The following is a 55,663-nucleotide window of genomic DNA, read 5'->3' on the forward strand; positions in this document are numbered from 1 at the left end:
GGTTTAACCGTTTACCGGTTTAAAACCCGTTTTTACTTAAAACCGGGTTTTAAATTTAATTTTTTAAAACCCGGTTTAAACCGTTAAAAACGGTTAAAAACGGGGGTTTGGGGAAAAAGGGGTACCGAACGGGGAGGTAAACCGAACGGTTTTTTAAAAAAACTAAACCGGGGGTTAAAACGGTAACGGGAAAAAAAGTAAGGGTAACGGGTACGGTAAAACGGGGAAACCGTTTTACGTTAACTTTTAGGGGTACCGGTTAAACGTTAAGTACCCTAAGTCCTACGGTCCGGGACTTTACCGGGGTTGTAAACCCGTAAAAAACGAAAATTACGATCATACGTGACAATGGTCCTCAATTTATCGGAGCTCAAGTCACAGAGTTTTTTCTAAAGTTGGAAAATAAGAGGATTACGTCTACACCTTATCATCCAATTGGTAATGGACAAGCAGAATCAACAAACAAAGTCATCATTAATAATTTGAAGAAACGATTAGAGGAGTCAAAGGGTAATTGGCCTGAAATGTTACCCAGAGTTTTATGGGCATATCGCACAACAACAAAAACGAGCACAGGTGAGACACCCTTTTCTTTGGTTTATGGAGCTGAGGCATTAATCCCAGTTGAAATAGGAGAACCAAGTACGAGATTCTCACAAGCAGCACAAAAGTCTAATGATGAAGAGATGCGGGTCAATTTGGATTTATTGGAAGGCAGGAGAGAAGCTGCGCTAATAAGAATGTCCGCACAAAAACAAGTGATCGAACGTTATTACAACAGGAAAGCACGTCTGAGATACTTCAAAATTGGGGACTTCGTGCTTAAAAAGGTTTTTCAATCTACGAAGGCAGCCAACGCGGGCAAACTAAGTCCAACCTGGGAAGGACCCTACAGAATTCGTGATATTGCAGGAAAAGGAGCGTATGAGTTAGAGACAATGGACGGGAAGGTGCTTCCTTCACATTGGAATGCAGTTCATTTGAAGAGATATTACTTCTAAGGAAAAACCCACGGTCAGGTATCACCATGTTAAATTATATTTTTTGAATTGTTAAAATTTTATTAACAATTTTAGATGATAGGCAAAACGCTAACCCGTACTAAATGATGAGTCACGACCTGTAAGGCAAAATGGAATAAACTAAAATTCCTAGCCCAGGGTTACAATTATTCTGATAGAAGTATACATGGGTTAAGCAGTCTTCATCTATAATCGCACCCCCGAGTCCCGTATGTACTTCCTTTTCAGGAAAAAGGACCAGGTGAAGGAGACTATCAAGTGCTTGAGACTTCATACTTCAACACTCAAACACTTGGAGGACTACATAGTATATACAGTCACGTGTATAAAAAAGGCAAAGAAGATTTAGAAAATCAAGCCTAGAAGAATCAAGTATGGAGTGAAAGTTACGAAGTCATGGAATTCATCATAGTATTCTTTCCCATGAGAACAATGGCACTCATCATAGTATTCTTTCCCATAAGAACAATGGAGTCATCTCTCAAACTCTTCCTAATGTTTTGGAGCTAAAGGGACCATGTACTAAAACGGGTTATAAGGAAAAACCCCGTATCTATTGTTCTTCTTTTGTATAAATCTGTTACAAGGAAAACAGTTACGAGAAAGTTATAGATGTAATTCAAACACATGTAAAGTATTATTCAAAACTTGTCAAAGTTCAGAAATAAAAATTTGTCGAAGTTATTGCAAAAACATGTGTGTTCCTATTTCTTTTATCGTATGATCACACCATTATGAAGTTGAGACGTCTTCTTCATTAAGTGCCAAAATATAAAAGGGCCCTCTTTTATAAAACTCATGTTATTTAGTCATGGGATTAACACAAGCATTTTTCAAAGAACAAAAATGCAGACTATTCTTTAAGTCCTTGAAAATAAAAGGCAAGAATAGAACAGGCAGAAGTTTAATGATAAAAGCTTCTTAATATTTAAAACTAAAGACTAAGTATAAACTTAGTCATCGAATTGTTTATACAAAATGCCCCATAGCAAGACTTGGGGACTTGTACTTTTAAAAAAATAACCCTCAAGTGATAGCCAAGGGTTTGATTACAAAAACTTTCAAATGAATCCAAGAACTTTAAACACACTTTTCCAAACAGATACCTGCAAAAAGGGAATTTAAAACAGATGTAAATTTTTTCACTAAGAGGAAGGACTGAAGAAGGATCATCAGCGGGCTCAACTGGAACAGCATCACTAACAGAAGCGGGTTGATTTTCAACCATTGGAGTATCAATAGACGAAGTTTCAACTTGACTTGCAGCAAGGGGCACGGTTGAGCTTGAAGAGGGTGCATCAGAAGTTTCAGCTAAGGGAGCCTCACTCACCGGAACTTCACCCAAGGGAACATCAACTCCAGTAACTTCAGCTTCGAAAACTTCAATCGCGGGTGAAGGGAAGTCTAGTGGTTGTTGAGCTTTTTCAATATTCTCCATCACCTTAGCTAACTCTGACTCCAGATTAAAGTTTTCTTGGCTAGCTTCAATAAGGCATCACGACGGGGGTTCAGAAAAGCCTAGCTTACATCAACTGCAACCTTATCTTTAAGAAGCTCATAATCTCTTTCCCAAGCAGCAATTTCATTTTTGAGACCTTCATTTTCATTCAGGGCTGAGTTATAAGAGGCTTGGAGAGAGGCATGAGATTTTTCCAAGGCTTGCACCTTGTCTTCAGAAGTTCGCATATCTTCTTGGGTCTGAGTCAAATTTTGTATCAAATCTTCAGCATAAACTTCTTTTTGACTTAAAAGAGCTCTCAGCTCTCTAATCTCTTCACTTGTGTTAGATAATTGTTCTGAGAAAGAGGACTCGAGACGCTCTCTTTCTTTCTCAGGCTGACTTGAAGAAGCCTTGACAACCGCAAGTTCCGAAGTTAATGCTCTTACCTGCTGTTCCAGGTTATTCTTGTTCTCTTGCAAATCTTCTATAGTAATTTGAGCACTATCAAATTGTTCCTTCCAATTAGCTGCTTCCAACTAAAAGTCACGAGCTTCCCTCTCTGAATCAAGAACAGCCTTTTCAGAGTCACGTGCTACCTTCTCTAATAAAGAAACTCTGCTCATCAGCGTTGTACCAATAAGGTTGGCCTGAAAATGATAAGGGAAGAAAAATTAGAATTCTAGAAAAATTTTGGCAAATTAAAGAAAGAAGGGACATACCTTCAAGGTGGAATGAACTATGTCGTTCATCAGAGTCAGACAGCTATGGCTATTCAGTTTTTCTTTCTCAATTGGGCCTATTAAAGGTTCAAGCCAAACATCTACCTGACCGGATTTCCTCAAAAGGCTGTTGTTAGCAGGAACTTCGATAGTCACGCTCCTCATAGCAATCCTTCTACTTGTAGAACCCACTTCTGCATTATGGACAATAGAAGGAGGAGCGGTAGAAGAAGTAAAAACAGCAGAGGGAAGTTCGGAAGCAGATGGAACAGGTAAAGAAGGAACCAAAGGCACAGCAGAAGAAGGAAGAGAATGAACTGAAGATATGGGAGTTGAAGAAGAAGATAGGGGAAGTTCATCCAAAACGGGTCCTAATCCACCACTCTCAAAACCACTAACAAAAAGCTGGTTAATCGACTCATGAGTGTCATGAGGGGTGGCAACATCATCATCAGAAGAAAGGTGATGAGAAACTTCAGCTTCGTCAGAGACGATACGTCTCCTAACTCTTGGCCTTGTCACCAAGGAACCATCCTCCTCTTCTTCGCCGGAGCTATTATCGTCTGTGGTTTTCCTTTTCAGGAGAATATCCTGAGCACTTTCTAAGGAAAGTTGGGTTCCTAAACGAGAGGCCGCAACTGCTTCAGCAGTAACACCTCGAATAGCAAAACCTAACAAAGAGAAGGTTGAAAGTTAAAGCAATAAAGGGAAAAAACTTTTACATATGAGAAAGACAAAAACTCATACCGTGAGTCTTTACTTTCCAACCATGACGATTGGAAATAAATTTCCAAGACCTAGCCTCTATAGGCGCGATCTTCAACAGTTTATCTACCCAACCACGAAAATTGGGAATGTTCTCCACAACTCCCATGGTTGCTTAAAAAAAAAGGGAAACAAAGTTAAAGAAATTGATAAACTCGAAGGAAAGAGATACGAGAGAGATGAAAGACTTACGTTTTGAGTTCCACTTCTCAGGAAAGGGAACGTTTTGTTCACCCACTAAACCAACTGTGGGAGCAGCAACAAATCGGGCATTCCAGCCACGATCCTTATCATATTCTGGGCTCACCAAAACCCTCTTACTCCTGGCCACTAAGGTAAAGATGCCATTACGAAAGAGTCTAGGGGAGTATAGATGAATTAGGTGAGGAAAGGTGAAATTAACGTTTGCCAAATTGGCCAGATGCCTTAAACAAGCGACAACCCTCTATACCAGCGGGCCAATCTGTGCTAAACAAACTTTGAAGAAGCGACAGAAATCAAGAATCACTGGGTCAATAGCTGGTTCAAAACCAAGAGTAAAAGGGTATGTGTAAACAAAAAAAGACCAGTCATATAGGTAGTAATTCTTTGATTTGGATTGGGGATTACAATGGGAAAATCATTACTCCAGTGGCAATCTTTGCGGACTATGGGAGCTAAAATCTCTGTAATCAAAGTGGGGTAAGCATCAGCACGATCTAGACCAGAAACTTGGATTTGAAGTGATTGTCTATCGTGGTGAAAAGATAAATCGTTAGGGACTATCTCTTCTACCAAGGGCTCCTGTAATGGTTCAGAGGTCTCCTTGCTCTTAGAAGATGATTTTTGGGTAAAAGAACCTCTAGTTCTAGGGGGAGAACCAGGGCTAGGAGAAGGCATGGCAGAACCGTCACCACGAGAGGATCCTAAGCTACGAAGTCTCCCACCCCTTCTATGTCTAACAGGGGCATTGGGAAAATTGTCCAAAATAGGAACTCTCTTAGGGTTAGGGTTCGAAGAAGACATGATGAGGAAGAAGAAGAAGTAAACAGAGATTTGCACAGATTAAGTGTTCGAGAGAAAAAGTTTTGTGTGGAAGAAATTGAAAGGTAAAATTGTATTTATAAGTAATCGTCAAAAAGTGAAAACGCAGTAATGGAAGGGTTACAATAATGGTAACTGGTATTTCGTGAATAGTGGAGCAGTAAAAAAGGACTTTAAAAGGGGTGCAAGTTGCAGAATCAGTAAGGAGTTGACACGTGTGAAGAACATCAAATAGATGTGACCATTGAAGCGTCAATCTTGTCACAGCATTAATGATGATAAAAATTCTCCTTTTATGAAATCCACTTTCCAAATATTCAACTGACGAATAAATGAAAAGTGGGGGGACTATCTGTATTGGGAAAAATTTACTCTGCATATTGGAGGTGACGTGTCATGACACGTAGACTGGTCAAACAGTCAAAGAATTAAGGTTGGTTAACAGATACGAGCAACAACAGATACGAGCAATGACTGATACGAACAAGTTAAATGGAGAAGGCGCGAGCGGTCATACAAGTAATTCAAACGCTCGTACCTATTCAAGACATTTAAAGGTCAAAGATCATGAATAGTCAAAGGAATGAATCTGACAGCAAAAAAGAGCCCAGATACAGCATTTAATAAGTATTAAATACTGGAAACGTTAGAGAATATGTATTTAACATATATGATTGCATAACGTAACATTTAAAGTTATTAATTGCCCATAATTGTCTTATTATGACAAATGTAAAGTCTGTATTCCCAAAATGACAATAAAAGGGAAAGTCACAAACGATTGTAGAGAGAAAAAAACACTATTGGAAAATACTTTGATTTATTTGCTTTCTGATTATATTGTTCACAAATTTCTTTCTTCATATACTCTTTTCCGATTATCAGTAACCCGTGTTCTTCTAAATTCAAGCTTTGACCTAAAATCTATTTTTGGTTAAACAAGACCAACTAGAATTGAACACATCAAAGCAAATAATTGGCTTCAGCAAATACTGGAAAGTGATTATGTCTATAAATAAATTGGATGTTTAGCTTAAGTTAGAAACTAGAATCTATCTCATGACACGTGTTGATGTGGGTACCAAAAGAAACAAGAAAAGTGGGCAAAGCTTTGGACTCCTGTCTCCTGCTGGATTAGGTTTCAACTTTCAACTTTCAAAGTCTTACTCCAAATCCAAGGAACAATATTATATTTATATATGGTAGTACTAAATTCGTAGAATATTTGCTGATTTTAGGGCAACAAAAGCAGATACTTTAGATGACTAATGACTACTTCTTCCAACCAAAAAAGGACACATCCACCTGATTCCTTTCCTAGAATAGTACTATATCTTTTATTACAGCTATTGTGGTATTCCTTTTTAAGTTTTAATACCAAAGCTAGACCTACAAGATGCCGCTTTGAACGGAGCAACTCCACATTTTATGGAAAGTTAATTACACTAAATAGGGAATAAGCATTTCATCTTCCTTTTTGTTATACTTTTTGCCCATAAAAATAGAAAGTGATTAAAGAAGATTTAGTGTGTGCAGAGGCGTACACACACTGTAGGGAGAGAAATAATCGGCGCCAAAAAATTTCGGCAAAAGCTCCATGTATACTTGCAAATGTCTTCAAGAAATAGTTAGATATTAACACAGGCCCCGTACCAATCTTTGTGAGCAGTAAGACATTTATATTGAATGTCATGGTCTCCACGACCGCCAAATCCTAAGTCCGCCTTTGAGTTTGTGAATGCTAACATCTTTTTCTGTGGAGTACTGCATAATGGTGATGACTGTTAATTTGATTCTTATAGTAGTAACTCTTTTCTTGAAAACATAATCTATATATGGAGCTGTTTAATAGTAATTTCCAATTATTCATTATTAATAGTTTGATAGGATGTTCAGGGCAGAATTTGTTCTATCTACTAAGACAAATTAACACGCCCTGGGACAGTATGCGATAATGCGAAGTCTCCTAGAAAATTTGGAGTTTCATACTAAGCAAAACTTACATATTTGAGACTGACAAGATTGTAACATGAGCCCTGACATATACTTTAAGGGGCTGTTTGGTTGGCAGTCCTCACTTTATTATTTACTGTATAAACAGTCCTTATAGTTCATATAGAGTTAGTTCGTGAACCAAACAGCCTCTCAATTATTTTTTTTGCTTTTAGGATACCAGTAGTATGAGGAGAGTAATATTATTTTATAACATATTCAGTGGAGGATTTTCACTAATGGATTCAATATTACAGAATTAAACCAAGAAAAAGTTGAGCGTTTACGAATAATCTATACTATATTTAAAGCACGAAAGCCCTTAGCGAAATGTCGTTCGTCTTTTTTACCCTTTAAAAATATAGTTCACACTAGACAAAATAGTCATTTAATTAATATTAAGGACTTTAAAATTAACTCAAAATTTAGTTATTGAATGTTTCCTTATTAGAATTATTTAATATATCAAATTTGTAAAAGGGAAGTAATAACGCAATAAATTATGTTAGGAATCTTTCGACCTCTTTGAACTCTTATTCGGTTTAGGAGTTTTTTGATTTGCTATTAACTTTAACCAATTAATTATTCATAAATATTTAGGTAAAACTTTCGATCACTTTCAACTCCAAATTGTCACTTTAGGTTTACAATTCAACAATTAATATAAATTGCTATTGAATTAAAAAAAAGTAAAAGAACTAGATTCAACGTTCTATAATTATAACCAAAACCATTTAGAATAAGGGGTTGAATACTTCTATAAAAGAAGCAAGTATTCTATGTTCTTTATCATAAAATTTTGATAGAATAATTGCCTTACATGAAAATTTACTTATGACTTGAGGTAAACTTTCTAATCTTCAAGCTCTTCTTGAAGTAATCTGATAATAGACGTTCATTTAATCATGATAGATAATTATAAATTAAAAAATTATTAATTATATTTTTTATTTATCATGTTTCATGTACGATTATCAATTTAATAGTTGAAGTATTTATAAATTTTGTAGAGAATGTTAGAGTCATTGCATTCTGTAAATAAGGCGTTCTAACTCATATTAATGAAAGATATTATTAATTTAGGTTATTTTTGTCTCATATTTTATTATTATAATTACTAATTGCTAAGTCAGTTCAAGTTAATTGCTCATATTACATAAGAAAAAAATAAATTTGATTACCTATTTTGATTGATTGTATTATATACGTTACATGATTTTAAAATAGACATGGCAATTAACTTCATTGCATCTCGCCAGAATTTTGAGAGTTTTATTAGTTCGTTGTAACAATTTTTATTATCTCATGACAAAATGATTGTTATAGAATCACTCTGATGCTATTTTACATTCTTCATCGTAACTATATAAAGAGTATTTAGTTTTAAGGTGTGGGTGCAAATTTGTTGTCTCACTTAAATATAAAATTTTTCTAATCACTATTTGCTGATGACATAGTCCTAATTTGACGAGACACGACGCGGCGCAACGAGAGGCTAGAGTTTGGAGACATGCCCTTGAGTCTAAAGGTTTCAGGTTGAGCAGGACGAAGATGGAAATACCTCGAGTGGCAAATTTGGGGCCGAGCCGACGGAAGCAGGAGTGGAAGTGAGGCTTGGCTCTCAAGTCATTCCTAAGAGGGGTAGTTTCAAGTATACCTTGGGTCAGTTATTCAGGGGATCGGGGAGATCGACGAGGATGTCACACACCGTATAGGGGTGGGGTGGATGAAGTGGAGGTTAGCGACGGGAGTTCCTGTGTGACAAGAAAGTGCCACCGTACACTAAAAGGTAAGTTTTATAGAGCAGTGATTAGGCCTGCCATGTTGTATGGGACCGAGTGTGGCCGGTTAAGAACTCACACATCCAGAAGATGAAAGTAGCAGAGATGAGGATGTTGAGGTGTGATGTGCGGGCATTACAAGATGGATAAGATTAGGAATGGAGATATTCAGAGAGAAGGTAGGCGTGGCCCCATGGAGGACAAGATGGCGGGCGAAAGACTCGGATGGTTCGGGACATTCAAAGGAGGAGCACTGATGCACCGGTGAGAAGGTGTGAGCGACTGGCTGTGGTCGGGCACGAGGAGAGGTAGAGGGAGACTTAAGAAGTATTTGGGGAGAGGTGATCAGGAAGGACATGGGCGTTCTTAAGATTACTGAGGACTGGCCTGACAGGAGAATTGTGGAGGTCGAGCATTAAAGTTGTAGGTTAGGGAGAAGTTGTGGATATTTCTACAGCGCACTAGAGTGAGACTAGCCAGTTAGGAGTTAATCTTAGGAGGCTACTGATCAGCTACTGATGCAGGGGTTTATCTGTTGGATATTAGTATACCTCCCATCCTTTTCGTATTTCCTATATTTCTTATATTGATGTTATTCTGTTATTTTATGTTATGTTATGTATTTTATGTTATTTTAGTATGAGCCTATTGATAGTACTAATATATCGTCTCTTATTGCTGTCTTGAGCCGAGGGTCTCCTGGAAACAGCCTCCCTGCCCCTCAGGGTAGGGGTAAGGTCTGCGTACATATTACCCTCCCCAGACCCCACTTGTGGGATTATACTGGGTTGTTGTTGTTGTTGTTGTTGTTGGTAAACAAACTACTTATAAGAAAATATTTAAATATATAAATCTTTATTTGGTATTAATATGTAAATTTATAAATAAACTTTTGTTTAATATTATTAAAAAAAATTGAAGTACACTTGACTACTAGACAAACTTGAAGGTTGTCTATTGTTCATCAACTTATGCAAACTAATTATTGTATATTGTGGCATCAGTGTTTTTTTTTTTTCAATCCTTATTTTTTTGTCTAAGTTATTCTTTTGAATCTATATATTTCGTTTTAATATGTCAAGCTGTAAATTAAAGTTTTTGCTTGATATTAATAAAAAATTATATGTAAATAAACTACTAGTTTTGATAGTTGGGCAAACTTGAAGAAAGTTGGTTTGTGTCATTCAACTTATGTGAACTAATTATTGTATATTTTATCGTTAGTGCATTGGAAAATAATTTTTCTAATATGATGAATCCTTATATTTTGTTCAAGTCTTCTTTTGAATCTATACGATATTAATATGTAAATCTATAATAATACTTTTGTATAGGGTCCCCTCAGCATCTCTACGCCAGTGGGTGCGTCCAGTGAGTATACGACGACTAACGTAGCGGGTACGACTCGGACGTGGGGACAAAAGCGACATCGTTTAGGACTTAGTGTCTTCACTAGGGAGACGTTACCTGTCTTTGTAACTTTTTGATTCTTTCGAGGAAGGTCTCTTATTATATAAAGGAGACCTTCACATTGTAAAGGGGGGATTCGGATCTAATACAACTCTCTCATTTTCCGGCTTTCTCTCTCTATCTCTACCTCAAACGAACATATCTTACTGAGTTCATATTATCACTTTGCAATACTAGATCTACCACAATAATATCATCTTTGCATCTCTAGGTTTATTATATTTGATTACGATTTACCCTTTTCTTACTTTTGATTATTTTCTAGCTTACAAAGTATATTATTAACTTTTGAGCCAAACAACTTTGTTTGGTATTATAAAAAATCTTTAAATAAATTACACTTAGATACATGGCAAACTTAAAAATTGATGGTGTGTGTTGTTCAGCTGAACTAATTGCCGTGGCGTTGATGCATAAGGTAATAAATTTTCCTAATTTATTCAATCCTTATTGTGAGTTCAAATCTATATTCATAATTTATTATTATTTTATATTCTATAGACTTCCATTGAAAGATGCAAAATTCACGTGCAACGCACGTACCCTAAAGCTAGTAATTTTAAAACTATCTATACAATATAAATTCCCCGCAAAACTCTCCTTGGACAGGGATAGATTCGCGCTCTGAACATATATACTCCTTTTTAATTATTTTATATATTGGCAAAATACCTTAAACCTGTGAGCGCTACTGTGTTAAAACACAAAATCAGAAAAAACTTGTTAAAAAAATAAAAGAAACTAGAAAAACAGAAGAGTTTAAGAAATATTCCGAGTCCACAATTTGCTTGTGTGTCCTTAAGGAATTTTAACCCCCTCACACGTTGCCAAGGTAATGGATTAAATCCTCCCAGGATAAAACGGAATAAACCTTCCTGCAACAGTGGCAATACAAACTGCAGGATACCAACGAACTTAAAGAACGAAGCAAAATCACACTTACGAATTTGAGAAAGAGAGACTGCGAATTAGGATGCAGTATATTCAAAAAGAAAGAAGTTTTGGAGTGTTTTTCGTATCTAGAAAATGGAGTCTTGCCTCAGAATTTATAGGCAATTATCAGAAGAGGTGTCTGGAAAAGGTGCCTTTTCAGAAGAATACGCTGCCTGCCGCGGTTCTACCGCGGTCGTGGCAGAACCGCGGTCAGAGAGGCTCTTTGAATTAGCCTGCCGCGGTTCTACCGCGGTCGCGGCAGAACCGCGGCCAGAGAGGCCCTCTGAACCTTCAGCAGGGTTCTGGCGTATTTTCAGCAGTGATTTGGCATTTAATTAATTATTAAATAATTAAATAAATTTTGTCCAAAAATAATCTTATCGATCGTTTGACAAATCCAAATCCAAAGCCGAAGCCGAGCCGAGCGAGCGACGACGACGGCGCGAGGGTTCATTCTCTTCAACTCCTTTTAAGAGCTTTAAGAAGTGATTCTATATATAAGCACACAAATGTGGTTGTCCCTCACCAATGAGGGACAAAGTGCTAGACAAAAGTTCACTTCTTCAAATTTTCAATTTCCCTCCATTTTATTTCCCTCCATTTCCAATTCACACTTCTTCTATTTTAAAGCCCAATGGCTTAAAGTCCAACAATCCCCCACATGAATGGGAATGACTGTATCAAGAAAGATCATAGATGAAAGCTATGTGATTTTGCAAGTAAGGATTAGTTGCATCTGGATAAGTAGGTTTCCCTTTGAACTTTCCATAGTGAACATATGTCGGATATACTCGGTCAATCGGTAGATTTGATATCTTTGAACCGTCAAACTTTGGTGTATACCTAGACAACCATATGTCACAACCAACCCTTAACCGTCTTTTGGTTCTCATTGTTGTGTTCGTTTTAGCCATGAACACCGCCTGGTTTCATAAGTGCGTAGAGAATTGGCCTTACAAAATTCTCATTGAAGCGGCTTCCACTTCACACTTACATAGATGATTCCTAAACGTGTAATCCTTTAGATTGACACTATTTGATAAATACCTCATCAAACTTAGGTAATCATTAAAGAACGTGTAAAGTTCTATCCTTGTTACTGAACATTGTCTTCATCACGAGAATGGACCAAAGATTTTATTTTGACAATGTTGAACCGGTCAATCACAACTTTGTTTGAGCTCCTTGAACCTAGATCTCGGAACATCCAAAATTCTAGGTAGAGTTACCGCCATGTTGACTTGTCCTCGGCCATAGTCCCATTCCCTTAGATGATTTCTCAACTCCCTCTCTAGTTAAGCCTTTTGTAAGCGGATCCCCCACATTATCCTTTGATCTTACATAATCAATAGTGATAATTCCACTTGAAAGTAGTTGTCTAACGCTGTTATGTCTTCGTCGTATATGACGAGACTTTCCGTTATACATAACGCTCCCTGCCTGTCCTATTGCAGCCTCACTATCGCAATGTATGCAAATAGGAGCCAAAGGTTTTGGCCAGAACGGAATGTCTTCTAAAAATTTTTGAAGCCATTCAGCTTCTTCACCGGCTTTATCCAAAGCTATAAACTCTGATTCCATTGTAGAGCGAGCAATGCACGTTTGTTTGGAAAACTTCCAAGATACTTCTCCTCCACCAACAGTAAAAACATATCCACTTGTGGACTTTGTTTCTGTTGAGCCGGTTATCCAATTTGCATCACTATATCCTTCGATAACCGCAGAATATTTATTGTAGTGCAAAGCGTAGTCTTGGGTATATTCCAAATATCCCAGAACTCGTTTCATTGCTACCCAGTGATGTTTGTTGGGATTACTTGTGAATCGACTAAGTTTACTTATCGCACAAGCTATATCAGGTCGTGTACAGTTCATGATGTACATTAAGCTTCCCAACACACGAGCATACTCCAATTGAGACGTACTTTCACCTTTATTCTTTATAAGATGATGATTTAAGTCAATTGGAGTTCTTGCACTTCTAAATTCAAAATGTTTGAATTTTTCAAGTACCATTTTCACGTAATGTGATTGAGACAAAGCTAGANCCCCATTATTGTCGAGTCTCCACGTGACTTCTTTTCAGCATTTTTGTTGTCCTCTTCTATCCTCAAACGAACAATCAAGTCTTCTAGTGTCATTTCCTTCCGTTTGTGTTTAAGATAGTTCTTAAAATCCTACCACAGCGGAGGTAACTTCTCAATGAAAGCAGCGACTTGAAAGGCCTCATTTATGACCATACCTTCAATAACAAATTCATTATTAATAATAAGATAAATCTTATTAATAAAATTATTGATTTGGGTCATACCTTCAGCAAGGAGGTCATGTACAATGACTTGTAGTTCTTGGACTTGAGTTATGACCGACCTAGTGTCAATCATCTTAAAATTCAAGAACCTTGCAGCCACGAACTTCTTAAGTCCGGCATCCTCAGTCTTGTACTTCTTCTCAAGCGCATTCCATAACGCTTTTGAAGTTTCCATGACACTATAGACATTGTACAAGCCATCTTCCAAACAACTCAAAATGTAATTTTTGCACAGGAAATCAGAATGTTTCCATGCTTCAGTTACAACAAGTCGTTCATCATCCGGAGTATTTTCAGCCATGACCGGAGGATCCTCCTTGATGAAACGTTGCAAACTCAACGTAGTAAGATAGAAGAGCATCTTCATTTGCCAGCATTTGAAGTCAATACCGGAAAACTTTCCGGGTTTTTCTGTCGGTGCCATAGCATGAGCAGGAGTAGAACGGCTTGACGAGGCAGCAACACTCGTAACAGTAGCACTCGTTCCCGCAACACTTCCATTAGTTTGGTTTTCATTCGTCATATTTTTGTAAAGTTGAAAACAATACACAACTTTGTTAAATCAGTGAAGTTTTGATATCTTCAAACTGAATATCAAACCAAACATACAACACGTAACAATGGTGAAGTTTTTATATACTTCAAACCTGTACATTTATTATTCCGGCAAAGTTTTTATGTACTTTAAACCGGACAGAAAGAATTATTGGAGTAGAAAGTAACAAGGCTTTAGTCTCCAAAACAATATACAAAATATGAATAACAGTTTAATATATGTTTCAACACAGAAACGTTAGTATTAAATTCCTTAAGCTTGTGAGCGCTACTGTGTTAAAACACAAAATCAGAAAAAACTTGTTAGAAAAATAAAAGAAACTGGAAAAACAGAAGAGTTTAAGAAATATTCCGAGTCCACAATTTGCTTGTGTGTCCTTAAGGAATTTTAACTCCCTCACACGTTGCCAAGGTAATGGATTAAATCCTCCCAGGATAAAACGGAATAAACCTTCCTGCAACAGTGGCAATACAAACTGCAGGATACCAACGAACTTAAAGAACGGAGCAAAATCACACTTACGAATTTGAGAGAGAGAGACTGCGAATTTATAGGCAATTATCAGAAGAGGTGTCTGGAAAAGGTGCCTTTTCAGAATATACGCTGCCTGCCGCGGTTCTACCGCGGTTCTACCGCGGTCGCGGCAGAACCGCGGTCAGAGAGGCTCTCTGAATTAAATAAATTTTGTCCAAAAATAATCTTATCGATCGACAATGCCGAAGCCGAAGCCGAAGCCGAAGCCGAAGCCGAGCCGAGCGAGCGACGACGACGACGCGAGGGTTCATTCTCTTCAACTCCTTTTAAGAGCTTTAAGAAGTGATTCTATATATAAGCACACAAATGTGGTTGTCCCTCACCAATGAGGGACAAAGTGCAAGACAAAAGTTCACTTCTTCAAATTTTCAATTTCTCTCCATTTTATTTCCCTCCATTTCCAATTCACACTTCTTCTACTTTAAAGCCCAATGGCTTAAAGTCCAACAAAACCACCCCTAAACTTGGCTCAGATTATTAGTATCCTCCCCGAACTATGCCCGGTCTTAATTACCCCCCTCAACTTGGCCTTTTGAGAGTCATTACCCCCATAGACGCTCATATCTATCTATCTATATCTATCTATCTATCTATATTATTATAAAAGCATGAATACAATGTTGGAAGACCAAAATAGCCCTAAAAATAACGATATTACTGGATATAATAGTAATATTGTTATTTTCCTTTTTGTTTCGAATTTGGTTTGGTTTAAGAGAAAGAGCGTGTCTGGCAATTCCATTCAAATTGGTTTAGGCTTGACATATATAAAAGTTGTGTTCAATTCCAAATTAACTTTTTCATCTTTTAGTTTATGTGTCGTACGAATCATCCTTTATTAAGAGTACTGTAGCTTCAAAGATAAAATATCGATTATGAGCGGACAAGGGAGGGAAGGTAGGATAGAGGAATTAAATTAAATTTAACTGTAATTGTAATCAAGATATAGAATACCAAAGGTATTAGCCGTGTTATTTATTTTTAAGAGAGAGAACATATGAGTAATCAATTTGATTCGAGTTACTATTAATGACTGATTATAGTTCAACGGAGAGAAAATATGAGCCGACAATATAATTACTTAATATTTTGTTATTTATTATATGTTACCTTTACAATTTTATACATGCTAAAAGCTAAGGCACCAATTGGGAAGGACAGAACAAAAGGAATAATAATTATGGATGAAAAGTAAGTTAGAATTATTTAAGCAATTATATATTTATCTCAACTAACTAATAATAGACTAACTTATTAAATGCAATTTATACGTATTTTGATTGTAAAATTTAGGCTTGATCGTAAAAAATACACAGCAATATAGCTTTTTGATACATCAAGATTCTTGATAGGTTGTGATGTTAAAGAGTTATCGAATCAATCTCTTAAACTTATAACTTGATAACAATTTGAATACTTTTGTGCTACATTCAGTAAAATAATATTTAAGCTAATTCTTTCTTTGGATGTTACAAAAAAAAAGTCGGTGTATTATAGCAAAAAGTGACCTTATGTGAAGATAAGTAATTCACTTTTGGGTCAAAATGATAAGAAATTATAATTAGTGGCATTAAAAGGAGCATAATTGTTGAAGATATGTATGACACTAGGAGCTATTCGTATTATTAAAGTTTGAGGAAGAAGTGATATAAATGGCGAAAAGAATGACAAAGACAAAAAAGACTTATTTAAGATATTTCTGTTGTATCAATCCAAAGTATTTTTATGTTAGCATTTTTAATTTATTTTCTAACTAGACTTCAGCTTAATTTTTCAACTATAGGCAACTTGTGATGGTAAAACAATCATACTTAGAAGCAAAGTATTGAGAGACAAAAATATACTCAAAAATATTAAATGCGATCATGTTAGATTCGTGACCTTTAAATAATGAACTATTGCTATTGTAATCACATGCAATTAATTTTATTTTTCTGAATTGTAGGTTTGCAGGATTTGTGCCAAAAGACTTCCACATAGTTCAAAATGCATATACTTAAAACTTGATTTTATTGTTTACCAAATTTTTATCATGATTTTTGTGCAATTGATATTTTGATGTCGTTGATTTAGATATATACCAAACAATCAGAGCCCCTTGTATCCAGTCAACGTAATTTATTCGAGATCAAAATTGTTGGATTCAATTTTCAATTAAATATATTAATTTTTAAATAATAGTAACTCAGATGAAGACGAAATATACCTATTTACTATTCAATAGTTTTTTTTCTTCTTTGAATAACACTATAATTGCAATTTCAGAAACTCCAAAGTTTCATGTTGGGACTCAATTCATTTACTTAAGTAACCAAAAATAGAAGCTCACAAAAGTTTCAAAGCCAAATCTTTTTCTGTTGGGATTCATTTCGTTTCTTTAAGTAACCACTAATTAAAACTTAAATTTTTGAAGTTAAACTTTTTTTTCAAGGGGTAATATCATGCACACCATCCTGACAACTGGCATAAGCATTTAGTCATGATAGAGCAATAAAGCATTATAAATATACGCAAAAAATATTATTTTTAAAGAAATATTAAGTAAGATATGGATCACGTACTTATTTCTAAACTAAAAATATCTAACTTAACTAAATTAATAATATTTGCAGGTTCACAAAATATCGAATCATTTTGAATCCAAGTATTATGTTAATATAATAATATTTTTTTACAATAAGTGACGATTGTAGCAATTTCATCCACATTAATTGTTACATTTATATAAATAATATTTTCATAAATTTAGTTATTAATACGCTCAAATGTCGAATACGAGATTATGGACTGAATATTTACGTACAATTACTAACGTGCAACGCACGTTCGTAGAAATTGGTATGGCAAAAAGTGTGGGTGCACTCGCCTGCCAAGTGGATTTTTCTGTATATGTGACATTTTTTTGAAAAGTAAAATATATTTTCACCTTTTTAAGGATATTACATTTTTAGATAATTTTTTTTCGAAATACAATTTATAATAAAACTTGGATAGAACTACATTATTTAGGCTAAATATTTTTATTTGGCCAAAAATAATAAAGTTTTTGTTAATCTTTTTTTGAATTTGACCTGAAAATAAAGATTTATACAATTGAAATAAATAGCCAAGGCATCTAAAAAGTTATAAAAAATACATAGTTTGAAATTTATTATTTTGGCTATAATTTTTTATATAGCTCTAAATTACGGTGCTCTAAAAATATTTTTCTTTACGGAGTTTACCTAAAAAAGTAAAAATACACAGTTGAAATAAATAGTCATTGCATCAAAAGAAGAAATAAAAAGAGTGTACAATTGCAAGAAATAAAACGAATCACTTGCATTATACTGCAATTGTACACTCTTTTTATTTCTTCTTTTGATGCAATGACTATTTATTTCAACTGTGTATTTCTACCCTTTTAGGTAAAATCTGTAAAAAAAAAAAAAAAATTAGAACACCGTAATTTAGAGCTATATGAAAAATTATTGCCAAAATAATTAATTTCAAATTATGTATTTTTTATTACTTTTTAGATGACTTGACTATTTATTTCAATTGTATAAATCTTTATTTTCAGGTCAAATTCAAAAAAAGATTTAACTAAAACATTATTATTTTTGAAAAAATAAAAATATTTAGCCTAAATAATGTAGTTCTATCCAAGTTTTATTATAAATTATATTCGAAAAAAATTATCTAAAAAAGTAATATTCTTAAAAAGGTAAAAATATATTTTATTTTTCAAAAAAATGCCATATGTACAGGAAAAATCTACCTGGCAGGCGGGTGCACCCACACTTTTTGCCACATCAGCGTCTAGGGGGTAATACCTCTCAAAAGGCCAAGTTGAAAGGGGTAATTAAGACCGGACATAGTTCGGAGAGGATACTAATAATTTGAGCCAAGTTCAGAGTGGTTTAAGATATTTTGCCTTATATATTTATGTAAGTGACATAATCTTTTTATCCAACTTTCAATTCTCACCAAACATTGAGCATAAGACTGCAATTCCATTCATAGTTGACTCTCTACTCATAAACAATTTAGGGTGAAGTTTGTAAAACTACTTGAGTTGAAAGGAACTCTAGAGAAACCTTTTGGACTTTGCTCATGCGATGGGTCAATTCCCTAGAATATGGGGTAAATTTTAAAAATAGCCAGATTTACAACTGATCGTTCAAAAATAGCCCAATTTCAAAAGTAATCGAAATTTAGCTACTTTTTATATAAAGATAAATCTGAGCGAAAACACTGTTCAAAACCCGGAAAATACTCCAGCATATTATGCTGGAGTTCCAGCATAAGTATACTTGATACTGGAGTTCCAGAATAAGTATGCTGGAATTCATCGAAAGCCTATACTATTCTGAATTCATCGAAATTTCAACACAAATATCCACAGGAAAATAATTGTACGTACTAGAAAAAGAGGAAAATAAAATGAACAACTGTGTTTATTATTAAAGGGAAAGATAAACAGTAGTCGCAATACAGATAACAGATTGATTGAAAAGCAAAAGCTGAAATAGAGAGCCTTTGGATAATCAGCAGCTATCTCCTCACAAAGTTCCATTTTTTTTCATTATTACTGGGGAAGATAGCAGTGCAGTCACAATACAAAGAAAAGAGATTGATCGAAAAAGCAAATTACGCTGGGAAATTTAGAGGCGGGAAGATGCAATAGGATGATGCATGACAATGTTATTGTAGGCATCAAGAGTCAGAAAATCATCCAAAACTGGTGCAGTGCATTGCCTTGTGAATAACTTGCAAGCCTCCTTGTACATTCCCTTCTTGAATTTCTCCTTTCCAACTTCTCTCTCAATCCTAGCCATTTCTTCTTCCACCACTCTCCCAAAAAGGTCCAAGTTAACCTTCACACCGAGACCATCTCCGTCCAATTCCACTCCATATTTCAACCACTGCCAGTTTTGGACTCTGCTAATCTCAGCTGTGGCAGCATCTTCCATCAGGTTGTAAAGAGGGACAGAGCCAGCTCCTGTTAGCCAGGCTGCTAAGTACTGAATACCCACTCGGGTGTTCAGCCGGAGACCCTCCATCGTTCGGACACCTCTCGGACTCTGCAGCAGGTCTTCTTCAGTTAGGATCGACGCATCATGGCGCTTCATGGAGTGGATTAGGTTAGGTGCATTGGACATGTTGTTAGTGAAGACTTCCATGCAAGCTGGAATTAGGCCAGGGTGAGCTGCCCATGTTCCATCATGCCCTGCCTTCACTTCTCTTAGCTTATCTTTCCTTACTAGTTCCAATGCTGCCTCATTAGCTGCTGGATCATCTCTGATCGGTATCTGAGCTGCCTGTTTCAAGGATCCAACAATGCCATTATGCATCAAATGATCATGTACAATAATATTCAAATTTATCCTAATGCTAAAAACTGAAAATCCACTCTAGTTATCAAAGTCAGAGCCACGATTTGAAACTTATGGGTTCAAGATTCTAATCCTTTCAACTTACTGGATTCTAAATTAATAATCTGTACCTACTCAATGTTTTTTTTTAAGACAAATAGAGTGTCTGAACAAAAGATACTACATTCGGCCGAACCCCTAACCGGTACTCTAGCTCCATCCCCTGCTAGTTTTTGGTTGAAAATCATGCAAGTACCAAAGAACGACCACATTGTTGCCAATGCGCTGGCCAAGATAGGCTCTTCCACACATATCAACAGCACGAAAGTCATTCCTATCGCACACCTACAGCGCTCCGATGCGGGAATGATCATGTACATACTTCTCTAACATCAATACATGAAAGACTGGGTTTATAGCTCAAAACCTCTAGTGGTAGTGCTAACCTGTATGCTATTCGCGCCAACCCTCTAAATAATCTCAGCCAAACAAGGGATGCAACACACAAGAACTTCCAAGGGGTCACTCATCCTAGTAGCATGTTAATTCTTCCTTGTCCATATGGTTGGCGTTTATGCATTTTAATTGAGTTCATAGTAGTACTGCAAATATGCCAGTGTAGAACTAAATAAAAGAACATAAAATGAAAAAAAAGACGAGTCGAATTAATATTGACATACCATGCCTCCCATAGCATGGACGCCACGCTTATGACAGGTGTGGATGAGCAAGTCAGAGTAACTTCTCATAAAGTGTTGAGACATGCCAACAAGAACTCTATCAGGGAGAAGGCGATCGGGATGCGCCTGGAAAGTCTTGACGTAGCTGAAAATGTAATCCCATCTACCACAGTTGAGCCCAACTGAATGGTCCCTCAGCTCATACAATATCTCATTCATTTGAAACACAGCCGGAAGTGTTTCAATTAAGACAGTGGCCCTAATGCTTCCTTTCTCAATTCCAGCCCATTTCTCTGCCTTATCAAACACATTATTCCATATTCTTGCTTCCCTGTCCAAACAAAAGAAAAACATTTACTACATTTCTTGAAGTTTTAACTTTCAAATACTACTTAAATTTACCTAATAAGAAGACCACTAACCTAGAATTTTCCATTTTGGGAAGATAGAAAAAGGGTCCAAATCCTTGTCCTTGTGCTTTGCGGAAATTGGCATAGTTGTGGAAAAAGTAGAGGCCGAAGTCGACAAGGCAACCAGTAGCAGGTTCACCATCAATAAAGATGTGAGCTTCGGGCAAATGCCAGCCTCTTGGGCGCACGAATAGCTTAGCCGTCTGATCATTCAGTTTATAAACTCTGTTTCTGGCTTGATCATGGAAAGATATTGTTCCATTCACGGCATCCCTCAAATTCACTTGGCCTCTCATTAGATTCTCCCAACTTGGTGAAAGTGCATCTTCAAAATCTGCCTGTGGAATATACACAACAAATCGCAGAGTTAACTAGTGGAACTTGATTACCATTAGTTTATAAACAGCACCACTCTGATATGTAGGAAGAAAAACAAAATGTACATATTCTGGATGTACTTCTTAATTACTACATGACAAAATCGTGCTAATATGCAGAGACAGGACTCAGAATTTGAAGATTGCGGGTGCATTTTTGGATTTAATCAAAATTTGCTTTGTATATAGAGTGTCACTGCTAATATATCACTAATTTCTAAAAATATATAGATACATACATAAAATTTTGCCGAACTTTATGGGTGCCAGTGACCCCTCTTGGTATAGCATAGGTCCACCTCTACTCATATGGTCTTGCATTACAAGCTCCACGTCTAGTCATTTCATAAGGTGACCACTATATAAAGATCACTTGTTCCTTAAATTTGGTCACAACGGCTACATACAATAGTACCCTAAGTTTCCTTCACTTTTCTCTTTTTTAAATCTTGAAAGTTACTACCATATCTTTCTAGTCACTAGTATATAAGTAAAGATGTTTTATACTATCAGTATATTTTAATCTCTTTTAATAGATAACCGACCTTATTTTCAAAGGTAATACTACTACATTATTTAGGTGACTTAAAAATTTTCGATACGGTAAAATTGACGTACCATGAAAACTTTGGCACCAGAATTAAGGGCATTGATAATCATCTTCCTCTCAACAGGTCCAGTTATCTCCACCCTTCGATCAGCCACAGCATGTGGCACAGGAGCACACATCCACTCTCCTTCCCTAATATATTTAGTCGCTGGATCAAAACCTGGCAATCCTCCATTATTATACCTCATTTTGGTCTCTTTTCTGCACTCCATAGCATACTTAATATGGTTCTTGAATTCCCTCTGTAAATCAGCTACAAATTGCAAAGCATCCCTAGTTAAAATTTTAGAAAATTCAGGATCATATCTTCCCCTAATGTCCACTCCTTCAGGTACATCATAACCAATCATTCCACTAGTCTTTTTTTGAAGAAAGTTATTGGGTTGAAGAAATGTCTCAAAGCTAACCATTTTTGGTAGTTTTTCACTAATATATATTTGGTTCTTGTTTTTCAATGTAGCAGCTGGCTGCTATATAACGGGGAGGAAAAGGTGCTTTAGATTGGTGAAATTTATAATATGTGGATAGCTACTGACTTAATGATTTTTCCCTTTTAAATATAGTATATTTAAATGTGGTGGTAAGGCTTATCGTTATGGGTCTAAAATTAGAGAAATGCATGGCGTTATGTGCGTCAGATGATAAAATGAAGGTGATGTTCTATCTTCGTTCTTGATATATTCAAACAAGGATAATGAAGAGAAGGGCTGGTTTTTGATAATTGTGCCAGCCTCGGGAGTTGCAATTTGGTGAGATATATTGAATTATTAAACTGTCTTCTTTGACAAGTGGCATGTTTTGGAGTTTTCGTGCAACGTGTGTTTATGGGAATAGAAGAAAAGTGGTGTATAATTGAAACAATTAAAGAAAATACAGCTAAAAAACAATTCATAAGTAACAACGACTGAACAACTTCGCAATAATGAATTTTAAGAATTGAAAAGATACTAATAATCTGTTTGGTCAAAAATCAGCTTATTTGAGAAATATTTAAAAAAAAAAAATACTTTTGATGAGAAGTAATTTATATTTGATTAACTAATTTAAAAATATTTTTTAATAACAATTAATATTTGGACAATCTTTTAAAAAAAATTTAAAGTGCTTTTTAAAAAAAAGGTATTTTTTGGTAAAAAACACTTCTACTCAAATGTACTTTTTTTCCTTCTAAAAATTTGATCAAATACCTCTAATTTAAAAATAAAAAAAATACTTTTAATCTTGAAGAAACTTGACCATGCTATAATACATAGATTTCCAAAAGCAATATGAAATCGAAGGGTTAACTATAAGAGAACAATTTCTAAAGTTTTGTGGTTCTTACTTCTTGTTAATTACTGCTACTCCTATTAATTAAAGCCACCACGATGCCGTAACTATATGAGAAAGATGAGAGACAAAACGTGAGGCAAGACATTTAACTTAATCTCACCACCTCTAAAACAAGGAAGCAATCATCCTCTTTATATAAAAAAGTAATGTGAAAATAATGTCGTGATATTTTTAAGCGTATACACAACCCATGGTTGTACAAAAAATAAAATAAACTAAATTAAGAAAAGATCAAAAGAATTCTATGATGATGATATTTTTGTCTTTCTTGTATGCAGAAATACACTGAAACGTGATACAAAATACCCAAATTCAATTCACTGTGAATTTTCATTAGTTTTTAGTCAATGGTCTATCGGAAACGGCCGATATGTCCTTCTAGGATAGTTTAAACAATTATATTTTTCTTACAAGTTAGGGTTAGTCTTAGCCAATAATAATATCCACTAAATTATTTAATTAGTGACGTGACAAATGTTATAAGATCTGTGGTAACAATGATGAATATACGATAATGAACAATTCTTAATGGCATAAATGCAATATAAATAATATTAAATAGCAATAAATGACGTATGAAATATTTATGTAAATAGACATAATAAATATGACCGAAAAATGGGGGTGGAATCGTGTAATGTTCCTTCTGACAATGATAAATAATTGATCGGCCTTTGAATATTCTGATTCTCCTTGGATCGTGGGGAAAAACTAGATAGTGATCTCAAGAAAAAAAGGTGTCTTTTGTATGTATGTAATAAAGCAAGAATCTTTAAAGAATGTCAAAGTGGTCTTTTACAAATGAGTATTCAATGTCCCCTATAACTATGTATCTTTCTATTTATAACGGGACATGTGTCACAAAACCCTAATAGCACAGATCCAGAGAATTTTCACTGGAATATTCTCTTTAAAGTCTTATCCTAAAACTAGCCGTTATTACTCTGTTAAAAAAGAGTCCTCCTCCTCGACCTTGATCTCTGCTGACTTCTCGACCTAGCCCTTCATCTCTTGTCAAATCACCTCGACGTGAATTTGTCTTTTGTCGAAGTCATACTGGTGACACATGGCAGCCCTCGAAGGATCTCTTAATGCTGACGTGGTCTGAACATAACTAAGATAAATTTTGTCCCATACAGTTAGTGTCTCCACTTGTTAAGGTCGTCTTCGCGGGCGAGTTCAATGAGCGGATAATATCGTTCATGGTCGAGCTTGTTGAATAGATAACATGGGCCACAGTTGTTGTAGCGAGCAAGCAACGTGGCTCGCCATGGGCCGCCTATTTTAAATTCCTTATATTTTTCGGGTGATTTGTCGGAGCCATCTGGTCCAAGAGAGGGGGTGACGTCATGACGTCATGCATCATAACGATGCTTGTTCCCGACGCATTGCATCGATTTATGTGTAACCTTTGATTAGATTTGTCGTTTCGGTGCCGGTGCCAATTATGATGAGCCGTTTGTGCCTATTATGACAAACCGTCTCAATTTGGTGCCTCAATATCTATAAATAGGTATAGCGAAACCCAAATTTGAAATTTTTATTCTTCCAAACTTTGACACTTCAAATTTCCTCTCTGAACCTCTTTTTTTTTTGCATCGTTGATTTTTTCCGTACTCTAAACTCTCTTCCTAGTATCCTTTTTCACTTTCTCATAAACATGTCGAATGTATCATCTCATGTTGGTGAAGGAAGTCATGCCGTTCCGTTGGCGGTTGTGTTCCGAGAGAATGCAGCTGCCACCGTGGAGGATGAAACTTTTCCCTCGACGGAGGAGATCATCCCCCACAACCCCGAGCCCGGGTCCGATTCTAACAATCGCCGGATGCGGCACATGGAAAATTGCTATTAATAAAGCCAAGTTCGTCCTCCCCTACCATATCGAACCGATCCCCGTTGAGGGGGACGAACTACATGTTCACCGTCGGGGGTACTGCGCTCTATATGCTTACCCGTTCGTTATCGGTTACTCGCTTTCTCTTCTCCCGCTGGTGAAGGAGTATTGCCGCCACTATGGCGTTTGCCCTTCTCAGCTCGCCCCTTACATTTATAAGGTCATAACGATGCTGACCAAGTTTGCTGAGCTTGCCGGTGTCGAGATGACAGTGCGGCATTTATTGCATCTATTCGCCCCTAACTTCTAGGGGGCCGATATTGAACCTCCGTCACCGTGGAGGCAAGTGCCTGGTGGTGAAGATGGACAACAAGGCTAGTCGCCAATTCTGGCTTGATTTTATTTACATCCGAACCGATGACGTCGTAGCCAACGCCGACGGCTTCCCTGAGGCTTGGAATTATAGACGTACGTGTCTATTTTTCTTTTGATTTTACCTTTTGCATCTCTTCACATATTTTGGGATAGTCAACTAATTATTCCTTTCTTGTAGCCAACAATTGTCCTCCCTCTCTAGCCATACGCATCGCCGACTGGGTCGTGCAGATTCTCCCTCATGCCGCAGGGATTCATGATTGGCCGAGCTTCTTTAAGAAGTTTAGATCGGCTCAACCTTCCACATGTAACTCCTCTTTTTGGCCATGATCATTTTTGTATGTTGTTCGGCTTTGCTAACTTATATGTTTCTTCCTTTTCCAGGTTTGGTTAGGGGATCTTCTCGAAGGAGCAGGGCGCCTGTTGTCGTGCCCCGTTTTCTTTCGAAACGGGCTTCGATGTGTGACAACTCTTTTAAAGGAAGGTGTTAAAAGAGGAAAGTCGCCACCTAACAATTTTTATGGTACGTTAGGGCACCTGTTTGCAAATAACTCTGTTTGACTAGTCAACGCCACCAAAGATCAGGTAAGGGCTCAAAGAGAAGGTGTTAGGCACTCTTCGAGGTCCACAACTGTGGGTCCCGACCGAACTTCAGACTATGTGGATTATGTAATTAGGTTAGGTGATCAAATGAACAAAGAGAATATAAAAATTGAAGAATTTCATTATAACACAATAAGAATTGGTACAAATCTTTAATGGTTATAAGGATACAACTACATTGGCCTAGGTTAAATAGCTAAATGTATTTAGCAAGTATATAAAGGAAGGGGGAGGGTTCCTAAGTTTTTAGCCTAAAAGATCACCCCGTGCAACATAAATAATACTTCGCGAATCCTTTTAGATAGGGGTTGCTCATATTATTCAGCGAGCACAGACTATCATCTCCTGCTACCCGATTACTATGTTGAAGTTATTTACTTAAAGCGCTCTAATTCATTTCTAAGTCGTGTCCTATGCGTGCACTACCCATCCCATGCCTATGGTCCAGGAGGCTTTGGACCTCTATTTGGGTGGTTCTAGACTTACTTAGGTTGCTCAAAATGATAAAACTAATCGCGCATTCAAAACGAATAGGACTGCACATAATAGCAAAGAATGGCTCATATTGGCCTCCATATATAAACAAAGAAGCACGCAGTCTGATTTTCAAATTAAGCAGTAGAACATATCAAAATTAAGACTTAGAGTCCTTTAGTCCTATAGGCATGATCTCTATATGATTCCAGTATCAAACAGGTAATGCCGTATTTTTAGGCTAACGTACGGACATATTAAATCGTTATAAATCCCATATACATGGTTTCTAAGTGATTATGATTTTTAGCAATGTACAAGCAACGGATTTGCAGGTTACAAGCCTATAGGCATGATCTCTAGATTGTTTGTGCAAAAAGGCAGTGAAACGACCCCAGAATCATGAATTACCAATGCTGATTTTGTAGACTAGTTCCTTAGGCAGGTGACAATTTCCTAGAGGCATGATATCTAGTAGTCGGCAATCGAAATTGATTTTATATAGTTTTATCCCTATAGGCATGCTATCTAAGCGAAGCAGTACAAACGATATGGAGCAGCTGACTGATTATTATACCTTATAGTTATGGTATCCATATGAGCAGTACACTAAAACAATTGAGGCGGTTGATAGAATGATCATTCGAAGTCCTATAGGCATGGCACCTAGGTAAGTAAAATATTGCATTGTTGTGCCCTATAGACACTTTACTAAGAGTGCACAGTAGTGAAAACAGGTACAACAAACACTTGAAACGGCATGTGTTGGCAAGTTAAGTGATGTGTGTGTGTGACTCCTATAGGTAGGCTTTCTACATATGAAATTAAAACATGTAGAGCAAATAGCGAATACACCATATAGATCCTATAGGCATGCTTTCTACCTATTTATGTGAGCATTAGAGTATCCTACCCCTTTTTTACTAATTTCCCCATCTGTTTTTGTTTATAAATTATTACAGAACCAAAAATAATGAATACAAGTGCAAATTACATACTAAAAGACTACAGACCCAAAAGAGAAATCACCCAGTAACACCTGGGCCTTCAACAAGCTTCACCTTTCACACGAACAGTATACGCAGAACCCAGAACATCTCAAGAGTGAGAGTGTGTCAATTACACACCCAAGGCCATACACAAACTCATACCAGGATTAGAAGGGAGAAACCATATATGGTAACCAATTGACAATCCTAAAGTCTATTAGCAGTGTCATCATTCTTAGAAGCTAAGGGAACAAGATTGGTCAAACAAGAGGGCTTGAACATACCAACTAGGTAGATAGCTTTGACATAGAAAAAACCGACACCATGTTCAGCAATTATTCAACAAAGAAAAGGATGTAGCATGCTGAACACAGTTACCCATTTAGAGGGCTTAAGAAGCAAGTCTATTGAGTTAACAGGACAAACATCACATACGTGCTAATTTCCTAGAAATCAAGGGTCAGCACAAAATATTAACTAAATTGGTCAGAGAAGACTTTAAACAAGTGAGCCTTATTTGAAATAATTGTAGTTAGAGAGATATGCAATTTCACATGAAGATTTCTAATATGGGAGGCTAACATGACCACAACCAGTATAGCAATAAAACTAGTAGCATGGTTTACAACAGACCATAACAGTGTCTTAACTCATGAGAATATATATCACTTAAGGGGAATAAGACAAGCACATATAATCATTCGTATCAATTACTTAGACAGAAAGGAAACTAACATAGAAATTTGCCTTAGAAGCCATTCTAAAGACATAAGCTTAATAAACCAAACATACAATATAACTTAAATGGCACGAAACATGCTTTAGCTGATCAATACAGCCTCAGAGATCTATCATGTTGGGCAAGAAGAAATCAACAAGGTCTAGAGCACAAACATAAAAATACAGGATAAGATAGGGAACACACATTAGTCTAGAAGCACTTACAAAAGCTGGAATCCATTCCGAATGAAAACATATTACATGTACTGAAGCCTACTGAATTAAACTAATAAAGGACATGGAACTACTGGGAATTGCTAAAAACAATATCATGGCAGCAAAGAATACATTATTAAGGATCCATGAATAACAAGGAAACTGAATCATGCTTGCAAAATTTAAACAACATTAGCACATAGACCACACATGCCATAGACAAACAGAAAGGAAACAATTAACACTGTAGAGTTAAGGACACTAACCAGTAGCAAAGTTAAATGAGCAAAAGAGTGAGGAGTTTAGAATATTGGTAGTGATTCAATAGCAACAATTGAAAGAGAACCCCAAATCCCCTATGCTTCAGAATTCACAAGAGCCTCGAGAAGGGCTCCGAGCAGTGCTTGCACCGGAGGATGTTGTTTTATCAGTATTATGGACTTGGCTTTCAGCCGGCCAAGAATTCAACGATTTCAGAAAATATTCAAGTGTCTCAAAAGAAGTGAACGAGTGAGTGAAGAGTATAGTGAGAGTAATCACAGTAAATCAGGTCTCCTAAAAAGGGAAATCGGGAAGGGTTTATATAGTAGCCAAAATCAACATCCAAACAAGGAAACATAATTAATCGAACATCAATAAGGAAATAGAAGCATGCAAAATCGTTCAAAATCAATTTAAGAGGAAATCAAGAAAACCCTAGTTCAAAAGGAAAGCACAGATGGTCGAAAATCTCACTGAATCGGACCATATTGCCTGGTTGTGAGTGCATATAGACGAAATAACGCTTAAATCTCAAAGGTTGAAGGCAGTCGCACCCGATTTAGGAATTAGAACTTGCCAAAATTGAGGCAAGTACTATGTAACACCATAGTCTTGTAAGAAATGATGAGATGATCCATAAAGGTAAGAGAATCGTAGGAAGAATCCATGATTGACCGGATTTGGAAGAGATTTGAGTGAGGCAACTAGGGTTTGAGAGGAGAGAGTAGAGAGGATTTTAGAGCGGTAATCTCAGGGAAATGGGGTTCGGGTTTCTGGGTTAGGTTAGTTAAAGAGGGGGAATAAACGAGGGCCGTTGATCTTGAGAGATCAACGGCTAGGATTTAAAAACTGAACGGGGCGGGTCATGGAGATGGGTATCGACCAGGTTTATTAAAGGGTTATTTGGCTTGGGCTGGGGGCTATTGGGCTAAGGATTTGGGCCAAACTTGGTCCGAAAATTGCTTAAAACTGGGCCACAGTTTAAATACACAAAATTTATCACAAAAAAAATTATTAAAGTAATTAATAAAATAATAAAAATATTAAATAAAAAGATTGAAAATAATAGCTTAACATTATAAAAATATAAAATGCTATTTTGGTGCAAATAATATAATAAAAACATAATTATACGTGAATATAGGCAATTATTGCAAAAATTTGCATAGATAACTAAAATACAGATGTAACTATATAAAATAAAGTAAAAATATTATTAAGCACACTTGTGGATATAAATGATAAATTTGGATGGTTAAATCATCACACACAATTTAAAGGGGTAATTAATAAATATTTAAGTAATTAAAATGTGAAAAAAAATTAATTTTAAATCTCTAAAAATCATGGAAAAAATTATAAAATATTTGTATAAATCTTGTAAATTAAGTAATGATGTAAAAATGATATTTTGAAAGTATATATACCTATTTGAAAAATATGAGGGCAAAATTGGGTATCAACAGCTGCCCCTCTTTACCCGAGAATGATGAAAGAGGTGTCGGGTAAAAAATGATGATCAATTTTGGTCGAATTGAGCGGGGAATGATGTGTGTTTGAAAAATGGGGGCTTTAACCCTGGTTCCGGAGTTGCCTACATATCCAGGGTGTTACGGAAATCAGGTCGTGTGTAGTTCTGGATCCAACGACGAACAAGACCGATGGAGTTATTATAAGAGTGGTCATATGTTTTGAAAAGGTTTTTTTGTGTTGGATATTATTGTAAGTAATTGATGAATCTAGGTGGAGTCAAGAATGCGAATTTGGACGGCAGATATTCGAACGATCATAGAAAAAGGTAGTCAATTACTGATAGTCGATTACGTTTGAGGTAGTCAAAGGATGTGAACGTTGTGAATGGAAACTGGAGCGAAGATTGCTCCCATTTGTAGAACGGTTACCTCCCGAATTACCTACAAAACTTAAAACATAGTGCATGCGAATATATATGGGTTATTGCGATAATTTAACCATGAAGGTTGTCTTTGGATGATGAGGATGATGTCCTTATGCCATGTGTCACACTTCCTTTTTTCCGAGGGAATAGGGAGTTTTTCCAATGAAAGTGACATTAATCAAAATGGGATCATTATTTTAATCAGAGTCGCCACTTGGAATAATTTATGGTGTCCCAAGTCACCGATTTATTTTAAATCCCAAATCGAGGAAATTGACTCTTATTTATGGTTCGCGAAACACAGAATCCGGGTAAGGAATTCTGTTAACCCGGGAGAAGGTGTTAGGCATTTCCGGATTCCGTGATTTTAGCACGGTCGCTCATCTATTAATAATTGGCCTAATTACCTGATTAATTACATGTTTAAAACCTATTGTGCATTTTTAACTTTTAACCGCTTTTAATTATTCAATTAACCGCTTTTAGTATTTATGGAATTTGTTTGAACAAGTCGTGAAGTCGCGCACTCATTTTTTTGTACACATTGTGAATCGCGCCACAGGAACCGTACCCGCGATCTACAACATATTTATTTTATTAGTATTCAAAATTATGGTCGGATCACATGAAATGCACACCCGAATTGAGATTTACGTACCGTGACCATGCCACGGGAACCGTACCCATGATCACGATAATTTATTATTCGTTTAACCAACTCAACAGACAAGTTCTGCGACCAGTAGCATAAAAGCAAGAAATTGAAGATATGTTGTATAATCCTTTTATAAAGATGTGTCTCAGCAGTTATTTTGCAGTACTATATATATATATATATATATATATATATATATATATATATATATATATATATATATATATATATATATATATATATATCCAACATATTCCTATGAAGTGAGGGTGGTACATATATTGCATCAATAAATATTCCAATGAAGTGAGGGTGGTACATATATTGCATCAATAAATATTCCAATGAAGTGAGGGTGGTACATGATTAATTTCTGATCTAAATTGCATCAATTATTTGTGATAAATGACCTAGATTTTGAGAAAGACTAACCAAGACGTACAACATTTAGCATGCGTCAATAAATATTCCTACTGATGTAACGATCCGACGGTCGTTTAGCCTTTTTAAACCCCGTTCCCCTATATAAAGCCTCCCATACTTACTTTAACTAGTTTACGACTTGCGGGGGCGATTGGTTCGGGGATTGGTAGAGTTTTGAATAAAAACATGCCCATTTGCTTCTTTAGGATTTCTTAAAAAGACCAAGTTTGACTTCGGTCAACATTTTAGGAAAACGGGTCCGGATCCGTAATTTGATAATTTTTGAGGGTCCGTGGAAAAATATGGGACCTGGACGTGTGTTCGGAATCGAATTCCGAGGTCCCTAGCCCGAGTAATGAATTTTTATCTAAAATTGTTTAATAGAAGCTTTAAAGAATTCAAGAAACTAAGAAATTATTGATTCCCTAGGTATCGGGCTCGGATTTTGGTTCCGAAGCTTGGTACAGGTCCGTAATGTCATTTAAGACTTGCCCATAAAATTTGGTGTCAATCCGAGTAGTTTAAGGGCGTTTTGACCCGTTAGAGGAGAATTAAGAACTTAAGGATTCAATAGTTTGATTCATTTGGTATTAGGGGGTGATTATAAGATTTAGCGTTGTTTTGGGAGTTCCGAGGGTTCGAGTAGGTCCGCCTCGTGATGTCAGACTTGTCGGTATGTTCGGGCGGGGCTCGGGAGCCCCGAGCGTCAAATGACCGAGGCTCGAGTGAAGTTAGAAAGTTGAGAAAAGGCTGAAGGCTGCTGCTTCTGTCATAACCGCATCTGCGGTCAAATGATCGCAGAAGCGGCCCAAGGCAGGCCCAAGGGAAGCCGCAGATGCGGCCTTATTTCCGCAGAAGCGGTTTCGCATAAGCGCTTCTTAGACCGCAGATGCGGTCCAGCCTCCCTTAGCCTAGAGCCGCAGATGCGGCCTTATTTCCGCAGGTGCGGGACCGTAGATGCGGTCCCCAAACCGCAGAAGCGGAAATCGCTGGGCAGTGAACTCTTTTAATTCGAACTTAAGTGCATTTATTTCACATTCTTCTCCACACTTGGGCGAAATTGGGGTTTCCAAAGAGAGGGTTTCCACATATCATCACAAGGTAAGTAATTTCCACTCTCCCTTAGCTTAAATACATGAACATTAGATAGATTAAACACTAGAAATTAAGCAAAAATCAAGGGTTAGAGCTAGACCTAGGGTTTTGATAAACTAAGATTTAATCATGTAATTTACTATGTAATGAACTAGAAATCATATATTATCGATCCTTAGGGCATAGAGAACGATTTCCTTCGAAAAAATTTCGGAATCCGGGTGCGTGGGCCCGGGGTCAGAATTTAGGAAACTTGTGGGAAAGGTTGGGAAATTACTTAAATGGTTAGAATTCGGCCTTTTGAGCCTTTATTGACTAGTTCTTACCTATTTTAACTAGTTTGCGATCGTTCGGATTCGAATTAAGAGCTTGGGCTTGTCTTAATATTCGGGAGCGCGCTTTGGAGCGAGGTGAGTCTCCTTTCTAACTTTGTGAGGGGAAACTGTCCCCATAGGATTAATAATTGAATAATTGTGCTAAATGCGGGGGCTACGCACGCGCTAGGTGACGAGAGTCCGTGCATAGCTACTACTATGTCAATGGTCCGGGTAGCTTAGGACCCACATCATGCTTATTCCATATGACTCTATTTAATATCTTGTTACTATGAGCACCTAGGATATGCTAGGGATTTTAAAAAGGGAATAAGGACGTACTTGTATAAATGTTGAAGTCTTGCTTGGCAATTATGACTATTGATGTGCCTTGTGTGTATACTTGATAATCCTACTTATTTGTGGATCGGGCCGATCGCCTCGGTATGAATAGATGCATCTATAGGCGCGCCGTCGACCCTCGGCAAGTGCACAGTTTATTTCTGTAGGATCGGGCCGTCGCCTCGGCATATTTGCGCATGCTTTATAGCTTTGCCTGAGTTTGTTAACTATTAGAATTATACTTTCATGACTCGAAAGGAGCTGATAATTGTGAATAAAGTAAATGATTAATTGGAATCTCAGTGAGAATATGATTTATATGCCTAGTTGTAAGCTGTTGCCTGTTATAGATTTTTTTTATTGTTAACTTAAACTTATGATATTATTTGGCCCTAGTGAGTGTCAAGTCGACCTCTCGTCTCTACTCCTTCGAGGTTAGGCGGGATACTCACTGGGTACATATTGTTTATGTACTCATGTGGATCCGGTTATTTCTCTGGTGCGCAGTTGTGAGCAGGCTTGAGACTTCTACGGTGAGCTGCTTTTCCTTCCATGTTGATCCGCAGCCGAAGAAGTCTTCTGTCTATTCTGATCCAGACAGTAGGGTAGTGTAGTATTCTTTTGGTTGTATATTCTACTAGCTGCCCGTAGCTTGTGACACCAGGTTCTGACACACACACGTTAGTAGACATTTATTTTTGGGTTGTATAACTATTTTGATACCTTATTTACCACTCTTGGCCTTAACTTAACTTTGAAAATCTGTTATAATTAATTTTGGGTAAAAGTAAAATGAGGACTTAAATTACACTTCCGCATTGGCTGGCCTGGCAATGGTGCCGGGCGCCATCATGACCTATTATGAAAAATGGGTCGTGACAACTGATACATAAATCCAGTAGTCATTAAACAAAATATGGTCATGAAAAATGCAATAAGAGCAAAGAATGGAACAAAAGAACAAAAATTGGAGATGGATTGAACACTAACTCAAGCAACAAATTAAGGCAACATGATAATTATTAAAACAAAGTAGTAAAAGAATTGGAAGAACGGACATTTGGTATAAATCAATGAAATTGGAATTACAAGAAGTTAAACAACTCGACGACTCATGACTGGCGCTTTCGCGGGCGAACACAGACAGAATCGGCAACTAAAGACCTCAACGGCAACTTTGATCGGAGTTAAATCTAACCCGAAACTTATCCTCACTGTTTAATCCATCTCTGTTTTGTAATTTATTGCAGCTGCTCCTGTCTTCTATCCCACGTGCGTTTGTGAGTGTGTATGTTTATAGAAAAAGAAAGGAAAAGGTCCTCTCTTGAAAATGTGCACAGTCACTCTATCACCCCCAATTTTGTGCTCTATTCCTTTCTCGTTTTCTTCTTGTCCAGCTCCCTCCCCTTTGTGTGTGTGGGGGGTTGTTGTTACTGAATTTTAAACAAGAAGAAGGAATTTTTCTAGGGGGTGCGGCTATCTCTTGAATTGGTGTTGAGATCCGCCGTTCTCTTTTATGAAGAAGGGGGTCCTGAAGTGTAGAGGAATTAGGTTTAATTTAGTGATTATAAAATGGTTGTGGGCTAGGGAATGGGTAAATGGGCTGAAGGGAGGAATGGGCTGCCAGAATTTGGGCTCAAGTTTGGGCCAATTTTGCCTTTAAAAGTTGCCCTTTAATTCTACAAAGCTAAAATATTAATTTTTTTCCTAAATGTAAAATCACTCCTAATTAATTAAAATAACTATATTATGACATGAAACTATTTTTTGGTATTTTCAAAGATTATACTAAAATAAAAATGGTTAAAAATAATATCTTTCTAAAAATACCTAATACCTAAATTAAATAGAAAAAGTGAAATTATTTTTGTATTTTTCAATTTTTGGGCTTTAAAAATAGAATTAAAATTAATAATAAAGTGAAATCCTATAGAAATAAACTCAAATAAATATTCTAAAAATACTAGGACTATTAAAGCTAATTCTAATGTGCGGGTCAAAAATTACGTGCTTACAGTTGCCCCTTTTTGCTTGGTAACATGAAGTGTTTTTGAGCAAAAAAATAAGTAAGCGACGTAATTGATTTCTGATCCAATACTTATTCAAAAGAAAAGAAATTGGGTAGAAGATTGTGATCGAGCCCTGGTATCTGAGCTGCCTACATATCCTTGGCTATAAAGGAATCAGGCCACGTGTAGTTCAGAGGTGGATGAAGTGATGGAGTATGTGAAGAGGATGAGAGATTCAAGTGAGGTTTCGTTCCGTCGAGGTTCCGGTCCGCGGTCATGTTATTACATCAAAATCAAAAATAAAAAAGACTAACTAAGCCTGCAAGCTATGAGTTACAAGATTCCTATCTATAAGTCTTCTGAAGTTTGATCTTGAGTCTTGAACTGTTCTTCATGCAGACTTTGATTTGAACCTTGATGCTTGCTAGATACAGGTGCTGATTCACTCTTCTACGGCTTCTTCGGATCAAAATCGGACACGCCGTGCTCGTGACTTCAGCTGCGTCTTGAGCAGTTCACATCTTTCTCTGCTTCTGCATTTTGGATTCACTTCTTTTTTTTCTTTTCTTTTATCTGGATTGAGACTACTTCTGTTGGTCTCGTACTGTTGACTCGCATTCTTGCCGCGAGCCTCTGCTACTTCTAACTTGAAATGAATTCTAAAATGACTTCCCTCGTTCTCCAGGTGAGCGCCTGCTACTGACTTGAAACTTGAAATAATTCCGAAACGAATTCCCTCATTCTCCATGCGGGCGCCTGCAATCAAAACAACAAAACAAACAAAATTTTCTGCCCTAGTTTGCACTAGGAAGTTTGCACTCAAACTAGGAAATGCGTCTCCTAAGGATGAAACTTGAATGAACCAAACTAGGAAGTGCGTCTCCTTGGGGTGAAATTCTAATTTAAGAAGTGCGTCTTCTAAAAGTATATCCTGAAAGACCCAGACTAAGAAGTGCGTCTCTTAGATGTGAAATTGGCAGAAGTGCGTCTCTTAGATGTGGGATTGGGCTTGAGGATACTACATAGTAAGCTTGACTAAAGTAAAAAATGACCCTATTCTCCAGGCGGGGCCCCTGATTTCAAGAAAACTAAAGATTGATAACTTAAGAAAACTAAAAATTGACCTTTTTTCTTCAAATCCAGACTTCCCTTTTTTAATTATCCTAGGAGAAAATTCATCAGACTAGGTTTTCTATCTTAGGAGAAAGATTCATCAAACTAAGATTTTGATCCTAGGAGAAAGTTCATCAGACTAGATCACTTTTTTTTTGGTATATAGGAGAAAGATTCATCAGACTAAGATTTCTATCCTAGGAGAAAGTTCAACATACTAGGTTTTTTATCTTAGGAGAAAAATTTATCAGACTAAGACTTTTATCCTAGGAGAAAGTTCATCAGACTAGGTTGTTTATCTTAGGAGAAAGATTCATCAGACTAAGATTTTATGTCCTAGGAGAAAGATTCATCAGACTAGGTTTTTTTTGTTATCTTAGGAGAAAGATTCATAAGACTAAGATTTAAATCCTAGGAGAAAGATTCATCAGACTAGGCTTTCTTATCTTAGGAGAAAAATTCATCGGACTAGGACTTCGATTCTAGGAGAAAATTCATCAAGACTAGGTACTTTTTTTTGTTATCTTAGAAGAAAGATTCATCAGACTAAGATTTCTATCCTAGGAGAAAGTTCATCAGACTAGTTCTTTTTTTTGTTATCTTAGGAGAAAGATTCAGCAGACTAAAATTTTTATTGGGAGGAAAATCCATCAGACTACGACTTTTTATCCTAGGAGAAAAAATGCGAAGATCAATGGCAAGATTTTATGCACAATAGCAAGACAAATAAATGCAAAGATTTGAGAAACATCCCTTTGTCGGCTCTTCTCTTCTTTTTCTTTTTCTTTTCTTTTTCTCTTTTTTTTTTGAACCACTATCCTTGCCCTGCTTTGTTCCTGTTTCAAACAAAGAAAATTTTGTCAGTTTTGAAAGTGGTGGTCGGTTTGTGGCTTTGATGTCTTTGGCAGCTTGGCTTTGTGATTATCCGACCTTTGGAAGAACGACTGTGTTGGTAGTTGGTTGCACTGCTGGGAGACTCTGTTGTTTCTTACAAGGGACCTTTACTTTCTGTATCAACACTGATTGTTTCGCTCCCAGTGCCATTTGTGTTTTGTGGCTCAGCCAGCCTTATCTCAAAACAGAGATCTTTTCTTGGATAACCTTTTACTAATATGTTGAATGGCTTTTGCTTTTGGAGCAATTTGTCCGTCAGAGAGAATCATAATTGGTAAGTGCCTTTAGCACAATGTGCACACTTCATAGTCTTGTTCGGTACTATAGAGAATCCCTGATTAACCTTAAGGTTATTTTTGCTTGCTTTAGCCAAGTAGGCTGACAAGAGTCTTCTGGGGGAAGTCTTTGCATGAATTCTCAAAGACATGTTAACTGTAACCACTGAGCGTGCTGGCCAAATTTACTTTATGCAACTGAAAAACTGGTAGCAGATTTTGAAATTTTTTATTGCTTGTTTTGAGAAGGACTGACTCAGAGTGAAGGACACAATGATGCAAAGAAACAATATTAACAAGAAATGCCCCTGTCGGGAAGAACAGAAGGAAGAGTTTTTTTTCTTAATAACTAGCTTTAATGGTCATGACATGCATTTTGGACTTAATGGCCGATCTATCAAACTAATCCAATCTCCCCTTTTACCATTCTTATGACCTTTGAAGTCGGGCTTGTTCATGCCAAATCTTTGCGTCTGCTTCACCACTCACCTTCGACTAGTGGTGCCCCGAGGAATTTCACCAACAAGCCTCTCTCATTTATTTATCTCTACTTACCATCGCCTTACAGTGCCCGTGAGGGTTTTCACTAGTAAGACTCTCATTTTTCTTTTATTTTTATTTTTCTTTTGCTTTCTTGTGTGAGCAACTTGACTGTGTTCTATGTCGCATGACAACCATTGACATTGCATGCTTCTCTTGGAATTCTTAAAGGCATATCGAGAGGTCTTTATTGGAAGGTTTTTTGATAGGGTTGGAAATATGTGTCGGGATGAAGGCTCAAAGTAAACTCAAAATGAGGGGTTGTATACTTACAACTCTTGGAATCGACTCTTTCAAAAATGAAACAAAATCTTTGCCCCAGTTTCAGATACTGAGGATTTTTGGATTTTTTTTGTTTTTTGCTTACTCTTATTTGGTTGGACCGAACCGTGTAAGGTTGCCTACGTATCCTTTTTAAAGGAATCAGGTATAACGTAGTTTTTTTAACAAATATACCACTAGGCAGACTGCCTAGTGGCTAATATATAAATAAAATCCCAAAATGGGTCCAAAGCTTACAATGTCCAAACCAAAATAGAAGTTGCATGAAGCTACTAGCTACTAAAAAGATAGAAAAGCTAAAGTCTAATGAACTAGCTATTACAACATTGTCCGCTGAATGTTTCCTTCTCCTGTCAGTGTAGGTGAACCCAATTGCCAGTGGCAAATATCAACCAGCACCTATCAAGCTCTCACCAGGCGCCAGGGTATTCAGTCCATAGGCTAAAATGAATTCCAAACATCTCCACCACAGAATTGAAGCCAAGATAGTCTTCCAATCATTAGAGTTGCTACAATATGATCTCCATAGGTAGTGTACTGACTCTATCCAAGTATAAATTATGTGGTCGATCATCAATATTATCATGTAAAAGAGCCTGGCTACACCTGATAACACAAAGGTTGGGAGATCCAAGAACTTGAAGAAAGTAAGTTGATGAAATGCGGAAGTAGTAAAGAAATGCAAGCGAAGCAAGAAAAATAAACTAGATATGTCGAAATTCGAGGAAAGGTCCAAGAACCCCGAGATTATGTTAATCTAGATTTTGACAAGATCCTAATGACAACAAGTTGGTTATGAAACTAATTGCCTTCACTAGAGATAAGCTAATCAAGAACTAGATTCGGATCTTGACTTCTAGTTTGAATAACTTACGACAACAACTAGTAAAAGAAACTAGTCGCCTTCGAAGAATATCAAAAGAAACCAAAGATATCACAAGAAAGAAAATTATCTTACTACCTTAAGCTATGAACTAGTTAGGGTTGCAAGATAAATCTTCAAAGTAAAGTTCACAAAGGTTCAAAAGAACTCACAATAATAATATTAATCTTCAATAATGTTCTACAATGGAAGACAAGCACCCCTTTATATAGTAGTAAAGAAGGAGCTAGTCAAGACTTCAATAAATGAGAATTATATTCCCTAGAAGCATAGAAGACTACCCACACTAAGACCAATGTAGTCAACATACACATAGACCAATGCAAGTCAACATAGATTAAAACAACTATTAAATATATATTCTAGAAACTATTTTTGGGCTTATTTGGGCTGCTGAAAATTCCTCTCTTTTGGGGCATATTTGGGCCTCATTCCATCTCCTCTTGGACTTTAATTTTGGCCTCAAAATAGTTGTAAGACTTGGCCCAAAGATCCTCCTTGTGCTGGAGCTCTTCTTCTATTATAAAACACTTTTTAATTGCCAATTGAAGCCCATTAAGCTTGTCTTGAAATTTCTTTGTTTGAGACCTTGTCATGGGCCTTCTTGGAGCTTCCAGAGCTTCATCCTTCTCCTTTAATGATGTTGAGCTGCCATGAATGCTATCATTCCCCTCTTCTTGAAGAGAATTCGCCCTCGAATTCGAGCCTGCATCAAACAAGGAAAGATCAGAAACATTGAAGGTAACACTAACTTGATATTCACTAGGAAGGTCAAGTTTGTAAGCATTGTCTCCAATCCTTTCAAGGACTTCAAATGGCCCATCTCCTCTTGGATCTAATTTGGATCTTCGTTTGGCAGGAAATCTTTCCTTCCTAAAATGCACCCAAACTAAATCTCCAGGTTTAAAAATGACAGATTTTTGCCCCTTATTTCTTCTTAAGGCATTTTGTTCATTCTTCCGTTCAATTGCAAGCCTTGTATGTTCATGAATCTTCTTCATCATTTCAGCCTTATTTCTACCATCAAGATTGACAATGTCATTAGTAGGCAAAGGTAACAAATCAAGGGGAGTGAGAGGATTGAATCCATAAACAACTTTAAAAGGAGACTTACCAGTAGAAGAGTGGATAGTTCTATTATAGGCAAACTCTACCATAGGCAAATGTTCTTCCCAAGAAGTTAATTTTCCTTTTAAAACAGCTCTCAACATATTCCCTAAGGTCCTATTAACTACTTCAGTTTGCCCATCAGTTTGTGGGTGACAAGATGTAGAAAATAGCAATTTAGTTCCCAACTTCGCCCAAAGAACTCTCCAAAAGTGACTTAAAAATTTAGCATCCCTATCACTAACGATAGTTTTAGGTATGCCATGTAATTTAACCACTTCATTCACAAATAAATCAGCTACATGTAACGCATCATTAGTCTTCAAGCATGGAATAAAACGAGCCATTTTTGAAAACCTATCTGCTACCACAAATATACTATCCTTACCATACTTAGTTCTAGGAAGTCCTAACACAAAATCCATAGAAATATCAATCCAAGGAGAAGTAGGGACAGGTAAAGGAGTATAAAGGCCATGTGGTAACACTTTTGATTTGGCTTGTTTACATTCAAGACATTGAGAGCACACTTTTTCAACATCCTTTCGCATGCCAGGCCAAAAAAAATGTTAGGTGTCCCATGAGTCCACCACAATGTGCTTCCCTAACAAACAATTCACGCAAAGAGCAATTAGGAATACACAATTTATTTTCCTTAAAAAGGAACCCATCTTGAAGATTGAACCTCTCATAAGGACCCAACTTACATTCTGCAAAAGGCTTGCCAAAATCAGAATCATTAGAATAAAGTTCCTTGATTTGATCAAAACCCATCAATTTAGAAGTAAGAGAAGAAACCAAGACATACCTTCTTGAAAGTGCATCAACAACCACGTTCTCTTTTCCTTGCTTGTAAGCAATCACATATGCGAAAATTTCAATGGATTCAACCCATTTTGCATGGCGCTGATTAAGCTTACCTTGGCTTTTCAAATATCTCAAGGATTCATGATCAGTCTTAACCACAAACTCTCTTGGCCACAAATAATGTTGCCATGTAGCTAAAGCCCTTACCAAAGCATATAGCTCTTTGTCATAAGTTGAGTAGTTCAGTGTAGTTCCACTCAGCTTTTCACTAAAGTATGCAATGGGCTTCGAGTCTTGCATCAAAACAGCACCTATTCCTTTTCCAGAGGCATCACATTCAACCTCAAAAGATTTAGAAAAATCGGGTAATTGCAAAAGAGAAGCAGAACACAATTTTTCTTTCAACAAGTTAAAAGCATCATCTTGTTCTTTTCCCCATGAAAAAACCTTATCTTTTTTAACAACTTCAGTTAAAGGAGCAGCAATGGTGCTAAAGTCTCGCACGAATCTCCTATAAAAACTAGCAAGCCCGTGAAAACTCCTAACTTCAGTTACACTGTTAGGTTTAGGCCACTCTTTAATTGCCTTGATTTTCTCTTCATCAACTTCAACTCCCTTAGAACTAACCACAAAACCCAAGAATACCACACGATCCACACAAAAAGTACACTTTTTAAGATTAGCAAACAAGTGTTGCTTTCTGAGAACTTCAAAAACTTGTTTTAAGTGTTCCACATGCTCATCTAGATTTTTAGAATAAATCAAGATATCATCAAAATAAACTACCACAAATTTCCCATGAAAATCCTTAAAAATATGATTCATCAATCTCATGAAAGTGTTGGGTGCATTAGTCAAGCCAAAAGGCATAACTAACCACTCATAAAGCCCATATTTGGTCTTAAAAGCAGTTTTCCATTCATCTCCAGGATTCATTCGAATCTGATGGTAACCACTTTTTAGATCAATTTTAGAAAAGATTTTGGATCCATGCAATTGATCCAACATGTCATCAAGACGAGGAATAGGATGGCGATACTTTACCGTTATCTTGTTGATTGCTCTACAATCCACGCACATCCTCCAAGTTCCATCCTTTTTGGGTACCAATAGGACGGGAACGGAGCAAGGGCTCATGCTCTCTCTCACAAAACCTTTCTCAAGCAACTCCTCAACTTGCCTTTGAAGCTCTTTTGTCTCTTCTGGATTACTCCTATAAGCAGGCCTATTTGGAATTTGTGCTCCAGGCACAAAGTCAATTTGGTGCTCAATGCCACGCAAAGGTGGTAGACCTTTAGGGATATCCTCAGGGAAGATATCATCAAAATCCTGCAAAAGAGAAGAAACACTACTTGGCAAAGAAGAAGTTAGTGATTCAGAATTAATCAAAACTTCTTTGTAAGTAAGTAGTATAATGGGCAACCCCTCTTTCCTTGCATTCAAACACTCTTTGGCTTTTATGTACAAACTCTCCTTTTTCTTTTTCTCTGCCTCTTTCCGCTCACCAAAACTTTCCTTTTTATCACTCAAACCCTCTTTTACCACTTTGCCCAAGTTGCTGCCCTCTCTCTCTCTCTAGGCCATCTCTTTTTTTTTCTACCTCTTGGCCTTCTTTCTTTTCTTTTCCCTCAAGCTCATTTTTTTTCCTCCCCTTTGTTTTCCCATTATTTCTCTCAATCTCTTTTGATCCTCAAACACTTGAGAAGGACTTAAATGTGCAAGAGTATACTTCTTGCCATTAATCTCAAGAGAATATCTATTCTTTCTTCCATCATGAAAAACATTCCTATCATATTGCCACGGACGACCTAACAAGATGTGACAAGCTTGCATAGGAACCACATCACAAAGAACATCATCCACATACCTACCAACATTGAAGGAAATCATGCATTGTTTGTTGACTTTCAGTTCACCACTATCATTCAACCATTGGAGTCTATAGGGCTTAGGGTGTTTCATGCATGCAAGTTCTAACATGTTCACCAAGTGTGAACTCACCACATTAGCACAACTACCACTATCAATAATCATAGAACAAGTTTTCCCCTTTATTCCACACCTAGTATGAAATATATTTTCTCTTTGTTCTTCACTATTGATTCCTAAATTAATAGTCATAATCCTCCTAACTACCCCAACCAAACCATCATTGAAAGGTAACTCTACATCATCTTCACTCACACCTTCCTCTTCTTCCTCTTCCTCACTTTTTTCTCCCTCATATTCTCCATCTATAGTCCTCCTAATTACCCCAACCAAACCATCATTAGGAAGTTCTACATCATCTTCACTTACTCCTCTCTCTTCTTCCTCACTTTTTTCACTCTCATATCCTCCATCTTCTCTCAACAGAATATTTCTTCTATTTGGACATTCATGCATCATATGGCCTCTTCCATGACATTTATGACATTGAATGGAACTAGAAGGTTTAGAGGATCTAGAATTGAAAGCTTTACTTCCCTCTTTCTCATCAACTTTACCTTTCCCCTTGTCTTCTTGAGGTCTAGAAATCACTTCTTGTTTTGGCCATGGCTTCTTGGAATTGGTGTTTGGCCGACTTCTCCATGAGCTAGCTTGCTGCCTTCTTTTATTTTGCTTTTCTATTTTTACAGCCAAATCTACTAATTCATCTATAGTTACATATTGTTGTATCTCTACTACATCAGCTATTTCTCTATTTAAACCATTAAGAAATCTAGCCATAGTGGCCTCTTCTTCTTCCATACAATTAGCTTGGATCATAGCCATATCCATAGCTTTAAAGTATTCATCAACAGTCATGGTTCCTTGCTTCAAGGTTTGAAGACGCAGTTGTAGGTCTCTTTGAAAGTGGGAAGGCACAAACCTCTTCCTCATGACTCTCTTCATCTCGGTCCAAGTAGCAATGGGTGGTTCTCCATCTTGTTGTCTGTCTCTTGTAAGCTTTTTCCACCAAATAGAAGCATAATCAGAAAATTCAACAACAGCAAGCTTAACCTTCTTACCTTCAGAGTAGTGGTGACAGTCAAAGATGGCCTCAACTTTCCGCTCCCAGTCAAGGTACAAGTCTGGGTCTCTTGTGCCCTTGAAAGATGGCATCTTCATTTTTATGCTGCTAATATTATCATCTTCTACTCTACCTCGTTGTCCCCTCCTATCTCTTCCCACCCTATCTAGATTTACATCAAGATCATCAACAAAATCATCTATAGGGTTTTCTTGATTTACAATGGGGGCATGGGGTACATTTCTTCTATTAAGAGGCCTAGGATTATTTCGAGGTTGTACATCAGGTTGATTTCCCCTCCTAAGTGCAGCTATTGTCTCATTTTGTTCGGCAATAGTATCCCTTATCTCTTGGAATTGCAAGTTCCATCTCTCGAATTGTTGATGCATAGCTTGTAGAGTGAAATCATTTCTTGCTCGGATTTCGGCTTCTTGGAGAGCCCTCTGTTCATCATCACTAGCACCTGTATGAGACATCTTTTTAAAATAATAATAATAATAGTTATCACTCAAACTTTGGCTCTTTCCCTCAATTGTTCTCACCCACTCTTGCCTTTTTCCCCTCAATTAACCTTTGGAAAATACCTTGTAGATTTATAATTAAACCCAACTCGTATCAAAGCCCTTAGTAGTAAAACAACGAAATTTGGGGCACTAAAGAAAGTGAAGAACCAATCCTAGAAAGAGTAGGATTTAGTTGAAACAAACCTCGAACAAAGAAAAGGATTTTTTTTTTGAACAAGATCAAAGTATTAGGATCCCCTCTTCTTGTTTCCTTCCTTGATTTTGGAAACAAACACAAATAAAAATCTGATTTCTTGAAGAGCAAATATGTTTCTCCTTTTTTTTTCGTTTTTTTATTCTTTTTTTTTTTGCTCCTTTGTTCAAGAAATCCCCAAGATTTATCAAGAACGGAATCTTGATACAACCGCTCTGATACCACTTGATAACACAAAGGTTGGGAGATCCAAGAACTTGAAGAAAATAAGTTGATGAAATGCGGAAGTAGTAAAGAAATGCAAGCGGAGCAAGAAAAATAAACTAGATATGTCGAAATTCGAGGAAAGGTCCAAGAACCCCGAGATTATGTTAATCTAGATTTTGACAAGATCCTAATGACAACAAGTTGGTTATGAAACCAATTGCCTTCACTAGAGATAAGCTAATCAAGAACTAGATTCGGATCTTGACTTCTAGTTTGAATAACTTACGACAACAACTAGTAAAAGAAACTAGTCGCCTTCGAAGAATATCAAAAGAAACCAAAGATATCACAAGAAAGAAAATTATCTTACTACCTTAAGCTATGAACTAGTTAGGGTTGCAAGATAAATCTTCAAAGTAAAGTTCACAAAGGTTCAAAAGAACTCACAATAATAATATTAATCTTCAATAATGTTCTACAATGGAAGACAAGCACCCCTTTATATAGTAGTAAAGAAGGAGCTAGTCAAGACTTCAATAAATGAGAATATTCCCTAGAAGCATAGAAGACTACCCACACTAAGACCAATGTAGTCAACATACACATAGGCCAATGCAAGTCAATATAGATTAAAACAACTATTAAATATATATTCTAGAAACTATTTTTGGGCTTATTTGGGCTGCTGAAAATTCCTCTCTTTTGGGGCATATTTGGGCCTCATTCCATCTCCTCTTGGACGTTAATTTTGGCCTCAAAATAGTTGTAAGACTTGGCCTAAAGATCCTCCTTGTGCTGGAGCTCTTCTTATATTATAAAACACTTTTTAATTGCCAATTGAAGCCCATTAAGCTTGTCTTGAAATTTCTTTGTTTGAGACCTTCTCATGGGCCTTCTTGGAGCTTCCAGAGCTTCATCCTTCTCCATTAATGATGTTGAGCTGCCATGAATGCTATCAACACCTATCTTGAAGTTGGCTTTAGGCAGGCTTTGCAAGGCAAAAACCAGGCTGGGGCTGGCTTTAGGCAGGCTTTGTATGGCAAAAGCCAGGAAGGGGCTAGCTTTAGGCAGGCTTTGCAAGGCAAAAGCCAGGCTGGGGCTGGCTTTAAGCAGGCTTTGCAACGCAAAATCCAGGCTGGGGCTGGCTTTAGGCAGGCTTTGCAAGGCAAAAGCCAGGCTGAGGCTGGCTTTAAGCGGACTTTGCAAGGCAAAGGCCGGGCTGGGGCTGGCTTTAGGCTGGCTTTGCAAGGCAAAAGCCAGGCCAAGGCTGGCTTTAAGCTGGCGATGCCAGGGTAACGCCAGGGTACCATTAGGCTTTAGCCTGGCGCCGCCAGGCCTGTGGAGCTAGGTGATTTTATGATCTTGTAAGCTCAGATCCTTCTCTTCCCGAACATTTAATGTAGAAATCATTCTAAGCATTTCTAAACCATCCTCAGATTGAGCATGAAGACATGCTAATACCACTGAGAAATGATTCATCAATCTCCAGAATTCCACATAACAGATTCAACCTTTACCTTAACATTTGAACATATCAGAAGTAGAATAAATTACACCATCCAATACCTGTTTATCATATTGGTCCTATACACGATCAAAGAACCCCCAAAATGAGCATGTGACCAAGCTAATACCACTGGAAAGTACCTTAATAGCATACAAAACGAGACATAAAAGAAACACGCAGGTATGTGTAGATTCCAATCGTGTGAAGCCATCAGTCTGGGGCTCTTGTCTTTGCTATTCTAACCCTAAGGTTAGGAGTTTAAGACTTGTCTAAATTAATCAACCTCCTCCCTGCACTAGGCAGTTCAGAAAATGAGTGAAACTCAGATGTACCTGCAAAAGAAAACACAATGTTAGGTATAAATCCGCCACTGAGTTGCCTTCTCTGAACACATGTTGAAAGACCACATTGAAGTTGCCATTCATCTCTATGATTTTCTTCACATCATTTGTAATTACCCAAGGAGGATCCCATTCCCCTTATATCACTTTCTTCATCACTAATGAGTCGGTCTCCAATATGAGAGGGTGAAGATCATGCTCCACATAGTATTCCAATCCTTGAAGAATAGCCTTAGCTTCAGCCACCACATTAGGTGTCACCCCCAGGTCTACTGCCCTTGCATACACCACATCACCTTCATCATTCCTCACACAAAAGCCTAATGAGCTAGGGCCAGGATTTCCTTTTAAAGCTTTATCCGTATTGCATTTGTACCAACCATGAAAAGGAAGCTGCCATGTTACTCTTGTAGTGATCAATATAGGTTTATATCCTTCAAAATATTGAATTATGTCTGGCCATAACAATGGAATATTAGGCATCCAAGCATACCTCACCATTGCCAGTTGATGCAATGTCCTATTGATCTCATGAATCAACCTACTTGTGGACATTGAACCCCCATGTTTACCTGCATTTCTTCTCTTCCAAAGTTCCCAAGTGATGATAGTTGGTACTTCTTGAAATAATGGCTTTGACTTTGGACAACATTGAGCATACCACCAATACCTTATAACCTGTTTCAATTGAATCAATGGCACAGTAATTCCAGCAGCCCCCATGAACAAGTGCCATACTTTAGAGGCAGTAGGACTTGTGACAAATATATGCTCAATAGATTCCTCTTGGGGCTGCTGACAACACCAATACCTAGACATCACCATTTGCCCTTGTCTCCTCCACATGTCATCAGTGGCTATTTTCTGTTTGCCTCCACAATCTCCACAAGAAGAAGGATATCTTGAATGGTAAACCTTTAATCCACATTGACTTGAATTCCTGATTAGGATCAGCCCTATGCCTTAATATTTGCCAAGCACTGCTAACAGTGAATTTGCCTGAAGGAGTTGGCATCCAGTATGGCCTATCCCAGTATCCCTAACTACCTTCATAATGCACATTTAGCCTTATATGTTTTGCAATTTCCTCATTGAAGGTTTGATCTAGCAGTTGATCATCCCATGTTTCACCTTGTCGTAATTCTGTCACATCCTGAAGTTCTTCATTGATTGGAAAGTCTTCAGGTAATACGTGATAAAGTGCACCCAATCCAGTCCAATTTTCATGCCAAATATTAGTTGTTCCACTCTTCAATTCTCATAGGATCTCATGTTCTACTTCTTCCCTAGCATTCAGCATTTGTCTCCAAACATGAAATCCCCGTCTAAACTACACCACCGTTGGTATCTCCTTCTTGCAATACTTATTCCACATGCAATTAGACCACAAATATTTTGTGGTCCTAAACCTCCACCATAGTTTAGCAAACAATGCCCTCGACACATCATGTAAGGACCTAAAGTCTAGGCCCCTTTCCTCTTTTGGAAGGCAAAGATTTTGCCATGAGGCCCAATGTCTGCTTCTCCCTTCTTCCTTTGTGCTCCAAAAGAACCTAGCAAAAATCTTATGAAGATGCTCCAGGACATTTTTTGGTGGATGCAGGACTGATAACATGTGGACTGGCATACTTTGCAACACACTAGAAATGAGTGTTGCCTTTTCTCCAAATGACAGCAGCTTTCCTTTCCATGAATGCAATTTAGCCTTGATTTCCTGATAAGATCCTCATAATATTCCTTCCTCCTTCTCGTGTAGAAAATATGACACCCTAGATATGTGAAGGGGAATTTACCTCTTGCAATTCCTGTAATAGCTCCAACCGTCTGACATAATCCATTAGGGACCTTTGAATATGTGTAGTATGAACTCTTATCTTTGTTGATCATCTGGCTTGATATCTTCTCATAGTTCCCCAACACTGCCATAATCTTGCTCAAGGATGGAGGATGAGCAGAAGCAAAGATTATAGTATCATCAGCATATGCCTAGTGGTTCAAAGGATCCGACCACTTAGGCATTCCAAATCCCACAAATGACCTATTTTCAAATAACTTATTCAAAGACCTGGATAGTACCTCAGCTGATAGAATGAACAATGCTGGTGATAGAGGATCCCCTTGCTTGACACCCCTTGTAGACTTAAAGAACCCCGAGGACTGCACATTCACCAATACTGAGTACCAGTTATTTGACACCAAGTTCCACACCATGTAGATGAAGTGCTCAGAAAATCCCATCTTCCTTAGTACATGCAATAAGTACTTCCATGAGACCCTATCATAGGCCTTGGCCATATCAAGCTTGATCACCACATTAGTTGGCTTTCACCTTAACCTTATGTCAGTGACAATTTCTTGAGTCAATAAGAAGTTTCAAATATACTCATACCCTTCACAAATCCGGATTGATTAGGAGATACTAGAGAAGGCAAAAAAAATTCCAATCTATCATGTAACACCCTAGACAAGACCTTGTTAATGAAGTTGCTCAAGCTAATAAGTCTCAAGTCAGAAAAAAGGTCTCAACTCTAGGTTTCTTAGGCAGCAACAATAAATTGGTGTAAGTGATGGATTTAGGCAGTGCAACTCCTCTATAGAAGTGTAGTACCATGTTGTGTATATCAACACCAATAACATCCCAGCATGTTTTGATAAAACAGGCCAATGAATCCATCTGGACCACTAGCACTCTCCCCACTAAGCTCAAAAATGGCTGTCCTTACCTCTTCAATTGTTGGCAATCTGTTAAATTCCAAATTCTATTCCATAGTGACCATCGACGCTACATGATTGAGCAAGGAAAACTCAGATGTATCACCTTCACTTGTGAACTGTTTTTGATAGAAATCCACTGCAGCTGTAGCCAATTGCTCCAGGTCTTCAATCCATACCCCCTTCCACTTTTGATCCTCTTCAGTTGCAATTTCTTTCTTTTGCCATTGACATGATTGTGAAAGAAACATGTATTCCTATCTCCTTCAGCAAACCAACTCATCCCAGCTTTTTGCTTCCAATACTACTCCTCAATACTCAAGTATTTCTTCAATTCAGATTGAACCTTTTGAAGCACAATCCTATTCTCAATTGTAGGCTCTTCTTCAAACAACATCTCTTTTACCCTAACAACGTCTTCCAAAATAGCCAACTGCTTGAAGATATTACTAAATGTTTCCCTACTCCATTTTGATAGTGCTACCTTCACCCTCTTAAGCTTCTGATTGAACATCAAAAAAGGATCCCCTATGAAATCAACTTCCCAATTATGCCTCACCACATCGATAAATGTAGCATGTTTAGTCCAAAAGTTAAAGAACCTGAAAGGCTTGACAAAATTGGTGGTCTGCTCCCCACATGTCATTAACAATGGTGCATGATCTGATCCAATTCTGATTAGAACTTCAATAGTTGGCAACATGTTCTGAAATGGAAAATTCACAAAGATCCTATCCAATCTTTTGAATATACACGCAGCATTGGATCTCCCATTCCACCATGTAAATGGACTTCCTTTGTATCCTTGCTCAAACAAACCACAAGAGTTTACACAAAATGCAAAATCCTCATATTCAGGTGGATGTACTGGTAGTCCTCCTATTTTCTCATCTTCATGTAATATTACATTGAAATCCCCTCCACCAACCATGGCAATTTCATATCACTTGCTAAGCAATACAAGTGATCCCACAATTCCAACCTCTCCGTTGCTGAACATTTTGCATAAATAAATGTCATCATCATGTGCTGCCCCAGGTCATGGTAAAGCACTCTCACAGTCACTTGTTGCTCAGTATCCTCTACTAATTCCCATTCCACCACTGCATCAAAGAACAACCAAATTTGCCCATTAATATTTGCATAAGCTGTCTCTATATTCAACCTTCTTCTATATCTATCAATGAATCTCTTCTTTTGAAAAGGCTCCATCAATGAAACTACACAAAAGTTATGCTCCATATTCATGTTGATTACCCTAGGAAAGGCCTGCTGTGTATTCACAGACCTTATGTTCCATATTAATGTTTTGATCATCATTTAGATAGAGAAGCTGCCCTCCTGGGCATAATTCTTGAAGGTTGTTGCGACTCATTATTCTGATTCTTCTTTGTTTTATTACCTCCTTTAGCACTAGCTGTAGGTGATAGATCACCATCCCTAGCCACCTGTTTGAAGTTTTCTGTTGTTGATTCTTCATCTCCTCATCCTCCATAGGATTTTGTCTCATTAAGTCTTCATCAATTGGTGCCACATTGTGTGTAGCTAAATCATGTAAATGTTGTAGTGGAGTCTTCAGTGGAACATTAAGATGCAACTGCATAATTTGATCAGTGCTATATTCCATAGACACTTCCTCTATTTCCCCAGATGCTCTTTGAACAATTGCCTGCTCATCATTCTTTTCATTACTATTCTCTGACCCTACTGTATCATCCCTAACCTTCACATTATCATCAAGTTTGTTCTCCAATGCATACACCGGTACACCATCTACATATGCCAAAATCTTGCCAGTTGCACTAGGGATAGGGTTAACTATCATTGCTTCATCAGGTGACCCTGGCGCCAGGCCTGGCATCGCCAGCCTAATGCCTGGGGAGCCTGGCATTGCCAGCCTATCGCCAGGTGGGCCGATGTCCCTCACTTTGTCTCCTGTTGTCTTTGTCGTGCCTAGTTGATCATCCTCCACCTCAATTGCATCACTCCCTACAACCTTTGTTGAGTTTATCTCATCAAGGTTCTCAAGCTTCCCAGAATCTGCAAATGTTTGAGACGTAATATCTTGACATGATTGGTTTGTAGTCACATTGAGTTGCCTTAGCTCCTCTTTTCTAGCTCCAAACCTTCTATGAACCCAGTCGATTGTGGATTCCTTATTAGCCTTTTCATCAAAACTTTGATCACTAGGAACAATAAGATTAGCCTTAGCTAAGTTCCCATTATGCTGCTCTTCCAACACTTTCTCAACTACTTCCTTCTTTACATGCTTAAGTTCTTGTTGATTACCTTCTCCCACTAGTTTAGTATTAGCATCCTTCCCAACCCTAACCCAGAAGCCTTAGGATTAGGGCTTGTCACTCCGGTATTACCTTCTTTTTCCTTCTCATGGCCCTTCTTTGATTGCTTTTCCCCACCATTACTATGATCCTCACCTTTGCCTTCAGTAATTTGTAGAGTAGGTTGATGAACTTCCTCAACCTCTAGTGCATTAAACTTGTTCTTGGTTGCTACTTCCTCAAGTTTGGCCTTCCCTTTACCCTTGTCAGCTTCCTTACCTTGTTTGTTATCAACAATGTGACCCCGATTATCCCGTTGGTATTTGTTCTTCTTTGCTTGCATCCATTCCTGCTTGGCATGATTAGTAGCAGGCTTACCAACCACCTTTCCACTTGACAGAACCTTTGTTGAATTTTCAGCTGTACCAATTGCTTCAGTGCTCACCACAACTGTCTTCTCCTTGCCTTGATCCTCCAGATCTTCATCAAATCTCTTATGTAATTCAGGATGAATTACCCAGCATTCTGCCTCACTATGCCCTTGTTACTTACAAGGCTTGCAATAATTAGGCATGTAATCATACTTAATCCTAATCCATTTAAACTCTTCTGGCCCAGATTCATCCGCTTCTTCAACAATCTTAATACGTTTAGGGATATTACCTAGAAAATTCAGTTCCACCTTACCTTAGCACAACTAGGTCTAGTCCCATTTTGAGTTGGTAGGTCTACATGTAATGGATTACCAATTGCACGAGCTAATGAAACTACACATTCCTTACCAAAGAAATTTGGAGGAAGTTCTGGAAAACTAATCCACGCTATGGCAATTGGAGTCTCTTCATTAGGTGTCCACCATGGATTCCATTTTGTACAACGCATCTACCACATGTCTGATTGCGCCTTTAAATAAAAAGCTGGCTTTGAGAGAAGAGGAACATAATCCTCCAATAAAGATAGCCTAATTAACACATGATTGTCTTCAATCAAGCCAACTGAATAATGACCCTTAATCTCACATTGAATTGGAATCACTTTACGCAATTCACCAATAACAGGCTTCCCATATGAAAATTTCCCAAGAACTGAAAGTTAAAGCCCTGGTTGTACGATGGATTGCTTCACTTCTTGTTTCTTCCACTTCACAACTAGTTCTCCATGAAGGAACTCAATTGGTTTCAATGGTAACGTAGCTAGGGTTTGCATGGGCGTATTTATGACAGTAGGGTTTAATAAATCCGCATAGGTTTTAGGTGGATTAGGGTTTGTAGAGGTTGGAAACGGCTTAGGGGGGGAGGGAGACGACGTACAAACCTCAGGAGGAGGCTGGTCGTCGGCCGTGGAAGCCATGAAGGGCAGTCGCCGACATGCACTGTTGACCGCAGGAGAGAGGAGAGAGGGTCCTCAGTTATTTTTGTCACTCTTTTTTTTCCGGTCTAACGTAGTTCAAACATCTGACCTAACTAATTTTTTTCATATTTCTCTCTGTTTTTTTTCTTTTTCTCTTTTTTTTCTTTTTTGCTTTTTTTTTCAAAACAAATTGCCCCAGCTTTTATTTTCTGGGGACATGGACCTTTGACTGTTCTTTTTTTTTTCACTTCAACTTTCTAAGGGTTGCCCCAGTTTGTACTCTTGGGACATGGACTTTTCTTTTCATTTTTTTTTCATTTTTTTTTGGACTTTTGACTCTAAACTTGATTCCAAAAGAGGATAGTCAAGAAAATTACACAGGCTCAAATGGGGTAACAAAGGGTATAAAGTGTTTGGGTAGCAGAAAAGAGTCTCCTAGCCTCGAGAATGCCAATCATGTTAGCCGTTCGCGATCACAACATTGATGAACATGTCTATCTTCTTGGTGTGTCGTGGTCGAAAGACACTTTTCATCAATTAACGTCAAACTTTCCAAAAATTCAATTGATTTTTCCTCAAACACGACCTTCACAATGACTTGAAGGTAAAGATCATTAACATCCATGGGTATGACTATTTTAGTTCCACATGAATTTGAACCGAGCTTAATTCCTGTCACAACCCAAAATCCCCCCGAAGGAGTCGTGATGGCACCTAGTCTCTAAACTAGGTAAGCCTAACATAAACTGAAATAGTATTGATATTTGCCAACTTTAAATTCAATAACTCTTGACAATTTACAATTTCCAAAACCGGTGGTACAAGTCACAAGCCTATCTAAGAGTAATTTCACAAAATAATACATCACTACCCCGAAACAAAGGAGCAAATGGAAGTAAATACAAATGAAGGTGACTCCGAGACCTGCGAACGCTGTAGCAGGTTTACCTTGAGTCTCCTCCGCGATGACCCACACAACTACTATCAATCCACCTGAATCTATACATAAAAATGTACATAAGTGTAGTATCATCACAACCGACCCCATGTGCTGGTAAGTGCCTAGCCTAACCTCGGTGAAGTAGTGACGAGGCTAGGACCAGGCTATCAAATAAACCTATGTAATATAGCGTACAAAATAATAGGAAGCAGATAATAATGGGGACAACAATGATCAACCAATGATATAAATAGCAGGCAACAAGAACATCATAAATGTTTCTCAACAAATAATAAGTACAAGTGCAATCAATTAATCAAGTCCTTCAAATATAAATCTTTTGCCTATAAATCCTTCAAGTAATAATCTCTAAGATACTATGCTTTTCAATAAATATATTTCAAATGTACTTACTTTCGAGTAAAAGTCACCTTGTGACGCCTCATTTCAAAATCATAAATAATATAGGTCTCAGCCCACTTTCACATTTTCACGGCACCTCGTGCCCATATTTATATTACTATCGCACGGACAACTCACGTGCCATTAAACAACACCATAATAATTTCCCCGGCACCTTGTGCCCACATATTTCTATCTCACGTTGTACAACAATATTCTCATATTACTCAGTTCATAGGTTCCATACCCAATACCATTAAGAATGTTCAAGGAGCCTCATTCACTTAACATAAAGTAGAGTACAACTTCCAACTCAATTAGGATATCAACAAGAAAAGGTGAAGTTATTTTTAGAAATTATTTGATAAAGAAAATACCCTTTTCAATTAAAGTACAATATCGAATGAATCATTACCTTTAATACGAGAAATCAATAAATCAAAACATAGTAGAAATTTCTTTTTAAGTAAAGTACAACCTCAAATGGTTTAAGAAAAATTTAGTTGAGAAATCCATTGAGTTAAAAATGTAACAATTGTTGAAATTTGAAGTATTGAACATATAAAAGAAAAAAATAAGGCGAAGTATTATAAACATTATGAATTCCAACACAAAGGATCACGACAGTAAAGAGATCTAAACAGTTAATACACTTGAATTGTTAATAACAAGTAAACACAACAAACAGAAAGTGCACGGAACCAAAATCCAATTACTAACAAGGATAAGGAAAACAAACACAAAATTTCACTTTCATTTCATATCTCGTTGCAGGCGTGCAACCCGCTCCCATTT

At 37.3% G+C, this 55,663-nt stretch overlaps 1 protein-coding gene and 1 pseudogene across 1 annotated transcript; both read right to left on the bottom strand.

The window, feature by feature from the left end:
• Positions 1–18,968: 18,968 nt before the first annotated feature.
• Positions 18,969–22,509, bottom strand: LOC109239293 (malate synthase, glyoxysomal). The gene is made up of 4 exons (XM_019405834.1): positions 21,990–22,509; positions 21,007–21,332; positions 20,585–20,915; positions 18,969–19,850 (listed from the first exon to the last, which is right to left on the bottom strand). The coding sequence occupies exons 1-4, from the start codon at positions 22,389–22,391 to the stop codon at positions 19,194–19,196; spliced, it is 1,716 nt and encodes a 571-aa protein (XP_019261379.1). The 5' UTR covers positions 22,392–22,509; the 3' UTR covers positions 18,969–19,193.
• A 5,115-nt stretch (positions 22,510–27,624) lies between these two features.
• LOC109239291 lies at positions 27,625–45,130 on the bottom strand (annotated as a pseudogene).
• Positions 45,131–55,663: the final 10,533 nt, after the last annotated feature.

The sequence above is a fragment of the Nicotiana attenuata genome, unplaced genomic scaffold (genome assembly GCF_001879085.1).
Source record: "Nicotiana attenuata strain UT unplaced genomic scaffold, NIATTr2, whole genome shotgun sequence".
Lineage (NCBI taxonomy): Eukaryota > Viridiplantae > Streptophyta > Magnoliopsida > Solanales > Solanaceae > Nicotiana > Nicotiana attenuata.

What these genes read in the sequence shown, in the direction of transcription:
- LOC109239293 (XM_019405834.1), bottom strand. Translation starts at nt 22,391, where the DNA reads ATGGTTAGCTTTGAGACATTTCTTCAACCCAATAACTTTCTTCAAAAA. An exon ending in CTGGTGCCAAAGTTTTCATG is followed by an intron (nt 21,333 to 21,989) that starts GTACGTCAATTT and finishes TATATTCCACAG; the next exon opens with GCAGATTTTGAAGATGCACT. An exon ending in TCCATGCTATGGGAGGCATG is followed by an intron (nt 19,851 to 20,584) that starts GTATGTCAATAT and finishes TCCTTGAAACAG; the next exon opens with GCAGCTCAGATACCGATCAG.